This window comes from Esox lucius, chromosome 1, assembly GCF_011004845.1.
Source record: "Esox lucius isolate fEsoLuc1 chromosome 1, fEsoLuc1.pri, whole genome shotgun sequence".
NCBI classification, from domain to species: domain Eukaryota; kingdom Metazoa; phylum Chordata; class Actinopteri; order Esociformes; family Esocidae; genus Esox; species Esox lucius.
In genome coordinates this window covers 10070643-10131590 of record NC_047569.1, presented here as the reverse complement: position 1 = coordinate 10131590, position 60948 = coordinate 10070643, and the positions used below count along the sequence as shown (strand labels likewise).

Below are 60948 nucleotides of genomic sequence, written 5' to 3'. Positions count from 1 at the left end.
CAATGAGGAAAATATCACTTCTGTATCCAAATCATGCTACTGAAAGTAGTCATTACCTTCGAAAAACCGAGAGACAGACAGACAATTCCTTTTATAGGAAAATTTTAATAGTTATTCAATGTTCTACATCTTACAGTAAATATTATACAATTACAAACGTGGCTTAGTTATAGTACTAAGATCACTAACTGATCTTAAAAAAATAAAAACAAAAAATTAACAAAAACATTAAAAACAAAATTAAAAACAGATTTACACTTCATATCACAAGCCTGACATGGGTCCGCAACACAGGACCAATAGCTAACATACAATTCAGTTCACGCAATGTTGAAGAAATGTTGTGCCATAGTTTGCCACAACGGTATGGTAATGCTACCATTGTTTGAACAAACTGGGTACCAAACTTCAAGGGGGTTGTTCCTAAACTCGCTCCAGGGATAAAAGTATTTTGGAAGATGGGGAATTTCCACTTTTTGCATCACATTTAGTGTTCAAATTAATATCTGAGGAACTCCAAAAAAAAAAAAGAAAAAAAGAAAGCTGCAGAACATGGAGAAAAAGTCTACTATTCCTCAAATAGTAGTGTTTTAAACAGGTAACATTTTTAGACATAAAACAGAAAAGGTAATAAAAACTGTCTGGGGAAATATTTGTATAATTTGGGCTTCACATAGTCGTGAAGAAACGAAGATTAGCAAAATACAAAAAGGAACCCCAACAACAAACAATTCTTGTACGAATGTTCATCAACTTTCCTGTATATTTTGAGAATGTCTTCAGATGGAATGATACAAAAAGGGATGAATGTGATTAGGACGACCAAAAAATGTATCCCTGTTGATCTATGCAGGTATCAGTGCTTTTATCAGAGTTGGGGTCAAATCCATTTCAAATAAGCAGTCGTCTTTCATCCAAATTCTACACCACCCCCTCACCCAGACCATGTGCCTTAAATCAGGGCTGCCCAACCCTGTTCCAGGAGATCTACTGTCTGGTAGGTTCTCTTCAGTCCCATTTTGAATAACCCAATTAAGCTTTTCATCCAGCTAATTATTAGAATCGGGTGTGCTAAATCACAGTCGGAGATAAAAACTACAGGACAGTAGATCTCCAGGCACAGGATTGGGCAGCCCTGACTTAATTGAAAGGAGCTGACGCCAACACTCCTGATGACATCACTACCATCAAAAACACCGACATGCAAACCATAAGCAACAGTACGTGTGTGTGAGAACGCCAGAAACAAGCCCCTCGGAGAAAGTGTGAGAACGTGTTTGCGGACCCGCTGAGACCTGCGCTCTCTGTAATAATGATACACACCTTAAATAACACTCACAGCGCTCAACTTGACACAGCTCAGGCAAATCCAACACATTCTGTCCTCACGTTTAGGCTGAGGAGAAGAATGCCAAAAGGAATTCCTTTGCCCATTCCAAAATCCTCCCTCGTCGAGCTCCTTTTAAATAACATCAGATGGGTGTAAGCAACACAGTAACAATAGCACCGCCGATGGTTACCTACAGGTAGGTTCAGTCGAGTTGAACGACCGTCTTGCTTCAGCCCATCCAAACGCTCTCAGATCTACATACAATGTGTGGAGGTAGAGGTTGATTTCAGACTGGGCACCTGACTCTGGTGGCCCAAACAAGCTAGGGTTGATTACATGATACGTCCTGCCGCGGTCACTCGCGTGCGTTCCGTTCTGCCAGTAGACTGCATTTCTCATGACACACGTCATCTCTTTGACCGTCGTGAAGAGGCGCCTAGGGCAGCCCACAACCGACACTTAAAGAGCAGGGCCGCCCACTGTCCTTCCTGAAGGACTGAAACGTTCCTTGTTCCATCCTTCTTTTTCGAACAAGGGACCCAACTTACACCTGGGACACCGGAGGGAGTGCAATTAAACAGCAGGCAGAAAGACAAAGTCTCTCAGACCTCCAGGACCTAAATGGGGCTGCCCTGGCTTAAAGGACCAGGCAGAGCCAAACAGGGCGAGGGAGCGATTGGTGGTGTGGGAGAATTTACAGAATCACAGACCCGTTCTAACCCAACGGCAGGACACTGAGGTCATTTATAACAATCCGACACCAGGACCAGATTTTCAGACAGAACGTTTGGGATTTGATAGAGACCAAGAACTGGATTTTATGCAAGACTTATTAAACAACACAGACTAAAATACACAGCTGACATGGAAATACCGAGATCAGACATGAACCACTCCCCCTGCCTTCGTTCCCTGTGGTTTTAGATCCTAAATGTGGTGGGTCTCTTTAAAAGCAGACAGGAGCTGCCATCTGTGTTGGCGCGACCATGCTTTGAACGAACACACTGAAACTCACCATGTAGATGGACAGTGGTGTGATGGGCTGAGTCACACCAGCCCTGGATGTGAACGATTCTTACGCTCAAACAACCACTCAAGGAAAACAAAATGCAACAGCTTTTTTTTCCTCTTCTTAACCTCAATGTGAAACAACACAGAATTAGTGGTTAATTAAATAAATGAACAACAATAAGCCATTTTCTATTGTTGAGAATTATACTAACTAGTACAAAGCTCATCCAGTAAAGACGTCTTACTCAACGCTTGATATTTATTACCTTAAATAACCTTTTAAAATGCCTTGGTTTCACTACAAAGTACTTAGTCTAAAGGTTTTGTCAGTTTTTTTATTCTCCATTTGTGTTTGCAACACTTCCAGGTGAGATGAATGCAGTAACCACTCTGATATGTATGGCTCCACCTCAGAATCCAATACGGGTGACTACGAGGGATCGAGGCCGGATACGAAGCCTACAATCCGGATTTAAAGATGAACAGGATAAGGATTTTAAATCTTAATTTAAAAATGACTAGAAAGTCCTAACTGTGTGGATGTGTGTAACCAGGCATTTCCCACCTATTATTGCAATTATCGACTTGATCTGTGCTCCGTGCACCGGACATGCTTGGCTGTGACCCCTGTCCTCAAACTGATCCCTACTCGTTCAGTAAAACCCTGAAACACGGGCACACACACGCTCCCTTCCTAGAAGACCTGCAAGCCCCTCCCCCGGCTCGGCTTTCACATCCCTTTAACTCCTACACACGGCCCTCCATCAGTTGGTAGTGGTCAGATGTGTGAGTGTATGTGCGTGTTTTAGTGTGTTGGCACATTCCATATATGGTTATTCGATTGACTTTAAGTGCCATTAAGTGATCCAGCTTTAGGTCAGAGTTGTGTGTATAGGTGTGTGCTGTACACACAGTTATATAAATATATTCACATCTTATCATTTATTGGTCTAAGCTAAAAGACGTAAACGGTCTCTAGACTGAAGTGAACTCAGTGACTGGTAAGTACTGCGGCCCATGTGAAACTCCACACCACGTCTTAACAGCCACACGGCAGATCTAGTTGTTACTGATCTAGTCAGGACATCAAATCTAGTCTTTACAGATCTGTCTATGAAACAGCTACAAGCTGGAAGACAACCCTTTTTTTTTTGTCAGAAGTGGAAGATGAACTGAAGATCAGAAAAACGAGCAGAACAGAGGATGAAGAGAGAAAGATGACAGGTACCTGTCCCAAAACAGTGCTTTGTTGGAAAGGAAAAAAGTAAGTGATTAAAACAAACCCAAAACCCTGTGCTGATATCTAATGGTTAGAAAATTTGGCAGCATAAGTTGATGATGAAGATGGCCAGTAGTGACGATGAAGGTGATGGTGATGAAGAAGTGCCCAGTACATCCCACCACTGCACTGGGATATGGAAAACACTGGCGGAATGACAAACACATGTGGAGCAACAGACACCCATGATTGGTCAGTCACTCTGGAGTTCCAGTGAAGAAAAAAAAAAAAGAAGAAAAGAAAACAATGCAATGACATATTGGCAAATCAAAAGAGAAAAGAATTGTTGAGTAAAAAAATTAAAAAAGCAGCTTTTGTAAAACACTGGAGAATGCATAAAGTGGCCGTTGCACTTTAGTTTTTGTTCTTGCGGACAGAAGTGGGGTTCCCATGGTGACCACAGGAAGCCCGTGTAAGACTTGAGTAGTTGCATACGATGTTGGACTCCAGATCTGGAAATGACAACCAACAGAGGGAGGGAAGAAGGTTACAATTCGGTTGTGCTAAGGTTTGGGATGAGCATACTGGATAATGCTGGGGGCTAGGAGAGAGAAAGAGAAGACAGATATGAGAGACATGAGATGAAGAGATGGGGCAGAGTGTGATGGAGTGACAGAGAAACGAGAGAGAGAGAGACAGATGAAGAGATGGGGCAGAGTGTGACAGAGAAACAGAGAAACGAGAGAGAGAGACAGATGAAGAGATGGGGCAGAGTGTGATGGAGTGACAGAGAAACGAGAGAGAGAGAGACAGATGAAGAGATGGGGCAGAGTGTGACAGAGAAACAGAGAAACGAGAGAGAGAGACAGATGAAGAGATGGGGCAGAGTGTGATGGAGAGACAGAGAAACGAGAGAGAGAGAGAGACAGATGAAGAGATGGGGCAGAGTGTGACAGAGAAACAGAGAAACGAGAGAGAGAGACAGATGAAGAGATGGGGCAGAGTGTGACAGAGAGACAGAGAAACGAGAGAGAGAGAGAGACAGGGATATAAAGATGGAGATTTTGAAGAGAGAGAAGCAAGTTGGATGGGTTGGAAATCAACAACTAAAAAGTGAAAGAGCTATTAAATCATGTTCTCCTCACATGACTTCTCGGGGTGGGGGTGGGGTGGTCGAGGTTCTACCAGTGGGGGGGCACGTAGCTGTAGCCAGGCGTGCCCTGGGGTCGGTACTGTGGCATGGCGACGTGTTGGTGGGCTCCAAGCTGAGCATGCTGGGGCGTGGTCAGAAGGGTTCCTATGGGAAGTCAACGGCATCGTCAGGGCCGACGTCACAGTCCAAATAACAGCAGAAATGCCATCGGCGGCGACAGGGCCCTTTTTACCGACACCCGACAAGGAAAAAAACCCAGGCGAAAACTTGGCCCTCGTTCTCTCGGTCCTACCTGCGCTCATTGCCATGGTGGTCCCGGCCACCATCCCCATGGCGGCCATGCCGTTATTTCGAGGGGCCTGAACCGGGGCCGGGTAGAGGGCGGAGGGCATGCTGTTGGGCTGCACCACCGTGGTGTGGTGGATGACGTGGGGCTGCGCCGCGTACACCGGCTGGGTGTAGTACGCCCCCTGTGGAAAGAGGGGCGGAGGTTAGTGGGGGGGGCGGCGCACGGCGGGGTGTGTCCGCGTGTGCTTAGACGGGCGTGTGTGTGTGTATGTGGATTGGTGTGTGGATTTACATAGGGCTGGGCCGCAAACACTGGCTGGCCATAATACGCTGCTGCCTACAGGGAGACAGAGAGACAGGGTTAGGGTGTGTGTGTGTGTCTGTGTCTGCGCTCGCTTATCAGTGTGTATAGATGCTACTGAGGGTAGAGGTTAGTGGAGTAGGGCGGTGTGTTGAGACTTCCGAGGGTAGAAGTTGATTGAGCAGGGTGTGTGTGTGTGTGTGTGTGTGTGTGTGTGCGTAGAAACTTCTAAGGGGTAGAAGTTGGTGGAGCAGGGTGTGTGTGGATGTGTGCTTACCTGTGCATATAAATTCTGCAGGTTCTGCATGCTTTGCTGCGGGTAGGCGCTTCTGATTGGGTACATGGTTGTCTGGTATGGATTGGGGGAGGGGGTGTAAGGAGGGGGGGCTCCGTTCGTCTGGGTCGGGGGCACTTTATACGGTGTACCTGCAGTGGTGTATCCTACACACACACACACACACACACACACACACACACACACACACACACACACACACACACACACACACACACACACACACACACACACACACACACACACACACACACACACACACACACACACACACACACACACAGAGATAAACATGGATCCAACCACAATTGTTCCTTCCTGCGGTAATGTGGTACCATAGACAGTGTCTCCCTCTGGTGGCAGAGCTACGTTGCTACAGTCTGATTCCGCATCCTGCCTGGTAACGTGCCGAACCTCACACTGGTGTGTTCACATTCGGCTTGCCTCAACGGTCCTGGCCAGCCTACAGGCTGTGCTCACAAGGGCAGCCCAATACAGATCACCTCCCCACTAATTCTCCCTAAACGTGTCAGATCTTAATGTGCAGGGTACTCTTTGGTTCTGTTTCGATTGGTTGGCAGACCAATTACACTGGGTGGAGAATACAGATGGAGTTGCAAACTAAAAGAAAGCCATTAGTCTATCGATTGGACGCACTGCACTGATTAAACAAGACCTATATAAATCTTCAACGATGGCACAGACACTATGTGGTCATCTACCGTATTCTGGTCCAAACAGCACAAACGAAATAGCTTGGAGCTCAACGGATGCAAATTAAATTCCAATGAATTAGCCCAAGGCTTTCCTTAAAACGGAATACGCAATCAGTAAGGCAAGACCAGAAAGACCACTGATGTGTCATCTGTTAGTTCCCTGCTCTCCGTGTAGCCCTCCGTAACCACCACCAGGGGGCAGCTGTAGGTCATGCAGAACAAAGCTCTGCTCACATAACCAAGGACAAGGCCAAGGACGAACGGACGCAGGGAGGGAGCAAGGGAGAGATGGAAAAATAGAGAAGACAAATGGGAGAAATAAAGAAGACAGCGATGGAAAGATAGAGAAGACAGGGAAAGAGAAGGGAAAACTGAGGGAGGGGGGGAAAGCTAGAAGAATGCTGCTCGAAGCACCAGTGTGCTCCTGCATCATCCGGCTCCATCCGTTCCAGGCGTCGCTTACAGAGAGGCAGTTACACAAGACTGACAGATGACAGGCTGTACTGTTGCATGCAGGCCGTCTGAAGGCCACGGGGGAATTCAGGTTTATAGGTTGAATAGATTGCCATTGTGGTGACCCCAGAAGTGACTAGGAGGGGGCAGGCTATTTCCAAGGTCTGGAGCTACACATCTAACTGATGAACAAGCAAGCAGGGAGTCAGACGCAAAACGTCGAGTTGAGACGGGGTTAGAATGTCCGTTCCCTGACCGGGGCGGAGGGACCACCCGCACGAACATGCAGGCGCGCGTGTGTGGAGCACGAGGACTGCTGCTAGACTAGCCCATCTGCTGCGGAAACACGCCTGTGGGGAGAGCCTCTCCCCTGCACTGAGCTGGTCAGTTAGAAGACATTCACTTCCACTGGGGGGGGGGGGGGGGATGCACTGCCCGGCAACATGCTAGACCCCACCTGTTCCAAGCCGGCCCGCGGCTACGCTAACGCCACACACGCGTGTTACTTCTACTTCTAGAGGCCTCGAGTGTAGATAGGCAATGATTCATTTATGAGCTTATTTTTAACTGCTGCCATTAGCTGTGTGGTAACTCTGTGTGTGTGTGTGTGTGTGTATGTGTGTGTGTGGGGGGGGTTTTACCGGGTGGGTACCCTGGACTACCCGTCTGGTAGAGGTTGGGTGTGTAGGTGGGGGCGGCTGTGGGGTATCCTCCTGGGTAGCCTACAGAGACAGGACAAAAGACTGTTGAGACACAGACACGGTCAGTAGGGTGAGTGGACGGTCACCGGGCACCATGTGGACAGAAGGTGTTCGTCACAAGCGCCCTATCCCCGACGACGGCAAACACGGGGGCTATTGGTTAGGCTATCCACCATATGAGACAGAACGTCTGAACCTGGGACAGACAACACTCCCTCTCACAGCCAGGGTGCGCAGCCAGAGTTCAGAAGTGAGAATCCAAAATACATTTCAATTAATTCCTTCAAATTCCACTGAAGATGTAACCTTTAATGGAAAAGGAAATGCAACTACAATTTTAGATGAAAGAGACAGAATAGAATTCAGAGAAATTCAGGGGCCAATTCTCTTCTGTATTAAATGTCGTCTACACCAGTCGTTCACATTCCCACTGAAATTCTACATCCTGTGTGGTGTGGCAAATTCAACACCATATGCTACTTCAAAGGCAGTCAACTTCCAAACCCTGAATTGAGCAGAGACCTGCAGTGCATTTCTCCGTTCTTGATTTATTAGTTGAAGTTTCTCAGTCTTCCGATTTCCACGTCGACGTGCAACTAAAACACACACATGCACCCTAGACTGGGTAATTAACGTGTGTTGATGAAACCTGGTGGCAATGTTACCAAAAAAAAACACACTGTCCTAAAATACCCACAGGTGGATGGCTGCCTGTCTTCATTAGAAGTTGTTTCACGCAACCACACAACTGTGACCAGCCTGGTTAACCCTGCGAGAGTATAGGCGACAATAAAAAGGCCAGTAACCATTTCACCAATTGGAAGCAATTTCTACCCCAGCGCCGCCCGCTAACAAGACAAGGTGTTGTTCGTCTCACTGTGTAGGAGAGGGGGGTGAAAAATGACAGATGCAGGGAAAGTGAATGAGGGAAATGTGCTGTTCACTCATGTATAAATTAGCCACTTACATGAGAGTTTTCGCTGGCTGTACACAAAAAGTGGCATTGAAGAAACAGGTCCAGATGTACAGAAGTGGCATTCGCCACGTTTACAGAACGATTCTGATCGTGGCTGTGAGCGGAGGTGACAAATGTACGTGGATTATGTCGCGTTCATTAGTCAACTTGTCTAACTGGGTGGCTGTCACACGGCCTCCGTCACACCAAAATAGAAATGAACCTGGCTATATAGTGAGCCACATTCATGGGACAGTCAATCCTGTGTTCAAACTCTGAGTAGAGCAAAGTTTGACTAGTCTGTGGTCTGAATGAATCCCAGATGAGTTGAGGACGAAAACCAACAGTGTTTAACCAATTTAAGAGCCCTGTTCTAAATCGTTTAAAGGGTTGATATGAGACCAATCTGTAGCGGGGGCTGTTTGAGTTACATACTATTTCAAGGCTGCATTGACACAGGTGCTCAATTCTGATATTTGTCCGCAGCATAGCATTCTACCAGCTTCGCACACCCGTATTTACGCAATTTCTCCCATTCTCCTTCCTTTCCTTCCTTTCTCTCAAGCTCTGTCAGATGAGGAGAGTTGGTGAATTGCAATCTAAAGGTCTCTCAAAAAGAAGTCAAAAGAATGATGGATCTTTGTCCTTATGGTCACATAGTTCAAACTTCATCTCATACGCCCTTGGCTCAGGAGCGGCTTCTACCTCTCCACTACCATAAAGGCCTGATTGATGGAGTGCTGCAGAACTAGCTGTCTTTCTGGCAGATACTCCTATCTCTGCAAAGAAACTCTGAAGATGTGTTATTTGGCCATTGGGTTCCTAGTTGGCCATTGGGTTCTTAGATACTTAGGTCGAACAGCCAGCTCTAGGATGAGTCGTGGTGGTTCCAAACATCTTCCGTTTCACAGCCATATTGCTCCTGGGCATTTTCAAATGTTGTTTATAACTATGCCCAGATCTATTCCTTGGTAAATCTCTCTCAGAGGTCTATGGAGTATTCACTTCACTCCGACATGCACTGTGAATTGTCTGACCTCATACAGATAGGAGTGTGTGTGTGTGTGTGTGTGTGTGTGTGTATTTCAACGTTTTATCCAATCAAAAATTAAATTTGCCACAGATGGAATACAATCAAGCCTTACAGACATCTAGGATCAAACAATACAGAATGCATCTGTGCTCAAATCAGAGTGTCTGAATATTTTTTTACATGATGTACATTTTTCAATTTTTTATAAATTGGCAAACATTTCAAAAATGTGTTTCTGTTTTGTCATTATGGGGAATTTTATGCAGATTGATGACAAAAAAATGTATTGAATAAATTAGAAATGTAGTCTATAACACCAAAACAAAATCGGTATTATTATTGTAAAAAATAATGGTGAAATGAGCTAAAGGATTTGTATAATTTGGTTGATTAAAAGACCAATTATCAACAACAACCAAATAATCTGTGCAGACAACCCAATCATGACTGGTGTGTGTGTGCTTGTCTCACCTGTGTAAGCCATGTTCTTTGGATTGCCGTAGGGGGCCCCGGGCTGAACAGGACTGTAGACAGGATTCATGGTACTGGATAATCTGGCTTTACTAAAGGGGAGGGGGACAGAGAAGGGGAGAGTGAGAGACGGGGTGGGGGGTGGGGGGTTATTACAGCTAAGAAAAGAAAAGAAGTTGGCATAGTCAAAAGAACAAGCCAAGACTCCTCAAACAATCTACAATAGAGAGACCGCAGGCCCTGGTTCAAGCCTCAGGCCAGCCCAAGCCCCTAGGCCCTCTAGCGTTTCCATTTTCAGGTCTGTCTCTATAAAAGCATGAAAACACCAACAAAATAAAAACCTGCAAAAACATGTTTAGGGGTTGTTGAAAGCAAATCATGAAGCAGTGTCTTTTTAAGTATGTACATAACATACTGTGTTGCCTCATAGTGTTGAGCAGTGTCTTGTATCATAGTGTTAGTAGTGTGTGTGTTGTTTTCACAGTATGTTTATTGGTGTGTTTGTGTCTTGGTACATAGTACCACTTGCGTTTTTTTTTTTTGATGTATGTGAGGAATGGGTTGGTGTGTGGCATGACTTCTTTAAAGTCAAGTTGGCGTCATACCTTGTGAGTTTCACCCAATGCATGTGAAATGGTGTTGTGGGGGGGTGGGGGTAACAGTACCAGACCAAAGTTTGGGCACACCAACTCATTCAAGGGTTTTCATTCATTTCAGTAGTTTTACCATTTTCCACATTATGAAATAATTACATAGACATGAAACCTACAAAATAACATATCATGTAGACAGCAAAAGTGTTAAATCAAAACACATTCATATTTCAGATTGTTTTAAGTATCCACCGTTTGTCTTGATGACAGCTTTACAAACTCTAGGAATTCTCTACACCAGCTTCATGAAGTAATCACCTGGAATGTTTTCCAACAGTCTTAAAGGAATTCCCACATAATGCAGAGTGCTTGTTTGTTGCTTTTCTTTCACTCTGTGGTCCAACCCATCACAAGCCATCTCAACTGGTTTTTGCAAAAGCCTGGTCATCTGCCGGAGCACTCCATCACAAATGCTTGGTCAAAAAGCCCGTACACAGCCTGGAGGTGTGTTTTTGGTCATTGTCCTGTCGAAAACCAAATATCTGAAATCCTGACTCATCAGACCAAAGGACCGATTTCCACCAGTCAATTGTAAATGTTTTCATGCGTCTTGGCCAAAGCAAGTCTCTTCTTCTTACTGGTGTCCTTCAACAGCAGTTTCTTTTGCAGCAATTTGACCATTAAGGCCTGATTCATGCAGTCTCATCTAAACTGATGATGTAGCGATGTGTCTGTTACTTGAATGCTGTGAAGCATTTATTTGGGTTACAATCTGGTGTGCAGTTTATTGCTGATTACGGTAACTCTAATGAACTTATCCTTTGCAGCCGAGGTAACTTTGTCTTCCTTTAATGTCCTCAGAGCCTGCTTCATCATTGGAAATGCTCTTGAATTGGCTGACCTTCATGTTGTTTCTCTTTGCTTATTTGAGCTGTTCTTGCTGTAATATGGACTGCAACAGTACAGACATAATGATAGTTTTCTGAATCCCAACCCAAGCTTTTCACAACACAACTGATTGGCTCAATCACATTAAGAGGAGGAAATTCCATAAATTAACTTTTAACAAGGCACACCTGTTAATTTAAATGCATTCCAGGTGACTACCTCATGAAGCTGGTTGAGACAATGCAAAGAGAGTGCAAAACTGTCATCAAGGCAACGGTTGGCTACTTCGAAAAATCTACAATATTAAATATTTTGATTTGTTTAAAAAACAATTGGTCACTACATGATTTCATGTGTGTTATTTCATAGTTCTGATGTCTTCATTATTATTCTACAATGTGGAAAATAGTAAAACAAAGAAATACCCTTGAATGAGTAGGTTGATTGGTATTGTATATCTTGGGAGTGATAGGTAGGGTTGAGTGTGGGTTCTACCTCTTATAGTGAGAGGTTGGGTTGTGTGTGGGTTCTACCTCTTACTGTGACAGGATGGGTTGTGTGTGGGTTCTACCTCTTACTGTGACAGGATGGGTTGTGTGTGGGTTCTACCTCTTACTGTGACAGGATGGGTTGTGTGTGGGTTCTACCTCTTACTGTGACAGCATGGGTTGTGTGTGGGTTCTACCTCTTACTGTGACAGGATGGGTTGTGTGTGGATTATACCTTGTGTGGTACAGGTTGGGGTGTGTTTGTCGTACCTCTTGTGCGTGTCTGGTTGGTACATGAAACTGTATTTGTCAGTGGGGTGCCCGCTCGCCATTCTCGCTGTATGCAAATGAGGAAGAGGTGGGAGTGGATATGCAAATCTGAAATTAAAACAGCAAAAGATCATGATTTTAATGAACAAAGCAGCAAAGAAAAAACACAGCAACAGTAAGCCCAAAACACAGGCATGGCAGGTGACAGTCAGCCAAAAGCACAGGCATGGCAGGTGACAGTCAGCCAAAAGCACAGGCATGGCAGGTGACAGTCAGCCAAAAGCACAGGCATGGCAGGTGACAGTCAGCCAAAAGCACAGGCATGGCAGGTGACAGTCAGCCAAAAGCACAGGCATGGCAGGTGACAGTCAGCCAAAAGCACAGTCATGGCAGGCGAGTGCTTTCTTAGATGGTGGTCATGCTGAACTGTTGTACGGGTGGGTGTGTGGAATGCCTAAGTCTACATTCCCCTTGTGGTCTTACGATTTGAAATGCCTTAAAACACACTTAACATTATTTAAATATTATCAGAATGCTAGAATCCTATTACGGGTTATGTTTTTGTTAAAGAGAACAAAGCAGGTGAAAAATGGCTAGAGGAAAACCTGCCTCAGTCCAAACTTAGGATGGCCTCAATTCTTACAAAAATAATTTTGCCCTAAAGAGTGCAAAGTTATAAAAAGGTTTCACAGATAATGGCTGTGAAAGGTGCTTCCATCATGTATTCGTTGTCGGTTGTAAAGACATACCAATACACAAGCAAGATAGGATTGTTTAATTACTGAATAATTTGGGATTTGTTTTGTTAACAGTCGGATAAGCCCAGTAGATGTATATTGGGAAAACACACTTCATCTAATGAGATATTATGTTAAGGCAACTAAATGTTAAGGCTGTTTAAGAGGCCTGGAGGCTAACATTTCACTAGTATCAGTTTATATAAATAAACTGGATAGGCAGTAACCTGGAGGTTGTTTGGATGAAAGACATGGTATATCAGGCCCAATACCATGGGAAAAGAAAATGACAGGTGTTAAATCTGTAAATGATTTAGTAAACAGTTTATTATAGCAATAAAACACATAAGTTAGTGGTATCTGGTCGACATATCACAGCTTATGGCTGTATCCAGGCAAAATGCCATGCTTAAGATATACACATTATGCCCATGCAACACACACCAGTAAGATAAAGACAACAAAGATGCAAACAAGAGCCCATAACAAGCCACAAAAACAGAGATAAAAAGAAACAGAGAGCTCGAGTCATACAGACGGAACGACAGATAGCAGAGGTCGAATTAGCTTTCAGAGGTCTGCTTTTTCAAAATGACTCTCCAAAAACAAACATTTACCTACACTCTAATCTTACAAACGAACATGGTGAAATGCAGAATTCTGTGGGAACGAAGTTTTCTTTACGTCTTCGGTAATCACAGGTTACAGTAACATTATCAACAATATTATCGTGATGGTACTCGGATCGACAGAATTGGCGAAACATGAAGGCTTTAATCGCATGTTAGAAAATATTTAAACCTCTAGACAAGCATCGTTCATTAGTCATTAAATGCTTTATTGTAATAGGATTTTCTTAAGGATGTAATTCGTTTTACATGCAACAAATAATGAAACATTTGATTTCATTTGTTGTTACAGAAGCTTTAAAGATACGGTTACTTAGAAGCCATTGCCTAATAAGGACTACCTCCCTGCCAAAAATCTGTCCATGTTTCACAGTTATTAACAACATTTTGAGTAATGTAAGTAAAATAACTGACTGTGTGTGTTTCGGTTTTAGAGTTATGTTTAGTTGGTTCCAAGGACATGTCATTTTCTTAACCCAACCAGTGACTGAATGACACCATTTGTTGCAAATATGCCAGCTAGTTACAGGAGAGACAAGTGGGACGAAGGTAACACAATGTTAACTAATGACATGGACATGTAACCTAGCAACAAAAATACAACTCACCTCTTCTCCCGCCACACAGTCCTTCACTGCATAGAAAGGCAGAGGAGAGAGTAGCTAAGATACTTCCGATGATCAAGGTTTTTGGATAACTATTTAACAATAAAATGTTGGGACTTGCAATTTGAAATTGAATGTCATGGTCAATACACTTGGACTTATAGAATTCAGAATTAGAGGCCCGCGTTTTATTTTTTATTTTTTTCCTACGAGAAAAACGCAGAATCCCGCGTTAACGTGAACTCTAAGACAAAGACACAAAGACAGACACAAAAAGAAACAGAGAGACAGACAGAGACACAGACAGATCGAATGAGAGACACAGACAAGGAGACAGATATTTGCCAGATCATCAAAGCAATGGATCAATAAACAGATGCGCTAATCACAGCCAATGCGTGGACAGCCCGTTTGTCAGCGTGGTGGTTGGCTTTGTGTGTCCATGCATCCATATTTTACTGCTGTGCCTATATGTTCTGTAGTGTTGACTGTCTGTGTGTGTGTGTTTGTCTGCTATTCTGCTGGGTGTGCCTGTGTGTGTGTGTGTTTGTCTGCTATTCTGCTGGGTTTGCCTGTGTGTGTGTGTGTGTGTGTGTGTGTCTCGTTCCGCTGTGTCTGATTAATCAGGCCTTGACAGGATCACCTTGTGCTGCTGATATAAAATGAAGGTGCCCCTGAGTGCTCTACTTCTCCCTCTTTACCTCCCCCACCGCTCTCTCCAGCACTCAGGTGGTCATACCCCACAGACTGGCATCTAATAGTCTCAGGTGGTCATACCCCACAGACTGGCATCTTATAGTCTCAGGTGGTCATACCCCACAGACTGGCATCTAATAGTCTCAGGTGGTCATACCCCACAGACTGGCATCTTATAGTCTCAGGTGGTCATACCCCACAGACTGGCATCTAATAGTCTCAGGTGGTCATACCCCACAGACTGGCATCTAATAGTCTCAGGTGGTCATACCCCACAGACTGGCATCTAATAGTCTCAGGTGGTCATACCCCACAGACTGGCATCTAATAGTCTCAGGTGGTCATACCCCACAGACTGGCATCTAATAGTCTCAGGTGGTCATACCCCACAGACTGGCATCTAATAGTCTCAGGTGGTCATACTCCACAGACTGGCATATAATAGTCTCAGGTGGTCATACCCTAGTCTGGCATTTAATAGTTTAAAACAGTTGTCAAGTACAAAAACAGAAGGATGAACCCATGGCATGGTACCAATAATATAGACGCTAGTCAGATTTAGACAATAGATGTCCAAATGCAAACCCTTTAAGAACTCAATTGTAATATGCACGTCTTCAGTGTAATATATGGTTGTATTGGCTTAACACAGCAAAAAAAGCTATCTCAGCTCAACAGGAAGTGTGCACTCAGATTGCCCTGATATGCACAGACATTCACACTATAATTAAAGTGTGTCAGAATAACATGGCCATGGATTGAAACCTTGGATGCATGCATGGGGAGTTGAATACTGTTATAAGTTGGTAAAGAAGGCCTACTGATAAAGCCATTAGTCAATGTTGCAAGCATTTATCGAGCCCCTCACAATTCTATTCATGAGATGGACAGTCAAGAGACTGTATGTACATCCACTTTCCTTTCCACGTAGTTTAGGTTCGGTTTAAGTCACTTAAGTTGTGAGCAAAATGTAGGGAGCCCATTCTGATCAGCTAGTTACATTCCCACTTCACATAAATATTCCCACAAGCTGGTAACCTATAGGACCAGACTCACTGACGACCACTTCCTGAACCTGTTCTAACGCTGTCTGCTACACTGCAACGGACACGCTTTCAACGAGGTCCCCCCTCTACACCTTTCCTCCCTACAGAGGCCCACAACACATGCATACAAACACGTCCTGCTATCCTCACACCACACGCTTACAGAATAGCGCGCACACATGGTAACCTGCGCTAATCCATTTAGCCGTCTCCTTTCCAAACATTCCCACTCCATTCTTTGGTTTGGATTTCACTCCCTCCTTTCGTTAACTCCCTATCCCTTCCCAGAAATAACGCCTTCAGTTTGTGTGTGAGAGAGAGCCAGAGCGCCACAGAGACAGAGAGCCCTACGTGCAGAATTCTGTCGAAACATCTTACAAGTCCAAAGGACAACCCCAACTAACACATGTAGGGCAGAATGAGGCCGCGTCCCAAACCCCAACTAACACATGTAGGGCAGAATGAGGCCGCATCCCAAACCCCAACTAACACATGTAGGGCAGAATGAGGCCGCATCCCAAACCCCAACTAACACATGTAGGGCAGAATCAGGCCACGTCCCAATGCTATTAAAGATTATAAAAATTATAATCGGGATACACCTAAAACAAAGCCCAAATTCAAGTCTCCAATTCAAAGCACTTCAAACCCAAGAGCTGACACCAGAAGAGTTCCCTCAGTTAGCAGGTTCGGGACCTAACCAAACTGATATCAAAAAGAAAAAGAAACTGAATAAACACAATCCCAAACCATTCTAAGGACTTATATCTACAACATTGGAAAAACTAAAGAAAAACACAAAGCAGACTGAACTCCTATCTCACCCTAAATAGAAAATATGAATTTGCAGAGCATCTCCACTCTTTCAGACATCTGTAACAGAGACACCTAGTACAGGCTGAGTGACCACCACTTGGGAATAGAAACCATCAGACATTAAAAAAAACATGCCTACCCAAACATAACCCCTGATTACAATAGTTTAGTAGTTTAATTGAAATTGGAAGTGATGGTTGTTGTAGATTGTTGAAATTATGATACTCTGTTATTATTTATTGCTATCTTTCCTGATTATTCAATCAAATGTATTTATTTGTATTGGTATTAACAGCTATCATTCTATTATTGTAATTTCCACTACGACATTCTTGTTAGTATTCCTTATTATCTTACAAAAATGTGTTTATTTTAGAACAATGTGCCAAAACATAAGCCAAACATATGCATTGATGTTTGGCAATAATTACGCAATGTTTTTCATGCCAAATAAGCAACTGAATTGAGAAAGAGAGCGCACGCCACAAAGGGAGCGGGTGAGAGAGAGCCTCAGAGAAGGAGGGAAAAAAGCGAGGTACAGAGAGAGGTAAAGAGAGCAACAGCGATAAAGGAGGGCACGTATAAATGATTGAGCTACTGACTGCTGAGAGGAGCGCAGCATCACAGAGAGCCAGAACAGTGCACACGTCACCCAGTTGGAACTCTTTGTGTGCCACTGTGCGCTCCTGCAGGTTAACTAGCTACGGCCGGCCGGGTTCAGAGCCAGAACCATCTCATGCAACAACAACCAAACAGAAAAAGCTTCTTCCCCCAAGCCATCAGATGGGTAAACTAACTGCTCTGACAGTCGAGCGCACACACACGCCAAACAATTCCACTGCAGTAAGGTGTGACGTGATGTCAAAGAAAACAGTAATAGTATGAGAATAGCCTGTATATCATTTATCATCCACTGTATTTTATTAGTGAGTAAACACGTTGTGGCCTAGGGTGGTCCAGTCCAGTCCAGACAGTTCAGATAAACATCTCGGGAGAACATTAAATATCCTGCTACCACTCAAGGGAACTCCTAGGGAAGTGACTGAACACATAAAACCAGCCCCTCGACACAAGGCCGCGGTGGATCAGGTGCAACAGGGATATCGAGGCTACCGTCTCTAAGGAATCTGTCCGTCTCGGGACAAAGCAAGACGCTCAGAGTGTCAGAAGCTAGGTGTAGTCGCGGAAGAAGCGCGCGGCCAGGAAAAACGAGCGAGATGTGGCTGTCTGTTCATAAAGAGGAGTCTGTCTGGAAGTCAATCTGCTGTCTCTCTTTGGGTCATAAATCATACAACATGCACAAGATTGAATCGTTAAGCTTGTTTCATCTGAATTTTCCAGGAAATCAAGGCCATGCCCCGACTTGCCATGATGTGTCACAAAGTGAGTCATAAGTGAAGTCCACCACCCCGCATCAGTTACTTTCACTTTCCCTAATTTACACACTGGTAGGAAGGCTTTTCTGGCAATCATCTGGAGTTACATCATAAACTGTTGGAAGGAGGCGACATCAGTAGAGAAACAACATGAAGCGGATGGGTCAAGTAGCCTCGCACTGGTAAAAAAAAACAACAGACTGAATGGTTATTAAGGCTAATTTGCTAATTAATATAATTATACATATGAAGTTTTAAAATATACTGATAAAGCTTAGATATTAAGATATATTAATGGCAATGGGCAACACAACAGAAAATCTGCAGCTGCTTCTGGCAAAGCACGTTTTCCATTTTCATACATTCTCTGCACTGAGGAATTCGGACAGGGGAAAGAAAAACACACGTTCTATTATTTTAAAAAGACCCATTTCGTAATTTGGAGAAGTTTCCCACTACATAATTGTTATTATTTTAAACACTTAAACATGAAACAATTGTATTTATTTATTTATTAGTATTAATTCATTATTTAAGGTGTGGTTTGTTATTTATTTGCCATGTTTAAATTCAAATACACCATTTAAATAAATTTAAAAAACTATAGGCTTAGGCTATAAGACTAATCTCAATACAATGCATCTAATGTTAACAAACACGTTTAATGGCCCCTTGAATAAATGGTGTTGCTTAGGGTGACATAGCAGCCTGAGATGCTGCCTCTGATGCACATATACTGCTTCAGCTTGAGTTCAAATCCGACCTACATCACTCATGCTAACACTGCTACTTTAAGACGGAAACGGTGCTGAATAACTAAATCAGGGTGTACGGTATGCAGCCTACGCTGGGATATCTTTTCTTTCCTGACAAGAGAACTGGCTAAAACTGTGCCAAAAGCCAACAAATCCTGGCTAACGGAAACACTGCTTTCCTCTTAACCGCCTCCTCTGCATCAACAACATCCATGTCCTCCTCCTTTCTCCTTAAATCCTGTACTCCCTTCATCACTCACTCATTCCTTCCCACCATCCCCACCTTTCACCTCCCCTCAGAAGCCTCCATTAACCTATCCTGTCACTCATTCAGCACCGAGGATGAATAGCTTAATCGTCCCCTTAATTCACACGATGCCGGACAGCATAGGTGCCCTGGGGGGTCCCATTCCAGGACCCAATAGAACCCCCCAGCTGGGCCTGAATAAAAAAGAGGGGGTGAAGTGTGCGTCAGAGTATAGCTATGTGTGTGTGTGTGTGTGTGTGTGTGGGGGGGGGGGCACACTTTGTTTCAACTGGTTGATGATGACGATGAGTGCGTTGGCCCCTTGGTGGTGAAAAGCCCATTCTTTCCTTAAGCCTTCCATTCAGCGGAGCTAGCTCCATTGGTAAGACTATTCTTTGCAGGACAATCCCACTAAACAGACACGGCAAAGAGGGGGACGAAGAGAGATCTTTAAATTCTTCCGGCTTTATGAGTGATCGACACCTTTCTGTCACAACTACTGGTGGCACGGACATGACAGGGGCAAGATTAGGTGTTCAGGGCTTTATTAAGGGCAGCCTCTCGAACACAGAGACCTGGCAGCTGTTCCCGGCCTGGCGGTTTGCACGGCGAAACGCTAAGAAACAGCGCATACGTTGGGGTTCGGTGAGCTTAGGTCTCGGGAGCAGGTGTTTCTGGCTGACCCGGGGGTGGGGGGTGGGGGGGGGGTACCCGGTAGCACAGCGGGGGTCTGGGTGGGACAGCAGAGGTGGTGATTACAGCAGAAGAATATCAACTTATAACACAGGCTACCCACCCAACCACCCCCCCAACTCCTCACCTAACCTGGCATCTGCTGTCTGGGCAGCCTCGCATGATGACAGACTCCTACCTCCCAAATGAACCCCCACACCCGGCTTGCTCACTAACTCTCCCTTTCTCTCGGGTGGTGCGTCATGGACCAGGCATCTGTTAATAGGCAGATGTCAAGCTGCCCTCGCAGCCGTACGATAAGCAGAAGTAACCCAGGGCTCCGGTGAAAGCAATGTTTAATGTAAATATATACATACAAAGACAAGTGAGAACCGGTCTGTCTAATGAAAATATTAGCTAATATAGTGTAAATAAAGATAACTGGACGGGATGTGGCAATAATGCCAATAAATGGTTCAAGAGAGATGATTGTAATACTCTCTGATCCGTAGACACACAACCATTCAAAATCTGAAATGTTTGAGTCATGAAAACAGGTGAAATTAGTTTGAATAGGAAAAATAGTGTTCGATAAGGTTAGAAATAATTATTTTTAATTGAGATAATTGTGCCCTTCAAACTTTGCTTTTGCAACCTTTGGCATTCTAGATGTCAATTTGCTGAGGTAATCTGAAGAGAGTTGACGGGTACTTCTTACATACTGGACGGTCAAACTGCTCACACAACAGCTCACTGGGACTGAGATCCGGTGACTGTGCAGGCCACTCCATTATAGACAGAATTCCAGCTGACTGCTTCTTCCCTAAATAGTTCTTGAATAGTGTGGAGCTGTGCTTCGGGTAATTGTACTGTTGTAGGTGGAAATTAGTCCCATCAAGCACCATCCACAGGGTACGGCATGGCATTGCAAAATGGAGTGATAGCCTTCCTTCTTCAAGATCCTTTTTACCCTGTTTAAATCTCCCACTTTACCATCACCAAAGCACCCCCAGACCACCACATTGCCTCCACCATGCTTGACAAATGATATCAAATACACCTCCAGCATATTTTTGGTTTGAATCTCACAAATGTTCTTCTTTGTGATCCAAACACCTCAAACTTAGATTTGTCTGTCCATAATACTTTTTACCAGTCTTCCTCAGTCCAGTGTCTGTGCTTTTTTGCCCATCTTAATCTGTTCTGTTTACTGGCCAGTCTGAGATATGGCTACAGGGCCTCCCACTCATCTTTCTATTTGGGTTAGAGCCAGATCACGCACACCTCTATGAAGCGAGTTCTACACAGCGTTGAACAAGATCTTCAGTTTCTTGGCAATTTCTCACATGGAATAGCCTTAATTTTTCAGAACAAGAATACACTGTTGACTTTCAGAAGAAAGTTCTTTGTTTCTGGCCATTTTGAGTCTGTTATTGAACCCACTATAGCTGATCCCCCAGATACTCAACTAGTCTAAAGAAGAACAGTCTAATTGCTTCTTTAATCAGTACAACAGTTTTCAGCTGTGCTTACATAATTGCAAAAGTGTTTCTAATGATCAATTAGCCATTTAAAACAATAAACATGGAGAAAACACAACGTGCCATTGGAACACAGGACTGATGGTTGCTGATAATAGGCCTCTGTATGCCTATCAGGGTTAATTTAGTAAACTAATATTCTGACTAAAATATTAATCAAACACCCATTTTCAAAAATAAAAAATGAAGATAAACATAAATTCCGTGAAAAAACGATAACTGTAACTAAATTCTATTTCAATTTTGATTGGCTACAACGAGACATGAAAACTCCGCCACTGAAGACGTAATGTTTTTTATTGTCCAATTGTATTCATGCACCAGAAGTTCAAAACAGACCATTTTTGATAGTTGCATTCCAATCCTGTTATTGGCCAAAATACATTTTCCCTGCGCTATTTTGCACACACGCAAATGGCCACAGAACCGTAGAGAGCGTCCCAGAGGCGTTGCTAGGATCACAATACACAGAAATTTTTTGCCACGGGCTATATTATGCAAATGTGAGACGAATTTCACTTGCCTGCAGTGGGCAACAGCCAATCAGAATTGGCGTGTCTAGTAAATTTTTCCGCTGTTTCCCTTCACAATAGTCTCTACTGTACAATCTTTCCTATAGCAAAATGGACGAAAAATGTACTACAATACAAAGGGCTGTAGTCGAGCAGTTAAATTAATGCAGTGAAGACTATTTAGTTAACCTTACCCCTATTAAAAGCTAACTAATCATCAAGTTATATTAGTATTACAAACACTCAAACACTTGACTAGTCAAACACAGCGCATGACTTCATTAGATTAGGTTAATGAACACATACGCGTTAATAGGCTATGGCATGCCCTAAAAAAGAAACCGGAATGCCGTTTGCCTAAAATTAGAAGGCCCAAGTTAACCACTGCTTAACCATGATAAATACAGTAGCGTCTGGCGGGCAGTGTCTCGAACCTGTGACCTTCGGCCAGCCAGGTGGGCGCACTACGCACTGCTCCAAATAAGGATATCCCATTTGGAGGGGCAAGTAGTGGCCTTACCAAGGTCGCTACAATACTTTTCACCACAAATTCCAACAAGTCCCTAGCAAGGTGTCAATATGGCTAAATAAATAAACAAAGAACGTTTGCAGTAGTGGCGCGCTTAATGTCAATTGACCACTTCAAAATTACGTGCGCAATAATGACACCGTTGACGTTCGCGTCGTGTGATTTAGGCTTACTGTGAAAGCGGACATGGTCTCCACACACATACACTTCCATGCAAGAATATTACGAACCTTAAGAGGCACCTAAAGGCCCTCAACCAAAAGGAATATGAGCAGGTAAATTAAACCTGAAATATCGTATCCACATTGTTATATAATGGTGCATAGTTTGTTTTTAAGCTAGCTAGCTAATTTAAACAAATTAGATCAACAGATGAATTATATATGCTGGCTACTAGCCACAGCTAAATGTATGCAACTGATGGGTACATGGCTACATTTTGGTGCCATGTTATATTTGCATGTTTACAATTTTATTCATCCCAGGGGGGAAATTCTTGTTGTGGCATTGTGAACACACCAATACACCACACACAAAGTCCTTAAACATCCTACTTAAAAAAAAACGATATTTAATTCATTATTGTGTTTGAATATTAATGGTAGATTGGAGGTTGTTTAATGAGTAATAGAAGTGTTTTTAAGTAAGACTAAATTGTATGACTAAATTGAAAGGATATTGAGTGGTCTAGAATGAACAGTGATTTCGTCGACTTGACAGTAACTAGACTAAATCAAAATGAAACAACTAAAATGTGGCTATAACTACTAGGCAGACTTTGGAAAAAGACTAAAACTAGTCTAATCAAAATGTGGGTGTCAAAATTAACATTGATGCCTATTTAGATATTCCATAAAAAAAATCTGCCATTTCCAGCTACAATAGTCATTTAAAACATGTCTACACTGTATATATAAAAGAAATTCTAAGCAACCCCAAACTTTTGAACAGTAATGTTCATATTAACTTCATAGTCTGGCTGCTTTCACTCTTCAATGACATGCCCAAAGCCACACAATGAGACAGATTATTTCTGTTTGGGAAAAGCGTGGGGCCTTGAGATGTCAGATGCTGAAAGGGACAGGCCTATTCATGGGCAACAAAAAGAAAATGACCTGAAGCAGGATTCATTCATTATAAATCAATCAGGCCTCCTAGAAGGATTGCCTTGAGCTGTGCCTTGGGCCTGGCCAGAGGGACCTCCACAGACACCGTGGCACAGCATTGCTTCACCAGGGAAAATGAACATGAAAGTCGGGACTATGGGTTCTTCAATATTGGTATTATGTTGTGCTTATGGGGTGCCCTGATTAGTTATGGCAGCAGCTAATGTGTAGTAGGCAGACCTGCTCTTAAAACCGAAGGAATCCTCACACACACCTTACTGCAGACTGAATAGATGAACAGACCACTTGTAACAGCATGACTGGACAGCATGATTAACAAATTCACAGCCAGACCTTGGACTTCATCATTTCTGCCTGCCTGTCTGGAGAAGCCCATCTTTCTGTCAACCTCTTGGCAATACCAGTGTCACAGATTGCAAAGTAACTATTTTGCACTAGGCTGAGTTGAACCTCTCGCCAGGCCGGGTCAGACAGAGAGTACTGGGACGATTGAAGCTCTCGGATTTGGCAGGTACAAAGCACATGTGGTGCCGCAAACGATTCCCTCCAGCGAGAAACAAGCAGTAATGTCCGCTAGTGTGAGGGCTAAGCTAGCCAGACACTGCGCTTGGCAACATAATGATTAGTTTATCCACGGGTTACAGGTGTAAAAGACCGGTCCACAGGAGAAAAATAGTTGCCCAGATGGACCTAGGCCAGACACACACTCCCAATACGTGTTGAGTGTAGATAATAGAGCAATGCACTCACCGCCCAGCTTCCAGTTTCAACAGACACTCTGGATTCTTTAATCCTGGGACACACACAGATATGTCCAATGACAGCATAATTTCACCGAAATAAGCAGTAAAAGGACAGTCTAGCGAGCCAACTGGAATGTGTTATGAAATTGGTGACAGTACAATTGTCAGGTCATTTATAATGTAATTTCAACCTGCCAATCCGAAAACACCACTATTCAGATTACAACCGGACATTAACAATCAAGGTCAAAAGTAAGCTATTCAAATACAGACAATTCAATCTTTGATATATGTGCATTGATTTAACACACACCTGAATGGAGCACAAATTGCCCAGTAAAAATTTTTGCACTGTTGGTGTTTGCAAGCGAACAGCAGAGAAATGCATTCTGTCGCTAGTCGAGTTTTTCCTTTCTCTTTCCATGTGACAGTTTTATGATTGCTGCATTGTTCTTTTCCACACGACTGCCGTTCAAACACAGCACCACATAACAACAGTAAATAACTGACAAAGGTACACGTGGTTTCGGGCTTTATTGGGTTCAATAATTTGTAAATGTTTTAGGCCGATTGCAGTGTCTTTGTCATGGTACGCGGGTATTAAAATATGAAGCGCTGGCTTCAATTCCCACGCACTTTGCGATAGGGCCATTAATGATTTTCAGTGATGTATTATAATTTTACCAGGCCTTGTTATTCAGCTTTATCTAGACCAAAAGACAAAATGTTCAGCATAAATTATTTTCAAATAACTGACTTTCGTAATTGATTTGACACATTCCCACACGGGTTATAGCCACTAACCAAAAGCCAACGATAAATCGATAAATCCCTATTATAAACCGGATAATAGGAAATTTGCAGATTAAGCTCACATCAAGACAATAACCCAGAAATGATTCGAGTTGTTACTGTGCTTCTCTTTAGAAACACATATGACATTTCCGATTGCCTTTTTAATACAAATAATTATAATGTTGAATTCATTGAGAGCAACGCAATGGCCACTTCAGATACTGCACATTCAGTGGACGGTAAACAATAATGACATTACATTTTTGACAAAGCTTTTTGGAAAAAGGATTTAACATCAGCTAAAATGAAAACCCACAACGCAGCAATGTACCTACAGTTTTAGCAAGTATTGCTAAGTTACAACTTCCATTAAATCATTATTGTCTTCACTAAACAGTGAAGGGTTTGATAAAAATGGGCACACACAAACACAAGCTTCCGACACCATTTTGAAAAACCACTGTTCCTTACTGCGCTGCGTGGAAAGAAAAATGCGTGACCAGCGAGCTATTGAAAAGATTTAGACACTAGACTATTCCACCGCAATCACATTGGATCCCATCACGTTTGCTTGTTAGCATCCTTGCATGACTCACACACTGTCCCTTTTCTTGCAATCTGTCAATCGATAACTATATTAGTTCGATAGGAATCCTCTGAAACGATGGACGAACGGCAATACATTGCATTACATAAAGTAACGTTAGCTAGCAATCAAGCCAATCACTGAAAGGTTATTTTGTCCACCAACTAAGCTACCACTAGCTAGCTAAAGCTAACTATTCTCCATCAATGCATTTTCTTAGTATACCATATCGGGGTCGGACAATTGACGGCAAAAGATTAGCAATTACAAAACAGTATTTAGCATGCGAACCATACCAACCTGATGATGTATAATGTGGTTATCTAAATTCCCAATTGTGTTCAGATATCTTCAAGCTCGCTGGCACTGGTAAGGTAACGTTAAATGCTGTCGGTTTTCTAGATTCTCGCTTTGCTCCAGTCCAGCGATTTCGGGCCAGCAGCGGCGTTGGGAACACAAGCTTTCCGCTGAGTGGGGGATGGGGATGCCGAAAGAGGGAGGGATGGAGGGACTGGGGGAGCGAGGGGGCAGCAGCAGCCAGCAGCAGGCAAACGTTGGTCGATGTTGTAACGGTCTTTTCAGACTCAACATTGCTTAAGGCCATTGCATCTTGACCTTAAAGTGTATAGGGTATATAGAAAAACATGTGGAAGTATCTTATTTTCAAAGAGACTGCAAATGTAGGTTATTAGATGAGGAGGACAGAGAAAGAACGTAACGGACTTGAGGTTGAAACTTTAAGAGAAAATAACTACATTTCCCATAAAAGACTCAAAGTGTGGCGCCATTTTATGACGTTTGTAGGCAATACCTTGACCCAGTATTTTTTTCCATTAGAATTATTTGGTTCTAAAAATTGTTGCAAATACTTGGACACTCTGTTAAACCATTAGATAAACCGTTTCCCGTTATTTTTTCTATATATTATTTTGATATATATTATTTATTTTCTAAATTACATAATTTGCCTCTAGTGGGACATTAAACCGTTGTCCTGGTTCATCGTAAGAGTAGCCTACTTATGTTCACCTATTTATGGTTAATTGTGATATCCTGAATACGTTTGCGTTCTGGACCTCATATCACCAACTACTTTGCCACTGTCCAAATAGGTCATTCTTCCACTATCTTATACTATAAATACAGCTCCAGATTATTTTTTTTACCACTGCACCTTTTTCTTTCCTTTCCAAAAAAGTTGAAAATGAAAGTTTTGAGTGAGGATCAGAAGCGTTAATTTCGCAGTGGTCTCTTTATTTAAACTCTTCTGTTCCTTATTCTATTTCTATACGAAAATAGAAATAGAATAAAAACATACTGGTAGATTCCATGAGGAAGCTATAAAAGCTGTGTGGTTAAGTTTAGAAGCTCAGTTATAGGCATGTGAAAAAAGAAGTGTGTTTAACCTGGATTTAAAAATGGATACGTTTAGGGCATGTTTAAGATCTTCTGGTAGTTTATTCCAGTTGTGTGCTGTGTAACTGCTAAATGCAACTTTGCCATGTTTAGTTTGGACTCTGGGCTCTACTAGCTGACCTGAGTTCATGGATTTAAGAGCTCTGCTCGGTTTAAACTCTTCAAACATATTAGAAATGTATTTGGGGCCTAAAACATTCAGTGATTTATAGACTAAAAGCACCACATCTATTCTGTAACTGACTGGAAGCCAGTGCAAAGAATCAAGAACCGGAGTGATGTGCTCTGTTCTCTTGGTCCTGTTAACATTCTAGTAGCAGCATTCTGAATGAGCTGGCTATATTTTTAAGATGATAGAATGCTGTTTTGGTGACTGCTTTGATATGACTGTTGAACATGAGGTCTGAGTCTATCAGAACACCAAGATTACACACTTGGTCCCTGGTTTTTAGTGCCCGAGAATCCAGCTCTTTACTAATAGTAGTTCTCTCATCTGTAATCTAATTTGTGCATTCTGTTTTACAAGTACTGTATTTGCGGCACCACCTAGCGTTGGAAGTAGGCAATTACTTGAGCAGTAGTGATTCTGCCGTGCTTCTCTGGCGCCATCTGGTGGATTTATGGAACTCTGAAAGCGAATGAAATTCAGCGTTTATTTGGCCATTTCGTAGTGAAGGTCATCCTGAGCATCCACCACCGGTAAAGTTATGAATATCTAATAGAAAACAATGATATTGTGTATCAACAGACATGTATATTGCTCCTTCAAGCAATCAATGACGCTATTGATTAAATAAATCAAACTCACAGCTGGTAATCAGAGCTGTGGTCTCAAGTCACATTATTTGGACTCGAGACTTGACTTGGTAAAAAAGAGAAAACATTTGCAACTCGACTTGGACTTGATGCCTAAGACTTTTGACTTAACTTGGACTTGAGCTGTATAACTCAAGAGATTCTCCCTGAACCATCCTCTCTCACCTCAGCCTAGTGATGGCCATACAAGGCTTTGTCACTGTTCATATCATTCTAGCAGCAGGATATTATGCTAGCAGCGCTAACTCAGATTTTCTTTTTTGAAAATAAAATACATCATTGAAATATATAAGGCAATATATGTTATGTTTAATGTTTTCCAATATTGTTCTTGTCTGTTCTTTTTTACAGACTAGATTGTTAACTATGTTGCCTTATACCAGGGGTATTCAAATTTGGCCCTTGAAGCCAGTTCCACTCCATTTGTTCATTGCAATCCTCTAATCAGGGACTTAAGACACCAGGTGGGTCCAATTAATGATGAGACAGAAAACCAGCAGGCTCCAGGTCTCGTAGGGTAAGATTTGAATACCCCTGTCTTATATTTCAATGAAGGCTTTTATTGTGATAAAAAAATCTGAGTGCTGCCAGCATTATGTCTTGGTGCTAAAATAACGCTAATGAGGCCTCGTTCATTCGCGCTGCCTTAAGCTCATCAGCATCTTGTGAGCAACATTAAAGAAACACCTCCGGGTCACGAAAATGTGGAAATATTCAAAATAAAAGAGACCAACGTATTACTTCAAAACTGAATAAATTGAGTTTATTAATTGTTTAAGAAAATGTACATATCAAAACATTGAGAAGAATTCATATATGATTATATTTAAGAGTGATTTCAATAAAAAGTGGGTATTAAAACACATTCCAAGGGCAAAATTCAGACAATGCCAAGGACAGAATATGGAATACATATTGCCTCATAGCTCATAAACTATTGAATATTCCACAGAGAAAGCAATGTAGGAAATGTTCAGGAGAGTGTGTACAGTAAGACAAACCTGTGTAATCATGGGGAATGGTGTGCTACATCTAGCAACACAATATTTTCCACACCTTCGTTTTCCACAATGTAACTCAATGGATATGAAATACATATTGCACTATACAGAAATTTTTTTTTCTGAACGCCGCAGTGAATGTATTGTAGGAAATGTTCAGGAGACTCTATACAGTGACTATATGCAAAAAAATCAAGGGGCACTATGTATTTGCAATTGTTGCTGGCATTTTATTCCGCCCAAACCATTGGCCACAATGTAACCCAATGGATATGAAATACATATTGGCCTGTACAGAAAATACTATTCTATATGCTGCAGTGAATGTATTGTAGGACATATTCAGGAGAGTGGATAGTCCACAACCTTTGCATGTAAACCCAAATACTGTAATGCCAGATACTTTTGTAGTGGGTGAAGAATGCTCTGCAGTTTGTTCTCATACTACTTTAAAGAGTCCGTTAATTTAACATTCAGTGTTATACAGTTCTGTGCATGTACTTTCTTTTTAATGTATATAGCTATGGCCATCCAATGGTCATTTAAATTGACAGGTATTATTACATTTTCAAAACACCACCAGTTGTGTGCTACTCTAGGTGCCTTAGGCAGAACATCCATCGTTTCAGAAAATAGATTTTGTAGCTGTTGGCTAACGAAAGATCACAAAGTGATCCTCTAAATGAGATTTAATGAGAGGTACTCATTGATAGATATTGGGTATGAAAAGTAACTGAATTAAGCTAGACACAATGTATGAGAGTACTAACTATCTCTATACAAAGGACTCTAGTTAAGAAATATGATGCCCCATTGCCAATGGCTCCCAAATACAATGTCCATACCTCCTAATAGGAGTTTTCCATGTGACTCTCATAGACTCTATGATTTAGACCCATGGACCATAAGTTGGAACATACCATTGTGAGGAAGCCTGCTTTTACCTGATGATACGCATGTATTTTAGTTCTATTCTCTTGTCAGAAGAGTGGTTTGTTATCTTGTGCTATATGAGGTACCATATCGTAAGCAGTTGGTATCCACTATTGAGGGGCCCCCTACAACCTGATAAGCAGTGGAACCAGGAAACTCAAGAGGGGACACTACCAAAGGGGACACTAAATGGACATAATCTAACAGCATGGTGGCATGACTCGGACAGATGGATTTTGCGCTCTGTTTGGTGAGTCAAACCATTCTAAAAGAACAAGTCAGTTTAAAGAGCATGAGTATCCAGATGAACACATTATGCAATGGAAACTTATGGTAAGAACACGTAAGATTTACGTTGACACTGAAAAGTATGTGCTTTAGTCCTAGAAATACCACAGGAGATGTGAAGGCTTCCCTGTTGTGATGGGAAGTGCTTAATAGACTGAATAGTAAGTGACACATGTATTACAAGACCTAATATAGGCCACTCTTATATAAGTAAGAAATCTTCGTTAATCATCTAGAAGTCCTTGCTAGGTGGATAGCAGGTTGACGTGTGAAATAGTAATATTAGAAATCTTGTACAAGTAACGTGCTTTAATTAAACTACAACGTGGTACAGACGGGAACTGCAGCGCTGAAGTTGTAATTTTGATGACATCAAAGAGAGTTTGAAAATAGATGACTGCCGCCAAGAGATAATTCAAAAATATGCAATTTTTCCAGAAGAAGATTTGAGGTTTTTAGTTATTCAGAAAACATGGGAAGAAATTCAAAGAATGCCTAATGAATTACAAAAAACACGTTGGTTTTTGATTGTGTTATCAGAAATACAAAAATGGAATGATAAATTCCTCAAAGATGGTCTTTGAAGGAGAAAGAATGTCTTCGGGTGTCGGCTGAACAAATGGCTGAACTGGACAAGTTTAAAAAAGGACTTGAAAAGTTGAAGAATTACAGGAAACGTTGAAAGCAGGAACAATATCTCACTCAACTCAAACCCCATTGAAAAATAAAGCAGGATCATGTCACTATTGTGGAATCCCTGGCCATTGGCAGAATGAGTGTTTGCAAGAAGAAGAAGAACAAAGGAAAAATACAGTATGCACAGACAGTTGCAACATGAGACATTCTGCCCACATGCCAAGCAACAAGATCTCCCATGTATGGAATCCAGGAATCAAAGATGGAGAATTTCCTGGCGATACCTGGAACAGACGTGAGCTTATATAATCATTGATTAAGTGTTTAGTTCCTAAAATATATCATACCTAAACATTGAATGGGGCTGGAACTTATTAAGGAAATCTGATCACTTCCCTTGATAATGACCATGCCTATTCAAGTGAATATTAATTTGAAAGCACTTTGATGGTATATAGCAGGGGTGTCAAACCGGTTCCACGGAGGGCCGAGTGTCTGCAGGTCTTTGGGTTTTCCTTTAAATTGGTTCCCAGGTCAGACCTGAACAACCAGGTGGGGGTAGAAATTAACCAATTAGTGAACTAATTAATCAATCAGGTACAAGGTGAGAGCGAAAACCTGCAGACACTCGGCCCTCCGTGGAACCGGTTTGACACCTGTGGTATATAGCATGTGTACATAACCATATGTATATTTTGTTACAAAAATATAGCGATTGTCTTTTAATTTGAAACGTTTGTATTGAAACGGACTTCCGGTCTAAAGCTACGCGCTCTTGTTTTCGTTTTGGAAGCGCGCGCGTCTGCGAGCGCAGTTCATAGCAGGTAGCTTATTCCAAAAGAAACGGCAATAACTTCGGCATGGAGTGTCGACGAATTCATACTTGCAGCCCTTCCGAAGAGGCAAAAGGTTTGTTTATTCGGTTGAGAATTAGCATTTTGTCAGTTAATGTTAGTTTTGTACAAATGTAAGACAGCATGTGATTGTGAGCAATGTTAACTGATCGGGTACATGTTTTTGTATACATTTCAGCTCTTACGTTGGTGACATGGTGAATGGATTATGGTTCATAAAGAATTAAACATCATAAAACCATCAGTAAAAGTCTCATCCTTGTTCGGGGGGCATGCTAAAGCATGTTTTAACAGGCATTCGAAATAGCCTATTTTGTCCTGTCATGCTTGAACATGTTTTAATAGGTATTCAAGGAAAAGCCTGTTTTGTTGTGCTTTGTCATGTTCACTTTGTCATTTTAATCAAACGTATGTACAGCGTTGATGATAATGTTTAAAACCGTAAGGCCTCAAGGAGGGTCTCACTACAGTTTGGGTAGGCTTTAACAGGCCCACTGCATTCGCCTTATTCACCGCGCCTCCATCTTGAAATCCAAAACGAGGCTAGGGGGTACACTCTAAACCGGAAGTTCATTGACAGAGCGCAGCAGCGGGCGTCTGTCATCATGGCGATGCCTGTGTGGACATCAAATATTTCATGTCTTCCCGAAATAAGTGGACTATGTCGAAAAATCGAGGGATATGTGCATGACGTGGAAGGTAATGCACGGACGATCATGGCTTTTTTTCTGAAATCAACATGAGTTAACGTTACTTTTAAAGTTAGCTTGTTAGCTAGATAAAACACAAGGACGTGACAACATTACAAGCTGATGCTAAGCATTGTTAAGATATATTAACCACGCCAAACTGACTTATTTTGAGTGTTAACAATCAAATATTTTACCGACAGTCAAGAGGAGCGAGACAGTCAATGCGAAAAAACGAGGCACCTTACAACATTCAGGTATCATGACTGTGGATAAACTGCTCAGTTTGCGGAGTGGTGCCACTGCTAGAACAAATACGCTTGCTAAACGTTCAAATGTTAATCTTGATCGTTCATATCAACAGTTCATCTTTCCCTGCTAAACTAAAAATAACTTATGTGCAGTTGATGTGATCTTTAGCTAAAAGTGTATTGGAACCATCAGTCAAAATAGCTGGTTTCCAATGTGTCACTACAAAGCAAGGCAGGGTGCTACTGTTGGTTATTAAAATGATTAAATATTAGGTATAAGTTAATTTGTTTACAGGCATGGGTTGCTCAGTTCACATAGCGATGTTACGTAGGGTTGGGGAAGGTACTATTCAGGTCTCACAGGTAACAGAGATGCTAACAACAAATCAGTAATGTTGTCTACTGGGTTGCACAAACCCAGTAAAATGGATGTTACTGTTTATACGGAGTTGTGTGCTTAACATGGTCTAGATTAGCAATTGTTATTATCATAAACAGGCACAGATCACGTCTTGTTTATATTTTGCTTTAAGACACGGCTACCCATGGCAGGACGTTAGCTGACCAGGCTAGAAAAAAGAGCAACAACTTGCTTAACATTACCCCCGAATCAGCCCTTTGCTTGTTATAATTCAAAAAGGACCGGTTAGTGGCTAATCAAGTCATGTCTATTTAGCCAGAAGGTTTAGCTAGCTATCTATATGACAGTAACGTAAATATGGCTAACGTTAGCATCGTAAACTAATGTTAATATCTTACCTTGAAATGGCGACCGGGATCTCTTCTTATTTTATGAATCCATTCATGGCAAAGTACAGGATCTGTGGGGAAACGATGGAAGGTTTGACCTGTATAGGATTTATTTCTCTTTGAAGACGTACATTTGGGAACACAACAATGCGGCGGCATTGTAGGTAACGTTATGACAGAAGTCTACAGATGGGCGGGCCAACGTTACTTCCGTACCCCACAGCCTCGTTTTGGTTTAAAGGAAGTGCCGTAGGTGAATAAGGCGAATGGTAACCATATGTTGCTGATGAGCGGTTCACTAGCACACGTTGTTACATCTAAGCCTACTGATAAATTTGAAATTGGTACAATGATGATTTTCTAATCTGGTAAAATAGTCTCATGGTTTTCTTACAAAAGGTTAAAGTATTGTGTTTTCTCTCTCCTTATACACTCACCTAAAGGATTATTAGGAACACCATACTAATACTGTGTTTGACCCCCTTTCGCCTTCAGAACTGCCTTAATTCTAAGTGGCATTGATTCAACAAGGTGCTGAAAGCATTCTTTAGAAATGTTGGCCCATATTGATAGGATAGCATCTTGCAGTTGATGGAGATTTGTGGGATGCACATCCAGGGCACGAAGCTCCCGTTCCACCACATCCCAAAGATGCTCTATTGGGTTGAGATCTGGTGACTGTGGGGGCCATTTCAGTACAGTGAACTCATTGTCATGTTCAAGAAACCAATTTGAAATGATTCGAGCTTTGTGACATGGTGCATTATCCTGCTGGAAGTAGCCATCAGAGGATTGGTACATGGTGGTCATAAAGGGATGGACATGGTCAGAAACAATGCTCAGGTAGGCCGTGCATTATCCCCCACACCATTACACCGCCCCCACCAGCCTGCACAGTGGTAACAAGGCATGATGGATCCATGTTCTCATTCTGTTTACGCCAAATTCTGACTCTACCATCTGAATGTCTCAACAGAAATAGTGATTAATCAGACCAGGCAACATTCTTCCAGTTTTCAACTGTCCAATTTTGGTGAGCTTGTGTAAATTGTAGCCTCTTTTTCCTATTTGTAGTGGAGATGAGTGGTACCCCAGTTGAGGTCATGTCGTCGGGCGGTGGAAGGAGTACTTCGAGGATCTCCTCAATCCCGCAGTCACGTCTTCCATTGAGGAAGCAGAGGATGATGGCTCAGAGGTGGACTCGTCCATCACCCGGGCTGAAGTCACTGAGGTGGTCAAGAAACTCCTCGGTGGCAAGGCACCGGGGGTGGATGAGATCCGCCCTGAGTACCTCAAGTCTCTGGATGTTGTGGGGCTGTCTTGGTTGACACGCCTGTGTAACATCGCGTGGCGGTCGGGGACAGTGCCTTTGGGATGGCAGACCGGGGTGGTGGTCCCTCTTTTTAAGAAGGGGGACCGGAGGGTGTGTTCCAACTATAGGGGGATCACACTTCTCAGCCTCCCCGGGAAAGTCTATGCCAGGGTTCTGGAGAGGAGAATACGGCCGATAGTAGAACCTCGGATTCAGGAGGAACAGTGTGGTTTTCGTCCGGGCCGTGGAACACTGGACCAGCTCTATACCCTCTACGGGGTGTTGGAGGGTTCATGGGAGTTTGCCCAACCAATCCAAATGTGTTTTGTGGATTTGGAGAAGGCATTCAACTGTGTCCCTCGCGGCGTCCTGTGGAGGGTGCTTCGGGAATATGGGGTCCTGGGTCCTTTGCTAAGGGCTGTCAGGTCCCTATACGACTTTTATACGATTTTTATGGACAGAATTTCTAGGCGCAGCCAGGGGCCGGAGGGTGTCAGGTTTGGGGACCACACGATTTCGTCTTTGCTCTTTGCGGATGATGTTGTCGTGTTGGCCCCTTCAAAGCAGGACCTTCAGCATGCGCTGGGACGGTTTGCAGCAGAGTGTGAAGCGGTGGGGATGAGAATCAGTACCTCCAAATCCGAGGCCATGGTCCTCAGTCGGAAAAGGGTGGCTTGCCCACTTCAGGTTGGTGGAGAGTGCTTGCCTCAAGTGGAGGAGTTTAAGTATCTAGGGATCTTGTTCACGAGTGAGGGAAGGATGGAACGGGAGATTGACAGACGGATCGGTGCAGCTTCTGCAGTAATGCGGTCGATGTATCGTTCTGTTGTGGTGAAGAAAGAGCTGAGCCTCAAGGCGAAGCTCTCGATTTACCGGTCAATCTACGTTCCTACTCTCACCTATGGTCATGAGCTTTGGGTCATGATCGAAAGGACAAGATCCCGGATACAGGCGGCCGAAATGAGCTTTCTCCGCAGGGTGGCTGGGCGATCCCTTAGAGAGAGGGTGAGAAGCTCGGTCACCCGGGAGGAGCTCGGAGTAGAGCCGCTGCTCCTCCACATCGAGAGGGGTCAGCTGAGGTGGCTTGGGCATCTGTTTCGGATGCCTCCGGAACGCCTTCCTGGGAAGGTGTTCCGGTCCCGTTCCACCGGGAGGAGACCCCGGGGAAGACATAGGACACGCTGGAGGGACTATGTCTCCCGGCTGGCCTGGGAACGCCTCGGTGTCCCCCCGGAAGAGCTGGAGGAAGTGTCTGGGGAGAGGGAAGTCTGGGCATCTCTGCTTAGACTGCTGCCCCCGCGACCCGGCCCCGGATGAAGCGGAAGAAGATGAATGAATGAATGAATGAATGAGTGGTACCCGGTGGGGTCTGTTATGGACATTTTGAATTGATGTATTCTTGGTCCTATACATGTATGAATGAGTTACTAGTTAAAGATGCCAAGAGGGGTCTGGTGTTTGAATAGGAGACATCCTTGACCGGCACCGGTGGATTAGAGGGGTACTCGTAAATCTGTATAACCCTTTAGTGTCCCTGTTGATTATCCAGACATTGTGTCTCCTCAGGCATTGAGAAGGATAAGGTGGGGGGACAGCCCCAATGTTAGAAGGGGTGTGGTAAGTTGTTGCCATCTTACACAAGACAGATGACAACATTTTACCACACCCCTTCTAACATTTGAAATAAATACGGATTGTTCATGTATGGAGTTAGAGACTCCTTGGATGATTATGTTGGTAAGCGTTTGACGCGTCTCTCTTATTTGCTTATAAATTAATAAAAATTCTAAATTGTGCCAAGAAAATGTAGTCTCTGTACTTCCTTCAAAAAGGGTTCTGATCGATAAAATCACTGTCACAGGTCTTCTGCTGTTGTAGCCCATCCGCCTCAAGGTTGTGCGTGTTGTGGCTTCATAAAGGCTTTGCTGCATACCTCGGTTGTAATGAGTGGTTATTTCAGTCAAAGTTGCTCTTCTATCAGCTTGAATCAGTCGGCCCATTCTCCTCTGACCTCTAGCATCAACGAGGCATTTTCGCCCACAGGACTGCCGCATACTGGATGTTTTTCCCTTTTCACACCATTCTTTGTAAACCCTAGAAATGGTTGTGCGTGAAAATCCCAGTAACTGAGCAGATTGTGAAATACTCAGACCGGCCTGTCTGGCACCAACAACCATGCCACGCTCAAAATTGCTTAAATCACCTTTCTTTCCCATTCTGACATTCAGTTTGGAGTTCAGGAGATTGTCTTGACCAGGACCACACCCCTAAATGCATTGAAGCAACTGGCATGTGATTGGTTGATTAGATAATTGCATTAATGAGAAATTGAACAGGTATTCCTAATAATCCTTTAGGTGAGTGTATATTTGTTGTTGAGCAAATTGAAGCAAATATGTTGACAATGTAACCTTTTCCAGACTAGATCTACATAGTTGCATGGGGGAAAATGGTCCAACGACTGAGCAAGATGGGCAATTTGGCGGCCATTTTGATATGCAAATTAGAAGGTAAAAAACTCACAATTTTGCTTGGGTACAAGTTTTTTTGGATTCAGCATCCATGAAATATGTAAAGTAGGCCGGTTCCCGACTTGTACCCATCAATGCTCCTCACTTTCACTTTTTTTTGTATATCCCGTCTAGACTATAAGCTTAAATGAAACAGGCCATATTTGAAGCAATTATAAAATTCCTTAAGGAATAAATTCGGAAGGTATATCTGACGAAAGATTCGCACATCTGTCCTGAACACAATCAAATGTAAATGACCATCCAGTCTCGGAGTTACTCATTTTGTCACCTTTATCTTTGGTTGATAAACAAACATGGCACCAAACATGGAGCCCACAAAGGTTGTAAGCTAACTTTGAGTAACGTAACTTCTAGAAAGATTTTACACAATGATTTTCACCAATCACCAGCTCTCCCAGTATATCCTAAGTTGTTTTAGTCGCAAATATCATTAGTTTTTGTGTCAGACGTATGATGTTTACTTTAGCAAAATGTGACCGCTGATGTTGGCACGTAAGTAGTCCTTGTCCAGATTCGATCACCTCGTTAATTTCATAGTGTGCTGTAGATCTTCAAATAATTACGATGAGGAAATAAAGTTATAAACACGTTTTGAGCTAAATGTGAGTAAATAATAGCGTGGTCTGACCAGTGATTGCTGCATCACTGACACATTCTAATGGTGTAATTTAACGATCTTATGCATCATGGGTTAAACTGGGTTCTTTATAAATGAATGTCATTTGAATTTAGCTCAAACATACACAAGTCCACAAATTTGACAACTTTGCAGGGGGTAGACTGACTTTTTCACCTGACTATATATGTAAAGTCTGCACAGTGAGTGATGTTTTTATAACTGGGTGTATCATATTAAGAATACTAAAATAATGTGTCTATTTTTCAAGTATCCCACCTGCATTTGTGAAACATTCAATAAAGACACAAGATGTGGCCAACCATCTACCAGGAAAGCTACTGTTTACAGGCCCCCAACTGAACCCCATTCTAGCAATTCTAAGAGAACTGCAGCCTAAACATTAATAGACAATACCTTGAAAAGGTGTGATTCAGTGTTTGTTGATGCCTGCACACCCAGCTGCTCTCCAGATAAGAGGGGCTGAAGTGTATGGAGTTAGATATGTGCCAAAAGGTTAAGTGTATGTATTGTTAGGATCATAAGAGAATACATTCATAAATAGGTATGATCGTAAACAAAGTAATATGTAAAACATGAAACGTAAGCATGAAATTAGACCTGTGAACGTACCAACACCCTTTCACGATTTTATACATTGCATTCTTACTTCATATCTCCATTTATTTGTTTACAAACTTTAGTCAGTAATCTGGCATCTGCAAAGATATGACCTGAACGTAGCTCCCCGAAACTGTAAAATAAGCAACAGTAAGTTGGACTACTAGCCCAGTGCTCTACCATGGTTGTGATTCCTGATTTCATGTTCAAAATAAAAGACCATAGCTGTTTTTGCTTTGACTGCATAACTATATTACACAAGTAGCACATCATGCATTTAGACATTAAGTAAAATACTTGTGTGTGAAAATGATAAGGTCACAGAATAGCCTTGTATTGAATATCTATCTGAGCGGCAAAATATAATTACGTGATTTAGGTCAAGATAATCCTTTAAATATTACAGTCTGGCATGTGCTATTTAATAACTGGTTTAATAGCCCAGGTTAAAAAAATTAAGACCCATAAAGCAACTTAATATGATCACATCATATTAAGTGATGTGATCAATAAGCTACGAAAAATGTGTAACTACTGCAGTTACTAAAAGCTATTGAGCTTGATCAACAGCAGTGCATTTTGCTATTGTATAGCCTTAGTAAAGCCATGCATGCTTAAATAATTTGCTTCTCGTTCCTCATGCTGAATTAACTTTTCTACATTGGTAGATAAACGTGCCGGCCCATGGAAATCAAATGCCTGTCCACCACGTTTTTTTTTTGCGCTGGACCAGAGAGCAACTGAAATGTTTTAATTTCACAAGCTACTGTATCACACCTCACCTCAGGTGTTCCTAACACCAACTTGCACCATCCCTGAGTCTTTTGCTGCAAATTCACAAATAAATCCAGAAAAATAATTTGAGTGGTCCACTGAACACACCCAGTGTCCCTCTAGTTGTGAGTCTGCACAGACACTTGTCAGTCTAGGTTTGGGGACAGGAGCGATGGGCCTTTGAACTTCCTAAAAGGGAAAGAGGAATAATTGGGATAATTTATCAAAAGTACCTCTTTCAGTAGGCAATGTTCTGTTGGGAAACCTTGGGTCCTGCTATTCATGTGGATGTTACTTTGACACGTACCACCTACCTAAACATTGTTGAAGATCTCTCTTCCACCGGGTTCCAAAACTAGCGTTCCCTTTCTGCTGACTTCATTTCTATCCACGTCTAAAGCTGTGGATAGAAATGTCTCTGACCAACTCATGTTATCTCTCAGAACAATTGTCCCTAAACAGCCAGGCTTCAATATGGGTCACTCAAACAAGACCACTCTCCCACATGCTCTTTGCACTGCATACAAGGAGAGTTGACTCTCTCTCCTTTTCTCTCATCCATCAAGATTTGTCTACTGCCTTTGACACTGTGAATCATTTGATCATCCTCTCCACCCGCTCAGGTCTGTGTTCTTAGGCTTTGCACATTTCAATTGCATCTTTCCTGGTAGGCCGCTCCCACCAGGTGACTTGGTGAGTATCTGTGTCTGTTCTGTGGGCTCTCACTACTGCTATCACCAAGTGCTTGATTCTTGGGCGTCTTAGAGAACAAATGTGTTCTCTAAGACGGTTCCAGTAAACATACTGTATTTAGGAGCAGTATAACAGGGAGTGGTCATTCCCCAATCATTACATTGGATATTTGTGTTGCTATTGTGAAAAGTATGTTTTTTTCCCCCCTCAAATATGAAATTCAGTATTATTAAACTGAAGGCATGTAGTTACAAAGCGAACAGCAAACGGCTTTATTATATTTTTTTTTAGCAAAGATGGGATAGGCCTAGATTTTTATTTTGTTTCTGCAGGATGAACTCTGCGACCCATCACTAACCATACCCTCCCGCCCACCGCTTAGTGCTGCCTCTCAGGGACCTTGTTGCACTACTCCCTTGTTCTACTGCCTTGTACTACTGGACTCTGACACTGCCTTGCAAAGTATAATAAGTAAGATCTCATTTGTTACATGTATATGTCTACCTCAGGAACCTCACTGCTGCTATCCCTGCATTTCAGTTGCACATGCCACCTTGCACCTTCAATATGTCTGCACTGCACATTTAGAATTGACGTTGTACCTGCATTTTTTTTTGCACTGTCAGAATTGCAATTTGTATTTGCCTCATTGTACAACTAATTTCCCACTTGTACATACACATTTTTAATACTTGTAGATTTTCTGCCCTCCCCATATGCCTTTTTTGCTACTTTAGAATTGCCATTTGCACTGTATTTGCCCTCATTGCACATCTGTACATTCCACTTGTAACATACACTATACCTAATACTTGTACATTTCCTGCCCTTTTATATTAGCACTTCTGGTTAGATGCTAACTGCATTTTGTTGTACTGTACTCGTACTGTTCAATTACAATAAAGTTGAATCTAATCTAATACTGAATGTAACAAAATATTGATTCCAATATTTAAAAAATACACATCTTGAAGAAACCAGAAATGTTCATTGGCCAATGAGGTGTACCCCCTGAAAACAACCACAACTTATTGAGGCATTAAAAACAAGGCAGCTACTCCGACTATTGTCGTTATGTTTGTGCCAACAGAAAAAAATCTATAAATATTTCTGACATTCCTTTGAACCTGTGTTCATATGTTGCACCACTGTCACTCGTTCCTGTAGTTGCCATGGTCAATAACATTGCTGCAGCCATGCTAATGACCAGAGGTTGAACGGTAATGACTTTAAATTCCATCAAAAATAGATAGCGATGCTAACGTTACCAATTGAAAATATTAACTAGCTAGTTAACATACTGTGTGAAGAATGAATTTGCAATGACATGTTGCAATCTACAACAGCATTGCGATGAAACATGCAGTCTATGAATAGCACTACTGTCACCCCTAATGTGTACCAGTGTATTAGGTTTGTATAGAGCCCCGTGTCTTAATCATGGTCACAGTCATAGGTCTAAGCCTAATATAAGCTTCCTCTCTTTAAGACCTCTTATCAGTCCCTGTCTCCCATCTCTTTTGTAGAGTTCCCCTGTGCCTCTTCTCCTTCTGCCAAACTCTCTCCTCATTTCCCAGTCCTCCACCCCTCTCCATGTCATACTCCTCTCCTCTTTCCCATTCTCCTAACCGCAGCACATTGACCTGACAGCAGTGCTATAACCACTCAGCCCTCAACACAGTCACCTGCAATACTACTACTACATTACTAGAATAATGAAGGGCTACATTTCAGAATGCAGTTGATAAGAAACGGGACAATTTCTAAGCTATGAATTAGAGGATGAAAGGGCTACTGTGAAGGGGGAAATGGAAGGGGAGGCCTGAGGTTAAGGGGGCATAAGGGTAAACAGTGATATTTGACATGTGAAAAACAGAGAGCAGTACAATAGGGGTGGGTAGATGAGATGACATGAGAGGGGGAAGAGGACGCATTGACTGGTTGTAGCCCGGGGCAGAATGTCTCACTCACCGGCAGTGTTCAATGCCACTCATTTATTTCTGGCTCTGTCTCGCACTTCACCTAGATCAGAGCACGGTTGTGTTGGTGGACTGTGTATGAACAACAATAAAAAGATCCTACAGAGAGAGAAAGGTGTGGTATAATGTGCATCCTCCTACTGTTGCTCAGGTTCAACTTTATTAATGGGGGAAAATGTCCTTGAGCAGTGGTTAAACCAGATTACATTTTTTTGTTTTTCTACATAATTACTAGGGCTTGCGCAGCAAAAAACCTTGATAATCCAGCAATAATCCCTCCTCTAGCACCCTGCGGCTCGGGCCCCCTCGGAGGGACCAGTATAGGGACCCATAGCCCCCCCACCCCACCCCACAAAAAAACATTTGGTGCGGCGACAGGCCGGGGAGCAGGGACTGGGGCGACGGAAGGCAGCGGAGCAGGAACACGGTGGCGGCAGGCCGCGGAGCAGGGAGTGGGTTGCACCGAATGGCCAGACGACTGCCAGTCCTTACATTGATTTCAGGGATGAATTAAAAAATCTCATCTCTTTTTACAAATATCTGCAATTTGGACCACTTGGGAAATGAGACAAAAAGTTAAAGCACTTCATATCTTCATCTACTTCCCAGCTCTTTGAATCAGAAAAAAGTTAAAATATCTCTTACCAAACTTGTTTTTCCATATATTCCAGTACTTCTCAGCTATTTAAATCATAAAAAGTTACACAAATATATCTAATCAAACTTAAGATACTGCGACTCGAGGTACCATACCAACAGGATTTTTTGCTACTTTTACACAAACATGGATATCAGCTGTCAGACATTTCATACTTCATAATCGTATGATTGTTCAAAGTTTGCTTTATCAATGTACCGGCCCAAATTTACTTTGAAAGCATTAAAGCCCCAGTAACTTTACTTGTAAACAGCAATTCTAGTTTTTATTATTTTTATTATTACTGGGGCTTACACAGAAAAAACTCCAGGTTAGTTCCACATACTACTTCTTCTTCTTTAGAACGCAACTCCTCTTACACCATTTAAGCTAGAAACTTCATTCAAACTTTAAAACGTGTCTGGATATTTAACTTTTATTAAACTTTTAAAACTTCATTGACTTGAATGGGATTTTTTCAGAATTCTGAAGTGTCCATTGTTTACACTTGAACAATTGAATAACTTTTTGAAAAGTCTCAGTCGTTGCAAACAACCTACTTTTCCGAACAACTTAGAGAAACATTACAAAATTCTTGGGCGTCCCCACATTTTCAGCTATTAATGTGAAAAAACTTTTTACAAATATCTGCAATTTGGACCACTTTACAAATGAGAGACAAAAAGTTAGGGAGTTTCGTATCTACGTCTGCTAGTCAACTATTATGAAAACACCAAATTTGATACTGCAACTGCAGTAACCATAGCAACGCGTTTCTAACAATATTTCCCCAACAGCTGCCATTTAACCCACTTTCCCAGCATGATGGACAAAATGTTAGAGTTTCATATATTTCACTACTTTTCAGCTATTTAAATAAGAATATTTTATGAAAATATCACAGAGACTGCAACCGGAGTAACCATGGCAACAGCATTTTTAACAACTTAACAAAAACAGCACCAATAGAATTTTTTTTTTATCAGACCCACCAACATGGAGGAAAATTGGTGGTGGCCACACAAAATATTAACACTTTGGACCCAATGTGGACATTTTCACTTAGGGGTGTACTCACTTTTGTTACGAGCGGTTTAGACAATAATGGCTGTGTGTTGAATTATTTTGAGGGGACATCAAATTTACACTGTTGTACACTCACTACTTTACATTGTAGCAAAGTGTCATTTCTTCAGTGTTGTCACATGAAAAGGTATACACAAATATTTACAAAAATGTGAGGGGTGGACTCACTTGTGAGATACTGAACACCGATCAGCCATAACATTATGACCACCTGCCTAATATTGTGTAGGTCCCCCTATTGCCGCTAAAACAGCCCTGACCCGTCGAGGGATGGACTCCACTAGACCTTTGAAGGTGTGCTGTGGTATCTTGCACCAGTACGTTAGCAACAGATCCTTTAAGTCCTAAATGTTGCGAGGTGGGGCCTCTGTGGATTGGACCGGTTTGTCCAGCACATCCCACAGATGCTCGATTAGATTGAGATCTGAAAAATTTGGAGGCCAAGTCAACACCTTGAACTCGTTGTGCTCCTCAAACTGTTCCTGAACCATTAGAACCATTAGTATTTGTTCATGATCTCACCCGTTATACAGTCTGGTGCTAAAATTACTCACCAATGAACAAGCGCTAATTTCCGGAAGGAATCTATTTTTTTTTTTACGTGGACATATCAAACTGTGGACATATTTGTTACGGCCTTTCCATTGTATCAGGGATCGTTATATTTTGTATATACTGTATGTACGCTGTTGTCTTATCTCAACAACTCCCAATGGATTCAGGAGAGAAGATTGCGGGAAGATTTATTTACAGGCATCCGCACCAAGCTATTGTGCTTTTTTCCAACTCCTTCCAAGCAGGAAGTGTTGTGGGCCAGGGCTTGTCACTAAAGGCACAGGGAAACTGTACAAGATGAATGCAGCATGTTATCAGAAAATACTGGCAGACAATTTGCATTCTTTTGCACGGAACCTGCGCATGGGACACTCTTGGACTTTCCAGCACAACAATGACCCTAAGCACAAGGCCAAGTTGACACTCTAGTGGTTACAGCAGAAAAAGGTGAAGGTTCTGGAGTGGCCATCACAGTCTCCTTTTCTTTGTTGCCATGTTTTGTTTTATGATTTTGCCATTCTATTATGACATACAGTTAAATGTGAATCGCATAAGAAATAAAAGACGTGTTTTGCCTGCTCACTCATGTTTTCTTTACAAATGGTACATAGATTACCCATTCTCCAAGGGTATGCAAACGTTTGAACACAACTGTAAATTTACAGAAAATAAATGGATTATTCACCATCAATGTGTTCACATTCTGAAAATATAGTACCAATGTATTACGCTGGTGAAAGAAAGGTTGATTTATAATGTAATTTTAGACTGATTCAAGAATGACAGATACCACAATGACCATGAATTAAATAAATTGTGAAATAAATTGTTAAATGTTCACCGTTATGTTTTTTTTTATTATTTTATTTATAATTTGAATTATATTCCCTTTTATATTTAATTATTTCACAGCGTATATATTTCTTTAACAAAGCCCCTAAAATTCCTCCATAGGAGGCAGGCAATGTCCTCCAAAATTATCTGATTGTTTTGGGCAAAATCATGTTATTGTCCTGTATTTTTCAATGTTGTCAACCTACTCAGTGACCAAGAATTAATGGACTTAATCAGTGGTGGTAGCTTGTATGGCTCCCTTGGTGAAGAATAAGGGGCGCCAATGGCAGACCTGACAATTTTGGTGTTCTCTGGCAAATGCCAATCGAGCTGCATGGTGCTGGGCTGTGAGCACAGGTCTCTGGGCTGTGAGTCAGGCCCTCATGCCACCCTCATGGAGTTTATTTATAACAGTTTGGTCAGAAACATGCACACCAGTAGCCTGCTGGAGGTCATTTTGTAGGGTTCTGGTAATGCTCCACCCGTTCCTCCTCGCAGGAGCAGATACTGGTCCTGCTGCTGGGTTGATGCCCTTCTATGACCCTGTCCAGGTTTCCTTGTGTAATGGCCCATTTCCTGGTACTGGGAGATACAGCAAACCTTCTAGTGCTGGCATGTATGGATGTGCCATCCTGGAGGAGCTGGACTGTCTGTGCAACCTGAATGGGCTGCAGGTCCTGCCTCATGCCACCAGTGGTGACAAGGACACTAGCAAAATGCAAAACTAGAGATGAATCAGGAAGGATAAGGAGAGAGCAATTGTTTGGTCCCCACCTGCAAAATCATTCCCTTTTTGGGGGTTGTCTTGCTGTTGCCTCTCCAGTTTACCTTTAGTCACTTTCATTTGAATCAACACAGGTAACATTGATTCACAATCGCTTATGCTTCCTAACTGGACAGATAACAAATTGTAGCATATAAATACAAATAAGAGAATAAAATGATTTCAGTATTACTTGTTAACTACAAACACACAAATACAACTAAATTGCACAAATTCTATATCACAAAACTATACAAATATAAAAGCACACAAAGAAGAGAACCTGATTATTACATTATTGCACTTAAAACATGAAACACACCAACTAAATTGCCCAACTGCCATCTAAACCCTGACTTTTCTTTCCTTCGTTGCAAAAGTAATCAATTACATCATCATAAGAAATCTGTCCAACAATTGCATGGTTAAAACTTATGACTGCAAGGCCACTAAGATGTTCCTGTGACATGGTGGACCTCAGTCAGTATTTTATTTGATTTCAGCTCCTTTCTGCTTCAGCTACGGTCACTGGAAGACAAATTCTGAGAGCGGTCCACAAATTTGGATAGATTTCTGAGGTCCCATTTGTGTTTAAAAATCAGCAGCCCTAGCAGGGTCATGGTCTTTGGTGGCAAGTTAGGCAAGTTTACAGCAGTCCAAACTTCTCTCCCACATTTTCCAATATGGAAAATCTTTCCAGAAGTTCTAAGGTTGCAGCATCAACGACTTTGAAAAATGTCACCTCCAGCTTCTTTAGGGCATCACTCAAAGGCTCATCAAATGATTTGTTTGAAAAGTGCCACTCTGTGGACCTCAGCCTTTTTTGTTGTAGAACAGCCTCTACATTCATACTCTCGTAAATATCCTTGGTTGACGTTTCCTCCTCTGACAAGGACTGGGCCTCAATCTTCATTACAGGGTTTTGGTTTGATCCCCCGCCTCAGTCAGTGCCTCTCTCACACCTGCTGTCTGATACCTCAGTGGCTGGACACTCTTAACTTTACTCTCTTCAAAGTTTTTTTCAGCATGGCCCATCAGTGTGTGGAGGCTGAGTACAAGGTGTTATCTTCTTGAGATGCCTGTGGCATTGACCAAATTTGGAGCATCAGCTACAACCAGGTCCAGTGTGTGAGCCCCACATGGCACAAATAGAGCTATTGGATTCATTTCCAGGTGTCTGGCTTGGACATCTTTGTTTATGCTCCTCATATTGGCCCCATTATCATAAGACTGTCTTCTGCAGTCCTCAAAAGGAATTTTGAGAATCAGAGATGCCAAATGTTGGCCTGTGGACTCTGCCTCCAAAAACCCTATAAAATGTCCCTTTATGTGGGTCTCCTCCTTCAATGACACGTCTAATCGCAGCCAACAACTGTTCAGTGTGGCTGACATCTGAGGTGCAATCTTGAATGATAGAGAAGCATTTTGCTCATTGCTGAAATGACCTTGCTGCTCAACTAATCCAGTGCCCATGAATTTGCATTGAAATACAGTATATGAGTCTGACTGTCACGGTCGTGGTGGTAGGACACAGGCGCAGAGACGAAAGGGTGGTAGTAATCCATAGTTTAAAGAAAAAAGAAACAAAACAATAGCAGTGACATAGGGCATCAAGTACAAACAAAACCAAAATTAACCACCCTGGGTGTGGCCAAACATGGACCATAAATAGGTTCCCCAATTGGAGGCAACGATCTACACCTGCCTCCAATTGGGGAGACCAAACTGTGTAGAGGTGCCTAGAGGCACCACCTTCTGTCCGGTCATGGCTATGGCCCCAGCCCAGCGCAGAGATGGCTAGGGGCATAGCCAGGAGGTGAGACTGACACCCTTAGTACATTTGTTGCACAATTAAATATACATGTCATTATGCACAATTTATCAAAGCGCCCATTCGAGTTATAAAATGCACATGTGCTTTACGATTTGTTTCCCTCCATGTCACTTCCAGGGTGTCAGAAAGTCATTGCTAAAATGGCTAAATAAGAAAAAGAGTGGACCACCGAAGACTGGAAGAAGATGTTATGGAACGATAAATTGGTTCATCATGCAGGGTTTTTGTATGCCCTAGAGTAGGTGAAAGGATGGTTCCTCCGTGTGTGACAAGTGTTTGGCTGTTATGTCTGCAAAAGGTGGCTTTTTTGATGAGTCAAACCAGTGTCGTCGTTAGCCCTGGGCTATAGCCCAAGACCTTTTCAGAATATCCCCGGTTCTCAAACTGACCAAACTAATAAATACATTTAAAACAGACACTGATCTATTCATTTATAATTCTGATCGCGCATTATGACAATGCTGACGTGTAGGCCGCTAGCATGTACATCGACATTTTCCTTGTGTACATTCCCTGTGTACTGTATAGACAGTCTCTGCTGTGGGCCAAATATTGATAATGAGGTATGCTAAATCAAGTGACATTAAGTCCTCCGGTAAACCTGACACCATAACAACAACAACAAAACAACAACAAAATATGTATATATATAAACACCACCCAGTATGGCACTTGGTAACTGGAAGGCAAAGGGGAAGTCGGTGAACATGCCAGATCATAATGCTGAACATTCCCATTTACAGTCCTTGGATGTGTGTTTTTGGAGAAAAGGAGATATCTTTAGATGAATGAGGGGCACCCAGTTTCTGCTTTTCTGGAGTGATAAATGTTGTCTGCTACTGTAGCAGATACTGCTGCTACAGTACAGGCTCCTCTAGAGGGCAATGTGACTCTACTGCACCTAAGACAGACAGACAGAGACTGACAGATGGACGGAAAGACAGACATGGCCCTCATTTACAACAACACTGACCCACTCACAACTTAGCCTGACCGTGTGAGTAAGTGCATTAGTTACTGTTCTCAAATAACAGATCTTCTCTCAGTTGAGTTGGGAGAACACTTAGGTTATCTGTCAAATTGACTTAATAGATAATTGATGGCTAAAAAAGCAAGATACTGCTGGTTCTCAACACCCAATGAGAGGAGAGATATACAGAAGTATACATAAACTGTCTCCTTTTCTGTAATTTTTTTTAACAGTGGCAGTATGTACAGCACTGTTCAAAAGTTTGGGGTCACTTAGAAATGTCCTTGTTTTCTAAAGAAAATCCCATTAAAATAACAAAATGTATCAGAAATACAGTGTAGACATTGTTAATGTTGTAAATGGCTATTGTAGCTGGAAACAGCAGATTTTTTATGGAATATGTACATAGGCTTACGGAGGCCCATTATTAGTCACCATCAGTCCTGTGTTTCAACAACATGTGTTTGCTAATCCAAGTTTATCATTTTAAAAGGCTAATTGATAATTAGAAAACCTTTTTGCAAGTATGTTGCACAGCTGAAAATGGTTGTACTGATTAAAGAAGCAATAAAACTGTCCTTCTTTAGACTAGCTGAGTATCTGGAACATCAGCAATTGTGGGTTTGATTATAGGATCAAAATAGCCAGACACAGACATTTCTTCTGAAACTTGTCAATGGCCAAGAAATTGAAGATCTCGTACAACTTTGTGTACTACTCCCTTCACAGAACAGCGTAAACTGGCACTAACCAGAATAGAAAGAGGAGTGGGAGGCCCCAGTGCACAACTGAGCAAAAGGACAAATACATTTGAGTGTCTAGTTTGAGAAGCAGATGCCTCACAGGTATCGCAACTGCCAGCTTCATTAAATACACTGCTCAAAAAAATTAAGGGAATGTGTAATCATCACAGTATAACAAGTCAATTAAACTTCTGGGATATCAATCTGTCCAGTTTGGAAGCATAATCAATGTCACCTGTTTTGGTGCAAATGAAAGTAACGACAGGTGTACTGGAAAGACAACAGCAAGACAACCCCCAAAAAAAGAATGGTTGTGCAGGTGGTGGCCACTGACTTTTGCTCACTCCTTATCCTTCCTGACTGATTCTTCTCTAGTTTTGCTTTTTGCTAGTGTCCTTGTCACTACTGGTAGCATGAGGCGGTACCTGCATTCCATTCAGGTTGCACAGGAAGTCCAACTCCTCCAAGATGGCACATCCATACATGCCAGCACAAGAAGGTTTGCTGCATCTCACAGTACAGTCTCTAGAGAATGGACGAGATACCAGGAGACGGGCCGTTACACAAGTAAATACAAAATGCAGGATAATTAAAGTAATTAATAGAAAAGGTCTATGTACAGTTTCTGCAAAAGAGGTCTGTTTAAAAAAGTAGATCAATTAATATGCTGAGGTGACATAGCAATATTAATGGGACAGTAACTCTGGGGCATACCTGAGAATGTGTTGAAGTGCAAATAACTGTGCAGATGCTAAAACTGCACATTGATCTGGAGGAGAAATTAACACGAGGTGTAAAAAGTACAAAGTAAATGTATTCATCTGGGTTCGGCTTTAGGGAAGTATCTAATTAATTAACCAGGTAAACTACCCAGTGATCAATTAAGTAAAAAGGAAGAGTGTACATTTCCAATTAATGTCACTGGTTAGTTATGAATTCGTTTTCTTCAGTCATTTTGCTCTAACTTAAGAACTTCCCAAAACTGGTGAACATTTACTTTGTACTTTTTACACCTCTGTTAACATGTGCAATGATCAGAAAGCATCTCAAGCAATAGTTTCTGAAAGGCAGTAAGGGAGATGGGAATTTTCAGTTTCAGGCTTTTTTGCAATTCGTTCCAGTCATTGGCAGCAGAAAACTGGAAGAAATTACGGCCAAAGGAAGTATAAACTTTAGGGCTGACCAGAGAGATTTTGCTGGAGCGCAGACTACGAGCGGGTTTTGCTATAGTGACAAGTGAATTTAGGTATAGCGGGGATTTACCTAGCAATGTCTTATAGAAGAGCTGATACCAGTGGGTTTGACGTTGAGTGTATAGCGAGGGCCAGCCAACAAGTGCATAGGGGTCACAGTGGTGGGTGTTATACAAATGCATGTTTAGCAGCATGAGTGAAGGAGGCCTTGTTGGGAAGCCAATCCTGGATTTAATTTTAGCCGGGTGTTGGTCAATATGGGTCTGGAAGGAGAGCAAGCAGGCCAACCAGGTGCCTTGATATTTGTAGGTATCGACATATTCTAGTTCTGAACCGTCCAGAGTGATAATGCTAGTCAGGCCTTTGAAACAAATGCATTTAGTTTTACCGGAATTCAAGAGCAGCTGGAGATCTCGGAAGGAGTGCTGTATATCATTGAAGCTTTTTGGAGGATAGTTAACACAGTGTTCAATGCAGGGCCAAGTGTATACAGAATGGTGTCATCTGCATAGAGGTGAATCAGACACCAGCAGTAGTGACGTCATTGAATTATACAGAGAAAAGTGTCAGCCTGAGAATCGAACACTATGGCACACCCATGGAGACAGACATTAGTCAGACAGCAAGCCATCTGATTTAACACACTGGACCCTATCTGAGAAATAGTTAGTGAGGCAGTAATTCAAGAAACCAAGGCTGTTGAGCCTGCCAATCAGAATTTGGTGATTGACAGAGTTGAAGGCCTTGGCCAAATCTATAAAAACGACTGCTTTTTTTATCAATGGTAGTTGTCGTTTAACACCGTGAGTGTGGCCAAGGTACACCCATGGCCAAGGTACACCCATGGCCAACTCAAAAGCCTGATTGCATAAGGCAGAGGGTACAAGTGGATTCAACCTGGCTGATTATCTGTTTGTTTACCTGACTTTTGAAAACCTTTGAAAGGCAGGGCAAGATGGAGAAAGGTGTGTAGCAATTTGGGTCAAGGGTTTATCCCACTTTGAAGAGGGGGATGATCACCACAGCTTTTTTAATCTCTAGGGATTCCTGATGAAATGAATGAGTGGTTGAACAGGCTAGTGATAGGAGTAGCAATAATGACGACAGATAATTTTAGGATGAAAGGACCCAGTTTATCAAGCCTGGCTGACTTATAGGGCTCTAGATTTTGCAGCTCTTTTAATACATCAGCTGCCTGGATTTGGATGAAGGAGAAATGGGGGGGGCGATCAGGCAAATAGCTGTGGGAACAGCAGAGCCATTGGCCATAGGGGGGTAGCTGAGTGGAAAACATGGCCAGCCATTGCAAAGTGCTTATTGAAATTCTCAATTATTATAGTTTCGTCAGTTGTAACAGTATTTCCTAGCCTTAGATCAATGGGTTGCTGGGAGGAGGTGTTCTTATTCTCCATCGACTTCACTGTGTCCCAGAACCTTTTAGAGTTAGAGCTAAAAGATGCTAGCATTTGCTTTCCTGACTATGTGTACCGGTTCCTGACTTCCCTGAAATGTCAATCATGGTGGTGGTTTGAGGCTAGTTCAGTACGACATAGAATGTTTTTGTGCTAGTCGAGCGCAGTCAAATCAATAGCAAACCAAGGATTATAACGGTTCTTAGTTCGGAACTTTTTAAATGGGGCATGCTTGTTAAGGATGGCAGGGAACTCATTTTTGAAGAGCAGCCAGGCATCCTCAACTGTCTTTCCAGGATACTTTTGCCAGATCAATTAGAAAGGCCTGCTCGTCAAAATGTTTTAGAGAGTGCTTGATGGTAATGAGGGGAGGCCATTTACGGATGCAAACAAAGAGGCAGTGATCACTAAGATCCTGGCAGAAGGCAGCAGCAGCAGTGTATTTTGACGGTGTGTTAGTGAGGATAAGATCTGTGAGTGTTTCCTTGTTAAAACATTTAAGGTTGTATCTGGTTGGTTCATTGATCATTTGTATGAGGTTCAGGGTATCAAACATTGATTGTACAGTTGCAGGGGTATTTAACATATCCCACTTTAAAGCTCCTAGCAATAAGAACTCTGAGGATAAGTGGGGAGCAATCAATCCACATATGGTGTCCAGAGGACTGAAGGAGGCCAGTAACAGGTGGCTACAGTAAGAGACTTATTCCTGGAGAAGTGGATTTTCAAAAGAAAGAGCTCAAACTGCTTTGGCACAGATCTCGATAAAATGACAGAACTCTGTAGACTATGCCTGCAGTCATTTGCAAATCCTCCCCCTTCAACAGCTCTGTCCTGACAAAACATTTTGTAGTTTAGAAATTGTAATTTCAGAGTTCTTGGTGGATTTCCTAAGCCAGGATTCAGAGACGGCTAGAATGTCAGGGTTGGCTGAATGAGCAAGGCTGGTAAACATATCAAATATATGGAGTAGGCCTCTAATGTATGCATGAAACCAAGATCAAACTGTCAGAAACAGACTCCAAGAGGGTGGCATGAGGGCCCAACGTCCTCTAGTGGGACCTGTGCTCACAGTCCAGCATCTTGCATCTTAACTGGGATTCGCCAAAGAATACCAGAATTGGCAGGTCCGCTCCCCGTTCTCTTTACAGATAAGAGCAGGTTCACGCTGAGCACATGTGACAGATGTGAAAGAGTCTGGAGACGCTGTACTGAATGTATTGCTGCCTGCAACATCATCCAGCATGACCGGTTTGGCGGTGGGTCAGTGATGGTCTGGGGAGGAATATCCTTAGAGGGTTGCACAGACCTCCAGATGCTAGCCAACGGTTCCCTGACTGCTGTTAGGTACCGGGATGAAATCCTCAGACCCATCGTCAGACTTTACGCCGGTGCAGTGGGCCCTGGGTTCCTCCTGGTACAATGCCCAGCCTCATGTGGCCAGAGTTTGTAGGCAGTTCCTGGATGACGAAGGCAGTGATGCCATTGACTGGCCCTCACGTTCCCCAGACCTGAATCCAACTGAGAACATCTGGGACGTTATGTATTTGCACTCGATGCCACCAAGTAGCGCCACAGACTCCAGGAGCTCACAGATGCCCTGATCCAGGTCTGGGAGGAGATCCCTCAGGACACCATCCGCCGTCTCATCAGGAGCATGCCCAGACATTGTTGGGATTAGCAAACACAATGTGCCATTGAAACACAAGACTGATGGTTGTTGATAATGGGCCTCTGTATGCCTATGTAGATATTCCATAAAAAATCTGCCATTTCCAGCTACAATAGTGATTTTCAACATAAAAAATGTCCTCTGATCAATTTGATGTTATTTTTATGGACAAATGTGTTTTTTTTTTTAATGGACAAAATGTGCTTTTCTTTCAAAAACATTTCCAAACTTTTTAAATGTAGTGTATGCAACCGCTGTGTGGTGTGAGGGTAGTGTGTGCATAAAAGGAGAGGCAAAAAAGAAAATAAGAAAATTACAACAACACGAGGATGACGTTTCTATACTTCATCTCAAAAAAGGCAGCACCACATAGTCACGAACACCGACAGGACACAATAACCCGTGAGGTGTGGGTGATAAACAGGGGACCTAAATAGCCACATAATAACAGATTAGGCGCAGGTGTGTCACTTGGGGTGCGCTGCCATCTCCGACTGGCAGTTAGTACGCCAGCGAGGTGAAGAGTCGGAATGGGAGAGGGTGTGCTACGCCACGCGGAGCCACTGTCACCGTCTCATTATAAGAGGAATTCCACAGCTTATGCACACATTGAGCTCCGTGATTGGCAATTGATTAGCTAAATGCTATTCCACAATCTTTACACAAACACGTCTCGATGCTACCAAGGAGGTTGTGTTGTTATATAATGTGTTCCCATCTGAAAGGTCATTGTGTTGCTTTGATGATCATCTTAATAATTTGACACTCTTTTTTACCAAACTTCCCATCAACTGTGTAGCGCAGCTAGAACCATTGTGGCATGTACAGTGCGACGGAGGCTAATGGAACTTACGCATCTGTGGCTTCCCAGCCCTCCTTCACACATCTTCTTGTCGCCCTTTTCTGACTGACACCTCGGACACTTTGATCACTCAGCATGCTTGTACTGCTCTGCAGAGACTGGTAATAACAGTGAGAACACGAGGGAGAGACGCAGAATAGGATGACAAAAAATACCCCTCTGTTTTCTCTGTGTGCCGATCTCCTCCGGGGAGCGAGGCTCTTTGAGGGGAATCTGAGGGCTTAATGCTGATGTCTGTGGACCCTTGGGTCCACAGACAGTCTCTTTCTGACTTCTAAAAGTCCTCTAGTGGCCTGACACGCACACACACGCGTACACACACCACCGTGTTCTTAACTATACATACACGCCAACCAGGCTACCAAAGAAAGAGAAAAGAGGAAGAGGGTGAAGCCTAAGGATGAGGAGAGAAATAGAGTAGAGAAAAACCAAAGGACGAGGATGAGAGAGTGTAAGAGATACCAAAGACTTAGGAGGATGGGGTAAAAAAGAGAGGAGAAAAAAAGATGATAGACATGATAGAGACGCACTTTAGAAGAACAAGGACAGACTTCAGACAGCTGTCAAGGTGACAACAAGCACCGATGTCACTTTAGCTCTCGTCAGAAACATGCCAGTGTTATTTTTTGTTTGACGCCTGGTTGGGTTGAGACTGCGGTTAACAGCATTGCTAAGTAGAGGCAACAGCCACACTCTATGTGCAGCAGGTAGTTCCAGACACATCAAGGACTCGCATCGTCAAAAGATGCCCACCGGAAGTGTGTGCCCTGGGGCCTCAGTTGCAAAAGTCCAACCCTGCTCCTCTGCAATGACATATCCCACTTTGATCTTTACAAAAATCAATCCATAGAGATGACAGAGGGAATTGTCTCAAATCTCAACACAAATCTCTAACCTCCTCAAGAGCAGGATGTAGCTGTCTGACATTCTGTCAAATAAAAACAACATACAAAAACAGCAAAAATCCCAAGCATTGAGGCAGATGGATCTCCATTGACATTAAGGCTTTTACAATGAGAGCAATTAGCATTTATTGATATAATTAGAAATGACAATGGGGATCCATCTGCCCTGCCTTAAATGAATCAAGCCTTCACTTATATCTGCGTCAAACCATACACATCCAAGGATCCAAAAGATAACTGTAAGACGCAATCATTTAAAAAATGTTTTGGAGCTCTGACACTCAGATGAATATATAATAAATTAGCATTTGCTGAATTAAAACATGCTCGATGCCAAGTTCTAAATCTGCGGGCCTGTTTGGCATTCCTCATGAAACACAAAATAAATTGGATATCACTTGTTCTTTTCTCCTGGACTTAATTACTTATTTGCTTGAGGTTGGAACTTTTCATAGAGATCAGAAAACTGTTTTATGCTGTTGATATGTTCTAATTTTCTAATATTTCCATTTCTGTTAAGTCCTGAACCTTTTCTAAAGAAATTGGTTAAATTTCTGCCTAACATTAAAGAGTTTTAAGCAGACACTCTTATTCAGAGAGATTTATGCTAGGGCAAAACCTTCTTTACTGACCCCCTCTGAAAATCAAAGCCAAATCCCCCACATTGCAAATACCAAGATCTAACAACTGAGCCATGAAGCACCCTCAATATGCTTAAAGTAGACCGTGATAAGATCTCAGTTTTATACTTCTTGCATCCATCTTCTCAAAACCCAGTTGATGACAAAGCCAGAGGTCATTACCTGTGAACTTTACTTCCGATAGATTTTGAAAGTGAAATCAATCTGCCTTTGACCTTTGTCTTAAAACCCATTGGATGAGAGCTAAATGTTCCTCCCTACTAACGTTCTCCTCCAATGGGTTTGTGAGGGGAGGGTACTCATGGAGTATTCAATTTAGGAAACCTGTTTCTTTCTCTTAGAGACGTCAGAAGGAGAAATAGCCACTTTATGAGTGAAGCCACCAGGGGCTTCTACAACCCTATTGCCTAAATGGCTTTGTGAACTGGACTGGAGAGACTATAAGCAAAGCAAGTAAATGCTGTAAAATTAAAGGCTGAAGAAAAGAATCAGAATGCCCTTGTACAGCTGTAGATTCAGGCACACCTTTCTATTCCAGACAGCACACTTTGATGGATATTTTTTTTTGCTACAGTTACCTATCTACAAAATAATATAGCAGTATTTAAAAAAAATCCTGAATGTTCTTTTACTCCTCCCCCTGTCACCAAGCGCAGGCAGAATGGCAGTCGATGTTGAATCTTTACTTAAAAGTAACACAGAGCACTTAACACATGAAAACGAAAAGAAAGGGCTGGCTATGCAGCAAAACGTAACTCACCATGGGCAGAACACGAGACATGAACAACATGATCGACAAATATGGGGAGCAGAGGGGAAACATTTAAACACATACTAATGAGCAAACAGGGACCTGGTGTGAATGATTAAAGACGTGACACAAAACAAGTCCGGGATACGTTCATATGTGATGGGAACTCAAGGTGCACGGAACAGTGGCACTGCTGCTCACCTCACCATGACAGTACCCCCCCCCACCCCCCGGGACTGGAGAGGGCGGCGGTGGCCAGACCTCAGCGGACAGCGGCGGAAACCAGACCCCGGCAAGCTCAGGCGGCGCAGGCCGCTCTTCCTTGGGCAGGTAGGGGGCGCTGGCTGCGGCTCCAAGGCAGGTAGGGGGGAACAGCCGACGCCTTGGAGCTGGCACCGGACGTAGAGGGGGTACTGGCCCCCCTCGGGCACCCACTCAGTCCCCACCTAAAAAAAATCTGGGGAGGCCTCTGGGGCTCCGTAATCCGAGGAGGCCTCAGTTCAGGGGGGATCCGCGGACCAGGCGTTGGGCACCTCGCCCTGCATTGCGGTGCTGCCCTTCCTTCTGCCTCCTCTCCTACATCCCGTCATCTCTGCCTCCTGCATGAGCCCTAGTACCAGCTCCTCCTCCTCCTTAGTGAGGGGCTTGACCACTCCCCATTGGTCCAAGCCCCATAGCGACCCCCCCAAACTTGAAGCAATCTCTAGCCTCGCTCCCTCAGGGGGTTTTCCTCCACTCTCCCATAAACCACCTCCTCATCATCCGAGGAGAGGGAGTCAGACCCCCAATCTCCCCTCCAGGAATAACTCCTTCCTGGAGGGACTGCCTGCTGGTTCCATTTTTCTTGGTCAATAATTTCTGTCACAAGTGTGTGTGGTGAAGAGGAAGGAACCAAGCGCAGGCAGAATGGCAGTCGATGTTGAATCTTTATTTAGAAGTAACACCGAGCACTTAACACATGAAAACGAAAACAAAGGGCTGGCTATGCAGCAAAACGTTACTCAGGCAGAACACAAGGAAACATGAACAACAATGATCAACAAATGTGGGGAGTAGAGGGGAAACATTTAAACACATACAAACGAGATGATAGGGACCTGGTGTGCATGATTAAAGACGTGACACAAAACAAGTTTGGGATGCGTTCGTATGTGATGGGAACTTAAGGTGCACGGAACGGTGGCGCTGCTGCTCACCTCACCGTGACACCCCCATCAATATCTAATAGTAAAGTGCATTCACCATATAATTTCCTTTTATCTTAACAGATAATAAACAATAGGTGAAAGCAATATGGGCACCAATTTACTGTCAGGTACTGAAAAGGGTATGTTTCAAAGACTGATGGAAAGGAAGGTACCATAACCTATTGAGATACACCAAAAACAAATCAATAGACCTGATCAGAAGTGTTGTGATACCGCTTAGATTTGAACCTCCAACCTTTCTCCCTGTCCTCTCCAGTTAGAGAGAAGGATGTTTATGGTTCAAACAACTCCACAGTTAAGTCAGCAAACCCCTCGCTTCATTAAAGATGAAAGCTGGAAGGAACACCCCGCCTGAGGGAACACACACGCGCACGCACACACACACACACACACAGAGGGCTCACACACTAGAACACCCCAATCACCTCCCTCCTCAAGTTTCTGATTCAAGTAGTGCGTTTCAGAAACGAGTGGAAATACCAAACTGATTGGTATGTGTTTGTGCATGGGTTGGTTACCTTGGTGAGTGGAGCACTTTATTTTTTCGTTCTGACCTGACTTCAGAAGAGTTTGACACAGAGACCATTGACTTTCGTATTATCTCACAGAACGAGAAACTAACAGACCTGACGATCAAAAGGAAAGAGCCCTCTCGCTCCCTTTCTTCTCCCTCCCCGGGTGCAGGCGCATCAAAGCTCATCAAAGGGATCAGAACAGATATGAGGGCGATCTAAAAGGAAAACAGGCCAGTTTATAAAGCCGTAACGCCTGTCCCTAGGATGTGGGGAGATATGGGGGAGATGGTGTTTACTTAGAGGGCAGTTATCTTTATTTCTGACCCCGTTTTCTCCCCAAAGTGTGATTGCTACCTGTGTTTACACATACCCAGAGTTTGACCTAGTGTAATGGTGCTGCTAAGCGTTGATGGAATAGACAAAATCAATGCTAACTTGGCACAGTGAGCGTCAAATCTCTTTGGCCACTGACACTTGGCTCTGTACTCAACACTGTAGAGTTGATATTATACTATGACTGTAGTGTCAAGTGCAGACTATCTGTTTAAATTTGAGAGTACTCATCCATATTGAATGAATTTAGTTGTGTGCATAGTCCCTCCATTTTAGGGCACCAAACGTATCTGTGCACATCATGTACAGTGAAGTAGTCTTGTTTAGATATTTGTCGCACATTCTTTGATTGTAATTATCACCAGTCTGCAAACCAGACATTGCCAGATGCCATCTTCCCTGGTGATGTCCTGCCATGTTTGTACAGCAGCCATCTACACGTCCTGCTTGTTTTTCGAGAACTGTATATCCTCTTTTTGGTACTTTTGACCATCCTGTTGATGAGGGTAACTAGGGATTTGCACCTTGCATTCCAGCCACTTAGTTCACCTAGTTCTGCTGATGTAGTCTTCTTTAGAGAGTAGAGGCTGATATCAACATCTGGCTCCTGGAGAGTTTTCCTGATCTGTGGGACAGCTCTTTGTTATTGTTTTTTCTTCATTATGGTGAGAATAATTTGGTCATCCACTGTAAAGGTATTCCTTGGTCTAGCAAGTCATTTGCTATTGCTGAGCTAACCTGTGCTTTCTTTCTTGTTAATTTGCCAAACAGTGGGTTTTGGCATTCCTGTTATAGTTATATCCTCATGCTTAATCTTTGCAGCTGTATTTCATTAGGTGGTTAGTCTTTGCAGCTGTATCTCATTAAGTGGTAAGTCTTTGCGACTGTATTTCATTTCAGCAGGTGTGTTAGTGCATATACAACAAAGCTGTCAATGTCTTGATTCAAGGCTTTAATGAAATACAGCTTCAAAAACAATTCTCCAAATATTTATGACACCATAAAATGGGGGTCTATTTGTAAATGATCAATCCTAAATTAATAGAAAATACCATAAAATGAAAGCTGTCAGTCTGCACTTAAATGTACCATTTCAATGTAATATACATGAATTTACAGTTGGTGTACACATTTACAAAACAAGTTTTAGTTAAGTATTTGTAGATTTAAGAAGATAAGGGGAGTCTTGAGTGCAGTATATTGCTGCCTCTATTTAGTTAACATTGTTGTTTGATGTGGTTACCATAGCCTAGTTATTTTCTGTGTGGAAGACAGTCGTTTCTGAAGACCACAATGGGAAAGAAATTACTGGAACAGTTGGTAATTGGATTAGGAACACACAACAATTATTTTCTTGCATGCTATGTTGCCTTGGAGTCTTGTTGGACCTTAATTGACGGCAGGGGCAGCTGGTCAACCTTTCTCTTTACTTCTAAATATAGTTTTCAAATTTGAGCCTGGTCCAATCCAAGCCCTTTTACTGAAGCCTGTATATATCAATATATATTGAGCCTCAATCCTAAAAAGTTTGATAAAAAAATGTCAGGACCTTTCCCTGGACTATGTTGAGATTGTGCTAACATGGCAAAGAAAAGCAGTGAGTGAAGTGATAAAAGAGGAGATATGCCTTGCAAAAGTGAGGGGAAGATTAACCTGAATTTAATCAACAACTGTTGTGGATTTGGGGATTACAAAACACCCATAGCCGGTATATCTTCGGAAATCTGACAGATGTTCCTGCTTCTGTTGCCTGCGTTGTTGGATTCCAACAGCTCCAATTCTCAAGCATATTACAACAGTCTCATGAAAACACTGACATTTCTAAACTGTCGGAAATAGCAATTTCTCTGATTATTATTATTCATTTTTTACACTTTGCCATGTTGTAGTTAAGACTGTAGCTATTGTTTTAAATAGAAGACTCCATAATTTCTGATGTATTCAGCTTTGTACACGCTGTTTAAAATGGTCTGTAAAATGTATATTTATTAACAGAGCTACACCATCACATGGGTGATGGAGCGCTCACACATTTCTCTCCTTCAGATCATAATTATTAGAACTGACATGAATTGATACAAAATGTGGTCAATATACTAAAAACAGATGATAATATTATTTTAATTGCAGATAATTACTAGTCAACATTACCTTTGACAAATAGTTATTGTTTTAAGAACAATCAATTAACCTACTGAAATATCATTCTTTATAGCTGAATTTCAGAATGTTTATGTGTCTGTAAAAACTGCTCACTGTGACGGCCAATCACGGACTGTGACATGCCGGCCATT

General features: G+C 42.4%; 1 protein-coding gene across 6 annotated transcripts; it reads right to left on the bottom strand.

Moving 5' to 3' along the window:
• Positions 1 to 337: 337 nt before the first annotated feature.
• On the bottom strand, positions 338 to 26232 carry LOC105031415 (protein FAM168A). 6 transcript variants are annotated; one of them, XM_010864422.4, is made up of 9 exons: positions 25878 to 26232; positions 12166 to 12273; positions 9927 to 10018; positions 7408 to 7509; positions 5580 to 5728; positions 5294 to 5338; positions 5006 to 5183; positions 4706 to 4857; positions 338 to 4072 (listed from the first exon to the last, which is right to left on the bottom strand). In XM_010864422.4, the coding sequence occupies exons 2-8, from the start codon at positions 12225 to 12227 to the stop codon at positions 4742 to 4744; spliced, it is 744 nt and encodes a 247-aa protein (XP_010862724.2). In that variant the 5' UTR covers positions 12228 to 12273; positions 25878 to 26232; the 3' UTR covers positions 338 to 4072; positions 4706 to 4741. The 6 variants fall into 6 exon arrangements, with proteins under 6 accessions (XP_010862724.2, XP_010861956.2, XP_010863518.2 ...); XM_010863654.4 differs by having other exon boundaries at positions 5580 to 5743; positions 25878 to 26224; XM_010865216.4 differs by having other exon boundaries at positions 5580 to 5743; positions 7408 to 7488; positions 25878 to 26213.
• Between the last annotated feature and the right edge of the window lie 34716 nt (positions 26233 to 60948).

Bases quoted from the DNA above. Each gene is read 5' to 3' on its own strand.
- LOC105031415 (XM_010863654.4), bottom strand. From the start codon at position 12,227: ATGGCGAGCGGGCACCCCACTGACAAATACAGTTTCATGTACCAACCA. The intron at 5,339-5,579 runs GTAAGCACACAT...GTCTCCCTGTAG, and splicing joins TGCAGAATTTATATGCACAG to GCAGCAGCGTATTATGGCCA. The intron at 4,858-5,005 runs GTAGGACCGAGA...GACTTCCCATAG, and splicing joins CACCATGGCAATGAGCGCAG to GAACCCTTCTGACCACGCCC.